The following is a 72,089-nucleotide window of genomic DNA, read 5'->3' on the forward strand; positions in this document are numbered from 1 at the left end:
TGGTGACAAGAGGATAAAATGTCTACGATATGATCATATAGATTAATATCTGAGTTGCGAGTTTGGTACACAATTAAGACAATGTGAAAATTGTTTCAAAAATCATGCCACGTGGAACACCATAGTGTGATGGTGTGTCCGAACATCGTAGCCGCCCCCTATTGGATATGGTGCATACTACGATGTCTCTTATCAAATTACCACTATCGTTTTTGGGTTAGAAATTAGAGACAACCGCGTTCACTTTAAATACGGCACCACGTAATTTCGTTGAGATGACACTGTCTGAACTATGGTTTGAACAAATCTAAGTTGTCGTTTCTTAAAAGTTTGGGGCTGCAATGCTTATGTGAAAAAGTTTCAGCCTGATAAGCTCGAACCAAAAGCGGATAAATGCATCTTCATAGGACACCCAAAATAGTTGGGTATACCTCCTATCTCAAATCCGGAAGCAAAGTATTTGTTTCCAGAAATGGGTCCTTTCTCGAGGAAAAGTTTCTCTTGAAATAATTGAGTGGGAGGATGGTGGAAACTTGTTGAGGTTATTGAATCATCACTTCAACCAGTGTGTAGCAGAGCGCAGGAAGTTGTTCTTATGGATACTACACCAATTGAAGTGGAAGCTAATCATAGTGATCATGAAGCTTCAGATCAAGTTACTACAAACCTAGTAGGTCGACAAGGTCACGTACTACTCAAGAGTGGTATGATAACCCTATCTTGGAGGTCATGTTTCTGGACAACAATGAACCTACGAGCTATGGAGAAGCGATGGTGGGCCTGGATTCTGATGAATGGACGAAGGTCATGAAATCCAAGAGAGGATCCATGTGTGAAAACAAAGTGTAGAGTTTGGAAGAACTACTTGATGGTCGTCAGGTTGTTGGGTATAGATGGATTTTTTAAAAGGAAGACGAACGATGATGGTAAGTGTAACCATTAAGAAAGCTCTACTTGTCGCAAAGATGTTTTCGACAAGTTCAAAGAGTTGACTATGATGAGACTTTATCACTCGTAGAGATGCTAAGAGTCTGTTGGAATTATGTTAGTAGTTGCTGCATTATTTATGAAATCTTGCAGATAGGATGTCAAAACATTGTTTCCTCGACGGTTTCCTTGAGGAAAGGTTGTATGTGATACAACCATAAGGTTTTGTCAATCCTAAGGATGCTAACAAGTATGCAAGCTCCAGTGATCCTTCTATGGACTGGAGCAAGCATCTCGGAGTTGGAATATACGCTTTGATGAGATGATCAAAGTTTTTGGGTTTATACAAGGTTTGTGAGAAACTTGTATTTCCAAAGAAGTGAGTGGGAGCACTATAGAATTTCTGATGAGTATATGTGGTTGACATATTGTTGATCGGAAATGATGTGGAATTTTTGGAAAGAATATAGGGTTGTTTGAAAAGTGTTTTTCAAAGGAAACCCTAGATTAAGCTACTTGAACATTGAGCATCAAGATCTATAGAGATAGATCAAGACGCTTGATAGAACATTCAATGAAATGCATGCCTTGGCAAGTTTTCGAAGGAGTTCAGAATAGATCGGCAAAGAAGGGGTTCTTGGCTGTGTTGTAAGGTGTGAATATTGAGTAAGACTCAAAACCTGACCACAACAGAAGAAAGAGAAAGGACGAAGTTCGTCCCCTATGCCTTACCCGTAGGCTCTAAAGTATGCCATGTTGTGTACCGCACGTGATGTGTGCCTTGCCAGAGTCTGTCAAGGGGTGCAAAAGTGATCCAGGATTGAATCATTGAACATCGGTGAAAGGATCGATATGGTTGACTACAGGGGGGTGAATAGGCAACGACCACTTTTTAATTAATCTTAACAAGTTAGGGTTAGCAACATAAAGGTTCTCTAAAATGACAACAAGGTGATGAACCTATATGATGCTACCAACTATAAACACTAAGGCAAGTAAGAGATAGTCTACAACACAAACATACACAATGTAAAGATTAGAGATAACCGCAAGTGGAACCAATGAAGACGAGGATGTGTTACCGAAGTTCCTTCCCTTTGGCAGGAAGTACGTCTCCGTTGGAGTAGTGTGGAGGCACAATGCTCCCCAATAATCCACTAGGGCCACCGTATTCTCCTCACGCCCTCACACAATGCAAGGTGCCGTGATTCCACTATAGGTGCTCTTGAAGGCAGCGACCGAACCTTTAGAAACAAGGTTGGGGCAAACTCGACACAAAGCTTGGAGGCTCCCAACAAGATCACACAGCTTCACCACAACGGAATGTGGCTCCGAGGTGACCTCAACCGTCTAGGGTGCTCAAACACCTAAGAGTAACAAGATCCGCAAGGGATTAGTGGGGGGAATCAATTTTTTCTTGGTGGAAATGTAGATCTAGGCTTCTCAACCAATCCCTAGGAGATCAACAAGTTTGATTGGCTAGGAAGAGAGATCGGACACTTTTGAGCTTAGGGAGCAACAATGGAGCTTGGGAGGGTCAAAGGTAGGGTTCTTGAGTAAGAAGAACCCTTTATATTGTGTGTGTGGGGGGGAATCCAACCGTTTTCCCACTCACAGCACGAGCCCAGCGGTACTACCGTTGGCTGCAGCGGTACTACCGCTGCCACTATAGCGGTACTACCGCTGAGCCCATGGTAGCGCAAAGACACTACCGGGCCAACCACCACCAAGAAAGTCCTCGCAAAAAGTCCGACGAAGTACAGCCACAAGGATGGCGGTACTATAGTCCTGGAGCAGTACTACCGCTGACCAGGGGTGGTACTACCGCTGGGCCAGCGGTACTACCGCCAGCTCTAGTGGTACTACCGCTAGGGCTAGCGGTACTACCGCCATCTCTAGCGGTACTACCGCTAGGGCCAGCGGTACTACCGCTAGGAGACCTTTTTGCAAGATGAGAGAAACCAGAGATGGGAACAGCTCTAAAGTTGCAGGGAAAGTGATAGAGATAAAGTGTGTGCGTGCAAGATTGATTCCACCCAAACCTTTCCAATACGGATCCCCTCTTAATGGTACGGCGTTCCTACGACTCAAAAACCTCCAAAGAGAATCATAGAGGACACCGTGCTTCTGTTCCACGGAGGGTGCCGAATCGTCTTGTGCCTTTGTCATGTATTATCTGAAAGCTCAAGGAACACGATTAGTCTATTAAGGTACTGACATCAATCACCAAAATTACTTAGGCATAAATATGCCCTAACTATCTCCCCCTTTTTGGTGGATTGATGACAATACCGGATTTGCACAGAAGAAAGCATGTGATCATAAAGATCAGTTAATAAAGATAATTGAAGAGCATATGACTCACAGCATATGATAAAAATAGGTCTCACAATAAAACCAAGTCTCACATCACACGTAGTAAAGATAGCAAATACGATCAAACCAAGTTCAAAGCAAACACGATAAAGATAAAAAGCAAAGCTAAAGCAAAGCAAATCCAGCTCCTAGACTCTCTCCCCCTTTGTCACGAGACACCAAAAAAGGGGGCACACCTAAGACACAGGTGGTCACTCCTCATCCTACTCATCCCTAGACGCATCCGTGGCATCCGGATCCTGCTCCTCCTGCTCCTCCTCAAAAGCCTCCTCCTCAGCATCAGACCCAGTCCACTGGTAACCTTGAGCCCTCGTCCAGTCAGTCTCTGGAGTGATGTCGTCCTATGAGCCGCTTGAGATAGCCACATCAAGGGTCCTTAAGACACGCTTGTGCCTCTGACGGTTTCCCTTCTGGGCCACATGAGACTGATACTGTCCCTTGGCCTACATACAAAAGAGAGTCTTCATCTGATCCTTCAGCTTCACAGCCCAAGATGGCATAGTAGAAGAGCGGGTATGTGAAGCAGGTCCTCCTCTAGCAGCAGTCTTTGTGTCCGTATCCATGGACTGAGAAGAAGTTGATGGGTTGGCCCATTTGTCCTTTATGCAGAGCTTGATAGGATCATGCACAAAATAGTCAGCCTGGATAGGGAAGGGATCTGTCAGATAGATATCGTTCCACCTCTTCCGAATATAGGCAAACACATAAGGCCCGTAGATGGGAACCTTACGGTTCATGATGGAATTCTAGAGCTCATGGAACATCACATGAGCTATGTCGAGAGGCGTAGTATCCTTAGTCCTTGCCTCTCACACAGCAGAAGCATCTCAGCCAGATGACCATGCACCTCGTCCTTGTTGCCAATACGAGGGAATAGAGAGTTGCGGAAGACCCGATGCATGATATCCAGATGCGTGGGGAGCACACCTTTCTTGATGTAATGTTGTTGTAGCCTGTCCTTGGGGGTGGAAGTAGACGAAGAAGGAGCATGAGGACGCATCCCAAGAGCATTTTCTTCCCCTTGGAAGTCAACGTGAAGGAACTCCATGAACTTTGTCCAGGAACCAGTCAGCTTCTGATTACCGTCATCCAGGTTATGGGCGGGCGTCATCAGGTTGAAACTGAACAGTGACATAAAACTGGGCCACAAGATCTGGATCAAAGTCCTTTCTGAAGGTGGTGATATCTGTAAGGCCAAGCTTTTCAATCAAGGAGAGAGCCTTGCCAAAGTATTTCCGGATTTTGCCGAAAGTGAGCGAGGTCGATCCACTGCACTGGGACAAATATCTTCTTGAAGGGCCTGATGATGTCACGATAGATCATTGCCTGTTCCCGTGAGCAAACATGATCGACGTTCTTGAGCTGAGCCTTGTCCTCAACATAGGGATCACGGGTGCGGAGTGCCAGAAAATCCTTAGTGGCCATAGTGCGAACATTGACACCTTTGGCCTTGGTAGCAGTCTTCTTGAAGGACCTCTTCTTAGAATTCAGACTGGAAGTGGCGGAACCTTCCGGAGCCTGTGGAGTGCGATACTGCTTAGGTTGGGTACTACGTGCAGGATTCGAGCGACGAGGACCACCTGTGACACACAAGATACACACACAAAAAAGAGCGACAAAAGGAGTCATGGCAATGTTCAAAAATCATAAGAAGAAACACATATTGGCAAGAGAAATCAAAAAGAAAAAAGATACCCTCCTAGAGGTAGTACCGCTCGCCCTGGCGGTAGTACCGCTGGGGCCCTAGCAGTAGTACCGCTCCCCTGGCGGTAGTACCGCCGGGCTGGCGCTAGTACCGCTCGGGGTTGACTTTCAGATCTGGATATATTTGAACCCAAAAAAACTACTAGATTCATTTCAAGAGATCCACGGCTAATAAATAAACTCATTACAAGAATCACCACAGCGCTAACACGTGTGGAACTCGAGATCATCTAGATGGAGGCAAGCCTAGTCAACGGGATCCAAGTTTTAGATCAAATCCATGAGATGTATGATAAGAACTACTAGATCGAAAACATGAAGAACTAGGGCATGTCAAAACTATTTGCAATGAAGATCATTAGTCCTAAAATCCCCTAAGATATCTCCCTAGTTCCATCCAAAAACTAAGCACAAATCATATCCATGGATCCAAACCACCAAGCTCCTAACCCTAGAACCAAACACACGAACCAAGAGAAGAAGGGGAGGAGATTTACCGGCGTCCATGGCACTTGATGGAGGAAGGAGGAGGGGAGCAAACCCTCCAACTGAAAGGAGAGGAGGGGCTCCGCAGAGAAAGATCTGAACAGGGGAAGTTCGGTGTAGTGGGAGAGAGAGCCACGAGGAAGAAGAAGCAGGGCAAGAAAAAACGGCTCCCCCTCCTTTATACGGTCCAAGGGGTACGGGCCCAGCGGTAGTACCGCTGGGTCATGGTGGTAGTACCGCTACCCTGGCGGTAGTACCGCTCCCCCTGGCGGTAGTACCGCTGGGGTCCTAGCGGTAGTACCACCGTCCTGGCGGTAGTACCGCTCCCCCTTGAGACAGCCCTAAAAAAAGCCCAAGTCAAGCCTCGATAGGCTGGGGTCCTCGCGGTAGTACCACTACCCGTGACGGTAGTACCGCTGGGGTCCTGGCGGTAGTACCGCTGGTGTCCTGGCGGTAGTAGCGCTACCCCTGGCGGTAGTACCGCTGGGATCCTGTTGGTAGTACCGCTACCCCTGGCGGTAGTACCGCTCAAAAAGGCACAACGATAAATAGAACTTCATGGAAATGATGTGGGCACCGACTAGTCAGTGTAACAGAAAAGGTAACACCAGCAAAATATACTGACTAATCATTTTGTATCCTTTCTTCAACACGAGAGAAAGGTGGGGGCGGTGGCCGAAGCCACCTATGTTTGAGACAAAGGTATGACACCGCGAAGAATTATCCTTGGGTTCATGACCAACGCTCGTCTTTGAAGCACAAGTGCCATTTAATAAATGGCCAAAGTGAAAGACTTGATCGATTTATGCATAATGGGGGAGGGAAAGTTTATTGAGAGAACAACACTCCCCCTATCTCCATGCCTACACCTAGAACAAGATGTAATGTAGAGTGAGGTGCAAAGTGCCTAGTTTCAATCCACATTACTTGAATCAATGATATTTAGCTCATGCCTTAACTCCCGGAACCTTGCTTCATCTAGGGGCTTAGTGAAAATATCTGCATGTTGCTCTTCAGTGTTGATGAAGTGAACCTCAATATCACCTTGCTTGATATCTTCACGAATGAAGTGATGGCGAATATCAATATGCTTGGTCTTGCTATGTTGCACCGCATTGAGGGAAATCTTGATAGCACTTTGATTGTCACATAGAAGAGGCACTTTGTCACAAGTGACACCGTAATCCTTTAAAGTTTGCCACATTCATAGCAACTGTGCACAACAACTTGCAGCTGCCACATACTCAGCTTCGGTGGAAGATAGTGAGACACAATTCTGCTTCTTTGAAGACCAGCTTACCAGTGAACGACCAAGGAATTGGCATCCTCGAGAAGTTGACTTCCTCTCCACATAGTCTCCTGCCCTATCTGAGTCAGAATAGCCCACTAGGTTGAAGTTTGCTCCTTTGGGATACCATAGACCAAAGTTTGGGGTATGAGCCAAATATCGAAAGATTCGCTTAACAGCCATAAAATGGCTTTCTTTTGGTGCAGATTGAAACCGTGCACAAATCCCTACACTCAACATGATATCCGGTCTAGATGCACAATGGTAAAGAAGGGATCCAATCATGGAGTGATATACCATTTGATCCACTGCTTTTCCATTGGGATCACTATCAAGCTTGCATCTTGTTGGCATGGGAAACTTGACCGGCTTGACATCCTCTAGCTCAAACCTCTTGAGCATGTCTTGAGTGTACTTGGCTTGTTTGATGAAGGTCCCTTCTAAGCCTTGTTGAATCTCGAACCCGAGGAAGAACTTCAACTCACCCATCGTAGACATCTCAAATTTCTCGGTCATTAGTGCAACAAATTCTTCATTGAAAGATTCGTTAGGGGAACCAAAAATGATATCATCAACATATAGTTGGCATATGAACAAATCCCCTTTGACCTTCTTAGTAAAAAGAGAGGGATCTATCTTCCTAATTTCAAACCCACGGTCTTGTAACAACTCAGTAAGGTACTCATACCACGCACGTGGGGCTTGTTTAAGGCCATAGAGTGCCTTATTAAGTTTGTACACATGATTGGGGAGCTTGGGATGTTTGAACCCCGGGGGTTGTTTGACATAGACCAACTCATTTGAAGAACCATTAAGACAAGCACTTTTCACATCCATTTGCTGCAATTTGAAATTATGATGAGAAGCAAAAGCAAGCAGCATGCGAATAGATTCTAGACGAGCAACAGGGGCAAAGGATTCACCGTAGTCGATACCCTCGACTTGGGAGTAGCCTTGAGCCACCAATCTTGCCATGTTTCAAATCACAATCCCATTGGCATCTTGCTTGTTTTTGAAGATCCATTTGGTCCCGATGACATTATGTTCCTCCTTTGGTCTTGGCAGTAAATTCCAGACTTGATTACGCTCGAAGTTGTTGAGTTCTTCATGCATGGCCATAAGCCAATCCTCATCATCGAGCACTTCCTGTACCTGTTTAGGTTCACAATACGAAACAAACGCGTGATGCTCACAATAATTCCAAATTTGTTGACGAGTGGATACTCCCCTTTTCAAATTGCCAAGCACATTCTTCATAAGATGTGACTTAACTCACAGCTTGTTCGTAATCTTTGTTGCGCGACGCTCCAAGAGTTCTGCATTGGATAACTAGGTAGCATCGACTTGATTACTTTGCTTGCCCTTGCGTTTTGATCCTCCCTTGGCACCAGCAGCCCTCTTAGGTGCCGCAAAGGGGAATTGAGAGACATCATCCTGATCAACTTGATTTTCGACTTGAGCAGGTCCACTGGTTTGTCCTTGTTCTTGTGGTTGCTCTTGATCTTGATCGTGTGCTTCTATTTGGTCTGGATCTTGTGGTTGCACTTGATCTTGATCTTGAGCAGATTCGGAACCTTGAGTAAGCACTTGGACATCAAGGGACACATCACCATCTTTGAGCAATTGATCTTGTCCTTGAACCTGTTCTACTAGTTGAGGCTCTTCTCTTTGTTCATCCGAAGCGTGTGGGGCTTGTGAGGATGATAGCTCCACTTGAGTAGAGCATTGTCCTTCTCCTTCGGCCACAAGGGGTTCCCCAATGGGGATTATTTGACCAATCCCCATTCTTCTTATGGCTTGGGGAGGAATTTCATCACCAACATCACATAGACCACTTTGCTCCACTTGGGAGCCATTATTTTCATCAAACTCCATGTTACACGTTTCCTCAATGAGCCCGGTGGACTTGTTGAGGACACGGTAAGCATGAGAGTTTGTAGCATAACCAACAAAGATGCCCTCTTGTGCTCTAGAATCAAATTTAGCTAAACGTGCACCTTTCTTGAGAATGAAACACTTACACCCGAATACCCGGAAGTACTTGAGATTGGGTTTGTTTCCGGTGAGAATCTCATATGGGGTCTTGTTCAAGCCTTTGCGAATATAGAGCCGATTGGACGCATGACATGCTGTGTTGATGGCTTCGGCCCAAAAGTTATATGGAGATTTGAATTCCGCCATCATTGTTCTTGCAGCGTCCATCAACGTCCGGTTCTTCCTTTCTGCCACACCATGTTGTTGAGGGGTGTATGGTGCTGAATATTGGTGTTTTATTCCCTCATCACCTAGAAACTCATCCAAGGTGTAGTTCTTGAACTCGGTGCTGTTGTCACTTCTAATCATCATAATCTTTGCTTCATGTTGACGTTGAGCTTCATTAGCAAAGTTGATGACAGTTTGTTGAGTCTCACTCTTCCTCTTGAAGAAATATACCCAGGTGTATCTTGAGTAGTCATTAACAATCACCAAGTAGTACTTTCTACCCCCAAGGCTATCAAATGATGGAGGAACAAAGAGATCCATATGAAGGAGCTCCAACGGCCTCTTAGTGTAAATGAGAGTCGTTGGACGATGAGCAATTTCATGAATCTTTCCTTCAATGCAGGCACTGCAAGCACGATCTCTGGCAAAACTCACATTCGTTAGTCCACGAATATGGTCCCCTTTGAGGAGACTTTGCAAAGATCTCATATAGACTTGAGCTAGTCGGCGATGCCAAAGCCAGCCCACATTAACTTTAGCCATTAGACAAGTCGCTGTCTTAGTGGGTCGCTTTGAAAAGTTCACCACATAGAGACCATTTTCGACATATCCAACATAGGCTACTTTAAGAGTCTTGCTCCACAAAAGGACCACAGTATCAAGATTAAAGAATGTGGAAAAGCCCATAATTGCAAGTTGACGAACCGAAAGTAAATTGTAAGCAAGGGACTCAACAAGCATGACCTTCTCAATAGATAAGTCTTGAGAGATGACCACCTTACCAAATCCCAATACCTTTTACGATGATGCATCGACGAATTGGACATGGGTGGGCATAGATGGGGAAGGGCGCACATCCACCACTAAGTCCTTGCTTCCGGTCATATGATTTGTTGCTCCACTATCGAGCAACCATGACACCCCACTGGAAGCAAACTCCTGCAATAGATCAAGGCTTGGTTTTAGGTACCCATTTTTGAATGGGTCCTTTAATGTTAGAGACAATGGTCTTAGGAACCCAAATATCCCATTCAATGGACTCATAGTAAGAACCAACAAATCTGGCATAAACATGCCCATCACCAGCACGACATAAAACATAGGAAGGATTGAGTTTGTCGGTTGTGTTGGTAGGAATGGTTTTGCCCTTCTTGACGCTACCATTCTCCACCTTGTTCCTGTTCACCTCCTGAGTCCCTTCGACCTCTTTGACAAAGATGTCCATGAGGGTAAGGGATCGTTTGTTCCTGTTCTTCCTTTTTCTTTTTGACTTGGATGTAAGTCCAAGTCCCTCCTTTCCTACAGCAGCCTTTTGATTGGTCAAGATGTCGTTCAGGTTCTTCTCGCCTTGGATGCATGACACAAGGCCCTTCTCAAGTTTATCCTTCAACTTGGAATTTTCCTCCACAAGATGTAGATGCTCACAACAAGGGTTAGTTGTACAAGCATTATCAATTATAACGAAAGGAGGACAAGTAGAGATCTCCTTGGTAAGCTTTGCTTGGAGTTTATCATGAGATTCTTTCAGGGAGAAATGAGCACCTTTCAAGACCTTGGGAGCCTTGTCAAGTGTGTCAAACTCCACTTTGAGTCTGTCATGGCCAGCCCCAAGAGTATCCCTTTCAGATTTAAGCACACGAGTAAGAACAATAGCATGATCTAGTTCCTTTTGCAATTTAGCGCAGTCATCATTGTATGACTCCTCAAGAGCCAAACAAAGAGTGGGCTCCTTTTCTAGTGCAATAGATAGTTCATCAATCTCATCAGCATAGTCACGACTATGTCCTTGCAGCTCGGAGATGGTCTCCTCATGAGACTCGATGAGGTCATTAGCCTCACCCAGTTGTTCCAAAAGAGCAACAAAGTGCTTCTTGGGTTCTCCTTTGATCGTACACACAAATTTGTCAAGATCATGCTCATTGAGTTCCACAACATCACTATCATCAACACAATTCAACAATGAAGGAGCAGTAGTGATGTTGGTCTTAATGTTGGGTGTTACCTGATCGATACCTTTGGCCATGAGGCACTTGGCGATGTGGTTATCGTTGGGGGCATTGAAGAGAGACACATTCTTGGAAGAAGGGGTGGCAATGGTGACAGTCATAGTTGCCACCATATCGTCATCGTCATCATCATCGGAGGGGTACTCTTCAAGTGCCACCATACCCTTTGGCTGGGACTTCTTGACAAAGTTGTTCTTGTTTGGGAATAACTTGGTTTTGTCTTTGCAAATGAGCTTGCCCCCGTTGTCTTCCCTCTTCTCATAGGGACATTCTGCCACGAAGTGACTCACATTACCGCAGTTATAGCATGTCCTCACCCGTTGCTTGGATTTGAACCCACTTGAGTTGTTCTTGGTGAAGTTGGGTCTTGAGTTCCTCTTGTTGCCCCAGAATTGCCTTGACGCAAGAGCCATGTGCTCGTGATAAGCATACTTAGTGTCTTCAGGGCAGTTCTCCCCTTCCTCATCCTCCTCTTCTTCTTCAGAAGCCGCCTTTGCCTTTAAAGCAAGGTTGGGTGGAGCTGCCTTTGACCGAACGCGAGCAAGTGCATTGTCAACGGTCTCGTTCATGATTAACATTGCAATGAATTCATCCAATACCTCACTAGAATACAAGGAGTGGAAATCTGGTCGTTGGAGAATGACTGATGACATGGCTCTGTTGAAAGGCATGATGGCCTTGAGAAACTTGCGCTTGATCCATGTGTCATCCACATCCTTGCTTCCATGATCCTTGAGAGCAACAACAATAGCAATAACCCTTCGATAGAGATCACGAGGGTCCTCATCTTCCCTCATCACAAACTCATCGGTCTTATCAAGTACCACTTCATAGTTGGATCGTTCAATGCTTGAGCTTCCCTTGTACAGCACCATAATGTGCTGCCAACAGTCCTTAGCCAGAGTGAAGGTGCGCAAATGAGTAAGATCTTCAGGAGGTATTGCGGACTGTAGAATAAACAATGCAGAGTGATTATATTGATTGTCCGCTTCTTCTCTTGAAGTGAGGTTGCTTGGGTCATGAGGATAGTAGCCTTGCTCAATGATTCTCCATAAATTTGTTGAGTTGTGATTCAAATGAGACTTAATAGAAAACACCCAGTTAGCAAAATCACCCTTAACAAGCTTAGGACGAGGACCAACCGGGTTAAGACGCGGTGTAGGAACAGGTCCTCCATAGACCATGGGAGGTGGAACTTAGGCATAGGTTCCAGTCCCATTATTTTCGAAAGGGGAAGAAGGTCGCATACCTTTAGCCGCTTCCTTAGAGGAATTGGCCTCCGAATCTGTGTTGGTGGGTTTAACCACCAACGCCGGTTCGGGTGAACCTTTAATTCCCTCAATTAACTCTTTAAGCATGGTTTTGACTTCGTTCGTCAAGGACGTCTGGAGGGCGGCCATAGCCATATTCAAGTCGTCCCTTGTGACCGAAGTCAAGGCCATGGCCTCGGGTTGCCCATAGGGAACTCCCTCATCATCTTCCATACTCTTCGGGTGGTGAAACCCTTAATAAAGAGACGTAGCTCTAATACAAATTGAAAGGGTCTATATAGTTGACTAAAGGGGGGTGAATAGGCAACGACCACTTTTTAATTAATCTTACCAGGTTAGGGTTAGCAACATAAAGGTTCTCTAAAATGACAACAAGGTGATGAACCTATATGATGCTACCAACTATAAACACTAAGGCAAGTAAGAGATAGTCTACAACACAAACATACACAATGTAAAGATTAGAGATAACCGCAAGTGGAACCAATGAAGACGAGGATGTGTTACCGAAGTTCCTTCCCTTTGACAACAAGTACGTCTCCGTTGGAGCAGTGTAGAGGCACAATGCTCCCCTATAAGGCACTAGGGCCACCGTGTTCTCCTCACGCCCTCACACAATGCAAAGTGTCGTGATTCCACTATAGGTGCTCTTGAAGGCGGCGACCGAACCTTTATAAACAAGGTTCGGACAAACTCGACACAAAGTTTGGAGGCTCCCAACAAGAGCACACAGCTTCACCACAATGGAATGTGGCTCCGAGGTGACCTCAACCATCTAGGGTGCTCAAACACCCAAGAGTAACAAGGTCCGCAAGGGATTATTGGGGGAACCAATTTTCTCTTGGTGGAAGTGTAGATATAGGCTTCTCAACCAATCCCTAGGAGATCAACAAGTTTGATTGGCTAGGGAGAGAGATCGGGCACTTTTGAGCTTAGGGAGCAACAATGGAGCTTGGGAGGGTCATAGGTAGGGTTCTTGAGTAAGAAGAACCCTTTATATAGTGGGGGGGACAATCCAACCGTTTTCCCACTCACAGCACGAGCCCAGCAGTACTACCGCTCGCTACAATGGTACTACCGCTGCCACTCCAACAGTACTACCGCTGGCTGCAGCGGTACTACCGCTGGCACTCCAGCGATACTACCGTTGGCACTCCAGCGGTACTATCGCTGGCTGCAGCGGTACTACCGCTGAGCCCATGGTAGAGCAAAGACACTACCGGGCCAACCACCGCCAAGAAAGTCTTCGCAAAAAGTGTGACGAAGTACAGCCGCAAGGATGGTGGTCCTAAAGTCCTGGAGCGGTACTACCGCTGACCAGGGGCGTACTACCGTTGGGCCAGCGGTACTACCGCTAGCTCTAGCGGTATTACCGCTAGGCCCAGTGGTACTACCGCTAGGAGGCCTTTTTGCAAGATGAGAGAAACCAGAGATGGGAACAACTCCAAAGTTGTAGGGAAAGGGGATGGAGATAAAGTGTGTGCGTGCAAGATTGATTCCACCCAAACCTTTGCAATACAGATCCTCTCTTAATAGTACAGCGTTCCTACGACTCTAAAACCACCAAATAGAATCGTAGAGGACACCGTGCTTCTGTTCCACGGAGGGTGCCGAATCGTCTTATGCATTTGTCATGTATTATCTGAAAGCTCAATGCACACGATTTTTCTATTAAGGTACTGTCATCAATCACCAAAATTACTTAGGCATAAATATGCCCTAACAAGCGGTCAAAGTTATCCTTAGTAACTAGTGGACTAAGGAATTTTTCTCGATTATGGAGGTGATTAAAGAGTTCGTCGTAAAGGGTTACGTCGATGCAAGATTTGACACTAATCCGTATAACTTTGAATAGTAAACCAGATTCGTATTGTGGAGCTGTCATTTGGAATAGTTCCAAATGGTGCGTAGTAGCAGCATCTATAGGGTGACATAGAGATTTGTAAAGCACACACGGATGTGAAAGGTTCAGATCCATTGACTAAAAACCTCTCTCACAAGCAAGACATGATCGAACCCCAGAACTGTATAGGTGTTAGATTCATTGCAATCACATAGTGATGTGAACTAGATTATTGACTCTAGTGCAAGTGGGAGACTGTTGGAAATAAGCGCTAGAGGCAATAATAAATTGGTTATTATTATATTTCCTTATTCATGATAATCGTTTATTATCCATGCTAGAATTGTATTGATTGGAAACTCAAATACATGTGTGGATACATAGAAAACACATTGTCCCTAGTGAGCCTCTAGTTGACTAGCTCGTTGATGAAAGATGGTCAAGGTTTCCTAGCCATAGACAAGTGTTGTCATTTGATAACGGGATCACATCATTAGGAGAATGATGTGATAGACAAGACCCAAACTGTAAACGTAGCATATGATCGTGTCAGTTTATTGCTACTGTTTTCTGCATGTCAATGAATCTGTTCCTATGACCATGAGATCATGCAACTCCCGAACACCAAAGGAATACCTTGTGTGTATCAAACATCGCACTGTTACTGGGTGACTATAAAGGTGCTCTACAAGTATCTGCAAAGGTGTCTTTTGGGTTGGCATGGTTCAAGACTGGGATTTTTCACTCCGTGTGATGGAGAGGTATCTCGGGGCCCACTCGATAATACAACATCACAACAAGCCTTGCAAGCAATGTGACTAAGGTGTTAGTCACGGGAGCTTCTATTACAGAACAAGTAAAGTGACTAGCTGGTAATGAGATTGAACTAGGTATCGATATACCGACGATCGAATCTCGGGCAAGTAACATACTAATGGATAAAGGGAACAACATACGGGATTAACGGAGTCCGTGACATAGAGGTTCAACCGATAGAGATCTTCATAGAATATGTAGGAGCCAATATATACATCCAGGTCCCATTATTGGTTATTTACCGGGGAGTGTTGATACGTCTCAAATGTATCTATAATTTTTGATGGTTTCACGTTGTTATCTTGCCAACTTTGGATGTTTTGTTTACCTTTTTTATCTTTTTTGGGACTAACTTATTAATTCAGTGCCAAGTGCCAATTCCTGTTTTTCTGTGTTTTTGACTCTTTTTAGATCTGATTTTGGAACGGAGTCCAAACGGAATAAAATCCCCGAAATAAATTTTTCCAGAACAAAAGAAGATCAGGGGACGTGAGGGCCAAGGCAGGGGGCCCACAGGGAGCCCACAAGCCCTGTTGCCGCGGCCAGGGGGGCCCGCGGCAACCAGGCTTGTGGCCTCCCTATCTCTCCCCTGCCCTAGCTCTTTGGCCTATAAATTCCCTAAAATCACAGAACAAATGAGGGCATCCATGAAAACACTTTTCCGCCGCCGCACGCTTCCGTTTCCGCGAGATCTCATCTGGAGACCCTTCCCATTGCCCTGCCGGAGGGGACTTTGGAGTTGAGGGGCTTCTACATCAACATCATCGCCTCTCCAATGACTCGTGAGTAGTCCACTTTAGACCTACGGGTCCGTAGTTACTAGCTAGATGGCTTCTTCTCTCTCTTGGATCTTCAATACAAATTTCTCCATGATATTCATGGAGGTCTATCCGATGTAATCCTCTTTGGCGGTGTGTTTGTCGAGATCGGATGAATTGTGGATTTGTGATCAGATTATCTATGAATTATATTTGAGTCTTTGCTGATTTCTTATATGCATGATTTGATATCCTTGTAAGTCTCTCCAAGTCTTGGATTTTGTTTTCCCAACTAGATCTATGATTCTTGCAATGGGAGAAGTTCTTGGTTTTGGGTTCATACCGTGTGGTGACCTTTCCCAGTGACAGAAGGGGCAGCAAGGCACGCATCATGTTGTTCCCATCAAGGGTAACAAGATGGGCTTTCATCATAGATTTGAGATTGTTCATCTACATCATGTCATCTTGCTTAAGGCGTTAGTCTGTTATTTTGAACTTAATACACTAGATGCATGTTGGATAGCGGTCGATGTGTGGAGTAATAGTAGTATATGCAGAAAGTATCGGACTACTTGTTTTGGACGTGATGCCTATAGATATAATCATTGCCATAGATAACGTCACGACTTTGCGTGGTTCTATCAATTGCTCGACAGTAATTCGTTCACCCACCATCTACTTGCTTTCATGAGAGAAGCCACTAGTGAACACTACGGCCCCCGGGTCTATTCACAACTATCGTTTTGTCACATCCCTGACACCTTAAGCAAGTTAGCTTGTGCTCATGTTTTCTTTGCATTGTATCTAGGAAACTATCAACAAGAACAAAGTAAGTGGTGAAGGCAAATTCAACTAACCCTAGCCACTTCTCAAATTAAAGGAAATTCCAAACTAGTTAAAATCATGAACCCAAAATGGCCTCAAGAAATGTTCAATCTTTCTGATAAATCATGAAAGTAAATGAGCAATGAAGAAACCCTTTTCCTTGACACTTTAAGCATTTTAAATAAATGTAAAAAACTACTGGTTTCAAGTTTTAAATTTGAAATCAGAAACTTTAAACTTTCAAAAATATTGAAAACTTTGGGAATGGTTGGAAATATTCCAACAAATATTATGGTGTGTTTAAAATAGTTTTTACAAACTATTTGGGAGCTCAAATAAATAGCAAGTTAATGAAATAGCAAAACAGAAACAAATCAGAAAAAAATGGGAAAACTCTTACCTGACGCTTACCTGGCCCAGCCCAGCTCCCCTGTCGTCTTCCTCCTCGCCAGTAGGAGTAGGAGGTGGCCGCCGCGTCGCCGCGCGCCTCCACGCACCTGTGCGCCTGCCTGGCCGCCGCTTCACGCTGGCAAGCACGGGGATAAACTCCCCAAGCCCGTAGCTATCCATTCCTGTGCTCATTCCTCCCCCTCTCCTCTCGGTTCTCTCGATCCCCTCTGCCGCCATTGACAGGAGCTCGAGCTCGAGCTGCCCGTGCCCCTAGCCATAGGATCCTCATTCTGAGTGTGTTGTTAGCTCCGCCTCGAGAAGCTGGTCCTCCCTGAAGAAGCCGAAGCCTCCTCGAGCCCTACAACACCCACGGCACCGTCGTCTTCAACCTTCGGCTGCCGGCGAGCTCTGTTCGATTCGTCGCCCTCAGTGCTTCCCCGAGCCGTCCAAGCCCTTCTCTGCACTCCTCGTGAGCTTGCGCATCTTTCCCCTAAGATCTTCCCGTTGATCCCCTCCTCTAGGCTTAGTTCCATCGGAGCCCGACGAGGACCGCCGCTGCAGCTCGTCGCCGGTAGCCCTCCCGTGAAGTGTTGGTCTGTCTGAGGCCACCAGCAGCCTCAGGACATCACATAGATGCTTTAGGTCCCCAGCCGCGCGCGTTTTGACCCCGTATTCGATGGCTTCGACGATGGCCGAACTTGGTCGCCGCCAAGCTCGTCGCCGCGTTGATTCCGGCCACCCCCGACACTGGGCTTGTCCCATCGTGCGCGCCGTCGAGTGGCCGTTCTTCCCGTGGTCTCTGCCATGAGTTTGGCCGTCGGAGGCGAGTTTCCGATGCCCTCCACCGTACTGGTGGTCGCCGGAGGCTCCCCGCCGGCGAGGACGACCTCGCCGCCGGTGGATCTCAGCTGGAATGAGCCACTGACGTGTGGGGCCAGCCTCTGGATAGTTTAGAAATAATAAAAATAAATCAATTAAATTGATAAGTCACTAACATGTGGGTCCAGTGAGTTTAATTAACTAAATAAGATTAATCCTAACCTAAAATTGACCAGAGACACTGACCAATGGGTCCCACTGGTCAGGTTTGACTTTTAACGGCCAGTTGGACCTGCTGATGTCATGCTGATGCAGTAAAAGGATTTTCCATTATAGAAATAATTCCAGAAATGTTTAAAACTTCAAAAATTCATAGAAATTAATCTGTAACTCCAATGAAAATAATTTATGTATGAAAAAGTATTAGAAAAATTGAAGGAATCTGAATATGCCATTTTCAAACATGTTTGAAAATGTTACAGAACCCAAACATGTAGTTTAATAGATAAGTCAATTCTTATAAATACTTTATAAATGGAATTTGGAAAATATTTAAATTTCACTATGAATGACATGATCAAACACTGTTCTAATTACAAACCAGCAACTTAAAATGTCATCCCATGCATGTTAACATCAAGTTGATCTGAGCATCAGGTCGAATCAATTAAAACGGTATCCGAGAATACCTCGTTTGAAGTGATATTTGAATTTGATTCAAATCAACTTCAAACCTAATACATGCTAGCTATATTAGTTTATCACCTTGCATTCGCATGCCATGCTCAAGCATCATCTTGTTTGCATATGATTGTTATTGATTGTTGTCATTCCTTTCGGTAGGCTCCGCTCCCCCGGACTCCACCGAATATCCGTCTGACGGATATTGTCCCTCCTCTGAGCAACAAGGCAAGCATCCATTTTGATCATCCCGATAAATCCCATGTTCTTGCTCCTGCACTTACTTATTGCATTAGGATCAAATGCTTCAACTGCTTTTGCCACGTTAGTTGAACCCACTTCCTTTGCATGACCTATCCTTGTCACAGTAAATAGTTGAACCTTGCAACCTAGCATACCTGGTAGTTGCTTGAGCCGCGATGTGCCTTATCCTGCTATGCATGCTATGCTTAGAGTTGTGTATGGTCTGTCATCTGGGAGATGAACAGAATTGTGAGAATGTGTTCGGTAAGCAAAGATTGTGTGTTGAACCTGATTTGGTAAAGGTACCGATGAAAGGCTGTGTAGGAGTACATGGCGGGTTGTTTCATTGGAACCGTCCTTAGGAACTCAGTTCCGTGTATGTAATCCAAGACGAGATACTACCACATGTTGGGCCCTGAAATATGACCCCGTTCGGCCTATTAATCGCGTAGTACTCGGTCCAGGAGTTGCAAGTAGTTTCTGATGTTTATAGTCATGCTGGAGGTCGTGCATAGTGCTGACCTGAGAGGTGGCTATGATGCGGTAGGCAGTGGCACGGTGTACCAAGTGGCACCCGGATGGTGGGCTTGGGAACCCTGCACACATCGTTTGAGGCCGTGGCGAAAACCCCGGCCGGACTTCCGTACGGGTTACTCTCAGATAGGCGATAAACCTGGACTAGGTACTAGTGTGGTTAACGGTCGTGGCCGACTCCCTCGCTAGGCTTCCACTTGAAGGTTGCCGAGGTGCATAACGTGCACATGGCGATAAGTGGTGAGAGCGTGTGTGACAAAGTACACCCCTGCAGGGTTATGATCTATTCGAAAAGCCGCGTCCGCAGATATGGACTACTTGGAGACATATGTTGTACATAGATAACTTCAATGGCTACTCATAAAATTGTCAAGATAAGCGTGAGTGTCGTGGATGGCAATTCCGTATGAATACGGAATGATTCCACGATGGTGTATTGTTGTGGTGTTAGTGGACTCGTGTGCGAGAAATCAAGTTGTCAAAAATTATTTAAAAATGCAAGTTGTCTAGCCTCGAGTCAAATGCTAGCTTTCCGCATGAAACCCCACAATACCTTATTGATACTTTGCATGAGTAGATAGTTATCCTAAAGTCTTGGTGAGTACCTCCGTACTCATGTTTTCTTAACAATTGTTGCAGAGGTTGCTAATGACCCTAATGGAGGGTTCTTCGTAGACATCGACGATGACGAGTAGCTGGTGTCCCAGCTACGATCTGGCCCTACGTTGGGTCTGTAGTATAGTCATGCCATGTGCCTACTAGTTGCACCTGTCTGTACTCAGACAGTTTTAAACTCTTCCACTGGCTTGTAACTGAATGACTTCTATTATGGGTCGTGAGACCCTTAATGTGTAATATTATGTGTGTGGCTCTTCCGAGCCTCTTAAATAAAGCTTGTATGTTTATGGTTATGTTGTGATGCCATCGATGTATCTATACATATCGGTATGCCATGCGTACGTGTGTCGTACTTGATATGTATGGGGTTCGATTACCTAGTCGTGAACTTTAGTAGCACTCCTTACAAGGAAATGCCCCTTTGTGATCCAACGAGCCTTGGTAGTTCGCTACTGCTCCAGACACATTGGTTGACCGGCATGTGTCCTTCTTAGCTGTTGTGTCTGTCCCCTTTGGGGAAATGTCACGCGATGTAATGGAGTCCTTGTAGCTTGCTACGACTCGTCTACACTCGCTGGTGACCGACACCTGCTTTGTTGGGTCATGTATGCATGTCCTTGTGCAATATTGCTACTTTGGTTTGTGATTATACTTGTCGATCCGGGTTCTTTGACATTGGAATGCTAGCGACACTATTGCATACGCGAGTCAAAATACGCAAACGGTCCCGGCTAAGGTAAGGCTGCAGTCGTGGAGTTAACCGTGCGTGAGACCGCAAAGAGATGCGATGTGTTACAGGCTGGATTCCTATGACTTACGATCGGGGTCCCGACATGTTTCCACTTTCACTTTTGCTTTGCTTTATTTACTCTTTGCTTTCAGTTCTCACTTCGCAAGCAATCTATAAGGGATTGACAGCCCCTTCATAGCATTGGGTGCAAGCTCTTTGTGTTTGTACAAGTACTTATGACTGGAACGCTCCTCCTACTGGATTGATACCTTGGTTCTCAAACTCAGGGAAATACTTACCGCCGCTTTGCTACATCACCCTTTGCTCTTCAAGGGAACACCAACGCAAGGCTCCAAGGCCGCGGGGAAATCCTTTGCATATTTGCCAAGGAAGTCCCTATAGGCGTAGCTATAGCAGCAGGATTCCTCGCGCCGTTTCTAGGGAAGGTCTGTTGTCACAGTAGCAAGTGTCTCAACTCATGTCTGCATAGTTTTCGAACCAGCAAGGTGTGCACACTTAAAGTTCGGTGACGTTTTCGGCATAGTTGACTTATAGGTGTTGGTAACTGAAGGTTCTTCGGAGTCTCGGATGAGATCCTGGACGTCACGAGGAGCTTCAGAATGGTCTGGAGGTAAAGATTGATATATAGTAAAGTGGGTTTCGAACTCTGGAAAAGTTTCGGGTATTTTTGGCAGTGTACGGGGGGTTACGAATGGGTTCCGGGGGTCCACCAGGTGGCCCACCCACCCCAAAGGGTCTCATGGGATGTGGGAAGATGTGGACCAGCCTCAAGTGGGCTGTACGAAGACCCCACTAAAGCCCAAGGCAGATTGGAGGTGGGAAGGAAAGAAACCCAAAGGTGGAAAAGGTGGAAAGGGTTTCCAAGTGGAGAGAAGGAATCCTACTCCTAGTAGGACTGGAGTAGGACTCCTCCACCTCCAATTTCGGCGAAACCTTCAGGGTTTGAGGCTGCCTCATCCCCTCCCTCCCTACTAGATACTAGAGGTTTTAGAGGTGAGGGCTAACCCTAATTGCCACGTGCTCCCTCTACTTCTCTCTAGATCTGTTTCTCCTCTAGTCTAGTTCGGTGGTGCTTAGGCGAAGCCCTGCTGGATTAATTCACCACCATGCCGCCGTGTCGGAGAACTCATCTACCTATCCGCCTCTCTTTCTAGATCGAGAAGGCGGGGGTCATCATCGAGTTGTATGTGTGCTGAACGCGGAGGTGTCGTCCGTTCGGCACTAGATCGGGATGGATTGTGACGGGATCGTGGGACGGATCGTGAGGAGATCGTGGGACGGGCTGCGATTCGGATCGTGAAGATGTTCCACTACATCAACCGTGTTATATATGCTTCCGCTTAGCGATCTACAAGGGTATGTGGATTCACTCTCTACTCTCGTAGATGATCATCACCGTGGATAGGTATTGCGTGTGCGTAGGAAATTTTTTGTTTCCCATGCAACGTTCCCCAACATTTATCCCTCTTAGAATCTCTTGATTTTCCCTTTCGGCTTGCCCATTGGATTCTGGATCCGCCACAACCGCCAGGTCGAGCCAGATATGCTCTTTCTGACAAAATTGCTCCATAGCTCTGTTTGACAAGTTGCTGCCATTATCCGTGATAATTCTACGAGGATAGCCAATATGGTAAATTAACTGCTCCAAACATTTCACCGTTGTTTCTACGTCGCAATAACTAACGGGTTCCACCTCAACCCACTAGGAGAACTTATCAGCCGCCACTAGTAGGTGGGACTTTTTATCTAGAGATATTTTGAATGGACCAACCATATCAAGCCCCCAAACCACAAACAGCCATGTGATTGGGATCATGAGCAATTCTTGAGTCGGCACATGGGCCTGCCGTGCAAATTTTTGCCAACCATCGCACTCGCGTACAAGTTCTTCTACATCTGCATGAGCCGTCAACCAATAAAGCCCATGTCGAAACATGTTTGCCACCAAAGATCTTGAGCCGACGTGATGCCCACAATCACCAACGTGGATTTCACTTAGAATTTCTTGCCCTTCTTTAGGACAAACACATCGTTGGAAAATGCCAGTGCTACTCCACCGATTTAACTCGCCTGTCATAATGGTCATTCACTTAGAACAACAAACTATTTGACGGGCCTCAACCTCCTCGATTGGGAGTTCTCCTTGAGTGAGATATATTAAGTATGGCACTGTCCAATCCGGGGTCGTGCGAAGAGCAGCCACAAGTTGTGACTCTTGATCCGGAATTGCTATGCCCTCTTCAGATGATAATTTCACCGAGGGATTGTGAAGAACTTCCAGAAAAAACATTGGGAAGGACCGGCTTCTGCTTAGAACTAAGCCGTGACACGGCGTCCGCAGCATCATTGAGTCGGTGATCTATATGATCGACTTGCTTTCCATGAAAGTAACCTGCAACCTCGGTGATCGCTTGTCGATACGCCACCATCAGGGGATCTTTAGAATCCTAGGTCCGTGAAACCTGTGGCGCCACCAAGTCTGAGTCGCCTAGACACCTGACCCGACTAAGGTTCATTTCCTTAGCCATTCTTAGCACGTGTAACAAGGCCTCGTATTCAGCCGACTTATTAGTGTACGGGGACATGATTTGTCACCTCGTGGAGAAGTTAACACGGCCCCGGCACGCAACCCTTCTAGATGTCTCGACTGTCCTCTAGAATTTGCAACTCTATCGAGTCATTGATGAAATCTACCAATGCCTGGGATTCGATAGCCATTGTAGTCCTTGGATCGATGGGTTGTAGGATAAAAGGGGAGAAAGTATTTACGCAGGTTCGAGCCCTCGTGAGGAGGTAAAACCCTATGTCCTGCTTGATTATATTGCTGTGGATGATGATTACAGAGTCGATCTACCTCGAGATCGTATGAGCTAAACCCTAGATGAGTCAACCTATCTGCATGGATGAGGGCCCCTGGTTTATATAGTCACAAGGGGATCTAGAGTTACATACAACTGACCTCGGACCAAGGGCGGATGGGCTGGCCTAGTCTACCTTAATTGGATGCCACACTAGTCTTCGATGATTTCCTCCTTGAATACGAGATGACCATGCAGTTCAAACTGTAATTAATACGACCCATTAACCCGACCTCTGCGAAGCGAGCCGACTACCTCAGGACCCCTTAATCTCGCACTCCCTTAGTAGCCCCCGAACTAGCCTTTAATGCTGATGTATAGGGTCTTTGGATGCTCGCTCCTAGAATGTTTGGCTTGTAAGGAGAGTTTCCATGTTTTCTCCGATTCATAGAATGAAGATTTAGTCCTCACCTCACTTATGGTTACCAAAGCGTCGTGGGGCCCATAACCTTTAGCTCTGCACAAAGATTAATAACAATTCCTTATTTTCACATGCGTTGATAAAGACAAGTACTTTTAGCTATTCCTGACGGAACCGCTCCTTATAATCAAAGGAGTAACGCCCTTTATAAGCAAACCAAAATCCATTCCGGGGCTCCATCGCCCTCCCCATGCCACCAAAAAATCCTAGCGTTCCAGCACTCCACAGCCATGGCAGGTTCCTCCTCATGCCCCATTGGCCCCCCTCCGGGGGACTCGGCCAATTGCTCCATTTCCCTTCTCCGCTTGCGCAAACTCGAAACTCAAGGATATCTTCCCCTGTCCGACCTTGCGTCCACTTGCCTTGGACTGCCTCTACCAATGGCGAAGCCTTCACAGAAAATTTCCCTTCCCCACAATGGGGGAAAGGGTCTGCTTCATTTCTTTCCTACTACGAGGGGTGAGCTTCCCCGTTCAACCCTTCCTGAGGGGCTTGTTGGAGTTCAATAGGTTGCAGCTCCACAATCTCACCCCTGACTCCATCCTTGACATCTCAGGCTTTGTGGCCTTATGCGAAAAGTACCTGGGTTGCGAGCTCCACTTCGATCTATGGAAAAAGTATTTCTGCCACGTGCCCCAAACTAGAGGAGCGTCAATTCGGGAAGTGGGTGGAGCCAAAGTATGGCGTATAGCCGCCACAGGATACCCGGTTTGGACACCGAAGAAGGAGACCGATGAGTGATCCTTGGAGTCATTTTACAATGAATATGTTCCCCTGTTCGAACTAGTTCGGAGAGGTCTTCCCGAGTACTCCACGACCCCTTTAAAGAAGTGATTCAGCTCGCGACCAAAGAGCTCTTCCCAAGAGGAGAGCTCCGAAGTGAAGCGCTTATCCTCCAAGCTTAGGATACTTGCTCACAGTGGGTTGACCAACATTGACGTGTGATAATCCACAAGTATAGGGGATCAATTGTATCCTTTCTTGATAAGTAAGAGTCTCAAACCCAACGAGGAGCTAAAGGTAGAACAAATATTTCCTCAAGTTCTATCGACCGCCGTTACAACTCTACGCACGCTTAACGTTCGCTTTACCAAGAACAAGAATGAACCAAGAAGTACTTTGTAGGTATTATAGGATAGGTTTGCAATAAAATAAAGAACACATAAATAAAAACTAGGCGCTCCTTAGAGAAAGAAACAACTAAGTTAGTCATAGTAGGGATCTTTTTGTCACAAGAAGGTTATTTGTCCCTAGGCAATCGATAACTAGACTGGTAATCATTATTGCAATTTTATATGAGGGAGAGGCATAAGCTAACATTCTTTCTCTACTTGGATCATATGAACTTATGATTGGAACTATAGCAAGCATCCGGAACTACTAAAGATTATTAAGGTAAAACCCAATCATAGCATTATAAGGTATCAAGTCCTCTTTACTCCCATATGCAACAACCCACCTACTCGGGTTTATGCTTCCGTCACTCAAGCAACCCCCCATTGGCAAACCATGAACACATTGCAACACCCTATAGAGGGGATCCCTCATGCTTGTGTGACACGGAGAGCACCATAGGACAACACCAATAATAAAACATGCAACTCAAACCAATCATGATCATCAATCAACCCATAGGACAAAATGGATCTACTCAAACATCATAGGACAGCCATACATCATTGGGAAATAATATATAGCATTGAGCACAATGTTTAAGTGGATATTCTAGCGGGGAGAAGGGGTGTTACAGCACTGCATAGAGGGGGAGAGATTTGGTGATGACGGCGGCGAAGTTGTTGGTGTAGATCGTCGTCATGATGATGGCTCCGATGGCATTCCGGTGCCACCGGGAGAGAGGGGGAGACACCACCCTCCTTATTCTTCTTCCTTCCATCCCCCAGATGGGAGGATGGTTTTGTAACAGCCCAGATGTTTCCCTTTCCATATTTGTACCCTTTTCCTTGTTTGTGGAGACTTTGATGATTCATGTATGGATATTATATAAAGGTTATCATTTCATGTGGCATCATTTTATGTCATCATCTTGCATCATGACATTCATTTACATTCATGGCATTCCCATTCTTGTGTTGCTAGTGTTTGATCCATCATGGGAGTGCTAGTGTGCTTATAAGTGTTTGGGTGGTATGTGGTATTTTCAAAACTTGCAAAACCCTCAACCTTTATTTAATCTAACTTGTGTGTTAAACATTGCTTGAACCTGTTATAAAATTGTTGTTTATTTAGAGGATTTATTTCTGGATGAGGAGGTAGCTCTCACTGTTAGTTTGGACTTTGATTAATGAGGGTTTTAAAATCAAAATAACATTTAAATTCCTGATGTAGGGGTATTTTATTTTGTCCAAAAAATCTGGTTTATATTTTTGTTAAATAAGGCATAATTCCCTCATGCCCTATCTATTCTTATTCTTCCCAAATCCCTGTGTTTGCCTCTGAGTGTATTTTGGTTTGAAGTCTTATTTGAAAAAAAGGAAAAACCTTTTTCTCCCCTGCCTTAGCCGCGCGCAAGAGAGAGTCAGTGGGCCGGCTCCCTCTTTTCCCTCCTTGCCTGCCTCCTTCTACCACAGAGAGGCCAGCAGCGCGTCCCTCTCTTCCTCCTCGAGACGTCATGTTGTACGACGATCCTGCAGCCACTGATTCCCTCTCCTCTTTGATCCAGTGGCCTGAAGCACGTGCCCCAAGGCCATTTAAGCAGCCGGCGTCCCCCTACAACCCTAGGGTTTCCGTTTTCCCCCTCCTCTCTCTCCCTGGCGCCGTCGGGGGCGATCCCGAGCAGCTTCGTCGCCATGGCCAGCAACTGGTAAGGTCAACACCGGCGGATCGATGCTACCTCTTCTTCCTCGACCGGACCAGGCGCAAGCAGAGCACGGCGGGGTTCCATTCCCGTCGATAGCTCGCGGAGAGACTGCTTCCGGCGCCCTCCTCGACGTCGACGCCCTTCTCTGCTTCCGGCATCCTCTGCATCGACAAGCGCTCTCCTCCGCTCCGGCTACGCCACCTCGTCTCTGCGTGCGTGAGCATGCCTTCTCCCCTTCTCTCGTGCCCTTGTTTTTCGTGGACAGCGACAGGACGCCCCTCGCGCCGTGGGGCTTCGCTGGTGCAGTTGCGGCAAGAGCTTGCATCGGGAGCGCAAGTAGCAGCAGTGGCAGCAGCTTAAAGTAGCATAGGTAGTTGGGTTCATAGCATCAGCCGCGGGCGTTTCCTTGTTGCATGCCCGTGTAGGAGATGTGTGTGCATGTGTTGTGCACCGACGAGCTTCGTCGCCGGCGTGTCTCTGGTACAGAGATGGCACCCCTTCAGGTCTTATGTCAGGCAAGTATCCCCTGTACGCCAGAGCAACCTCCTAGCCGGGTTGGCACAACGTTCGCGCGGCGACCCTGAGGTCGTCGGTTCGACCCCCACTCGTGCCCCTTTTATTTTTTCTGCGTTGGCTTATTCGGCACCAAGTCGGGCTATTCACCTTGTATGGTGCATGTTGTAGTTCAGACGCCCGCGCGTAGGCAAGTGGCCAGAGCGCCTCGCGTGTAGTTGTAGGTAGTGGGTTCGAATCCCACTACTCCCATATAAATTTGTCCTTGGCATTGTTGTAGTGAGCCACTCACAAGTGGGCCACACGGTCCACCTGTCAAGCTCTGGGCCTGGTGTCTATGACCAGTGGGTCCCCCCTGTAAGATAGATGCATATCTTTTTTGTGAAAGCTGAGGGTGTTTATGCCATTTTTGAAATATGTCCAAAAAGTGACATGCCCAATCTGGACTTGCCATTTTGGGCTGGTGTATGAACAGCCTGTGTTTAGAGTAGAACCTGTGGTTGATTTTCATGTGTGTTACTTTTAGTTTTTGTGGAGTTTTTATGTACTCAAAATGGCACTATGATATATGCTTTTGGTGTAGAATCATCCCAGGAATCCATTGGTGCAGTCAGATTCCACTTTGGAGCAACTTCATAAAACTGTTAATTTCTAATGTGATGCCATGTTTAGAACTTTACATTAGGTGGTGCTTTGGTCCTTTTTGGATGATTCCTTGATGGAATGGTAGTGGGTGAACCCCTCTACAGCATGGGGCATTCATTTTGTTCTTGGGTTTTTGTATGCACCTATTGTGCCCTGTCAAAGTGTACACTTGGCTGAATCTGTCAGATTTGTGAAACCCTGAGAATTTCACTAAGTCTGGGAATCTGGAGTTATTTTCTTCCCCTATTGTCTTGTGTGAATTAGCTCATGTGTTGGGAATTAGCCCATGCAACAAACTAATGTTTGTTAGCTGGTATGTTTGTATAGCTCCCTGTAAAATATCATGCTTATACACCTCCTGTAGATATCATTTTGGAGGCTGCCAAAATGCTTGAGAGCATAAGCAGCTGGTGAAAATATGTAATTTTCACTAAGTCCCAATATGTGATATTTTGTCCAAGTTAGTGGCTATAGATCTGCTCATGGGTGATTCCTTTGCATCGGATTTTTGTCAAGGGTTGTAATGCTTTTGGATGGCTTCAGTTTCATGCCTTGTTTGATTTATTTAAAGGGTTGTAGCTACTGTAGATCTTGTAGTCAAACTGCTATGTTGCTGTTAAAATAGATTGTATGCTTATATGGTTTTAGAGCTTGTGTGGGCATTGGTTGTTGGTGTGGTGTCTTCCCAAGCACAATTCAACTTGTATTTTGTTGCTTGATCATGTGGCAACCTGGTTACACCAGTGAGTGCCCATATGTTTGTGTTTGTGGTTGTTTTGGACGTGGGCCTTATAACTTGTTTTGTAGTTTCTGACTGATCCGTGACTCCGTTCATTACGTTCTTTATATGTTTTTACATCATTTTCTCGTGATGCACATGTTCATGCCATGTTCATGCATGTCAAGATAACTTAATATGAGGTTCTGCCCAGAATTCAATTAACTCAACTAATGCATATGAAAGTGACTAGACTAGTGATGCATGCTTACTTCTTCACACATTCATCGTATTGGTTGTTGCATTATGTTTTGTCGGTGTTCATTGGTTGTTATCTTATCTTGGGTAGCATCGGGAACAGAGAGCGAGTACGTGGATTCTGGAGAGTACGTGCTGGAAGAACAAGAGCAGTTCCAGGCTGAAGAAATCACAGGCAAGATGACCATGACCTTGACACCGTTTCTAGCTTTGTTATGCTTAGAATTACGTTTCATTCATTACATGCTCGCTGCCTACCACTTGATATAAATGCCACCTGTCTTTTCCATGAACCCAGAACACTTCCCTATCCTAGCAAATATTGTTTGTCTAAGTAGGCTTGCTCAACCTCTAATGAATAGCTTTGCTAGTTGCAGGTGACAGCTGGTCCATGTGATAACATGGCATTTTGATATCATTACGTTAACTGATATTTAATTAATGCACCTATATACTTGGTAAATAACAGAAGGCCTAGACTTTTGCCGGGTGATTTGTTCTGTTGTTGCCGCCTTAGTTTCGGCTACCGGTGTGTGATTCCATAACTGATCGCTCCTAACACGTTCGGGGTTGTTATGGGGACCCCCTTGATAAATCGTGTAGTGATAAGGCTTGTCTGGCAGGACCCAACTTTGGTTTTAATCTGCTAATCACGTAATAATTAAATGCATAGGGAATAGCTACCCCGAGGAATTAAGAAACAACCCCGGGCCAGTGCTCCTCATGAGTGTTGGTCCAAACTGAGCAGACTAGGGGGCCACCGCGGGGCAACTCGAGGTTTGGTTTAACCCGTAGTTTGACTCATCCGGCGTGTCCTGAGACTGAGATACGCGGCTCTTATCGGGGTCATCGACACGTCGGGCGGTCCTGCTAGATTTGTCTTACCTTAGCGATATATCTTGCACATTGGGATTCCGGTGAAACTTTGGGTCTCCTCAAAATTGAGGTTTCCTCTTAGGAATCCGACAAGATCACGAGTTTCGTGATAGAGGGTTACTATGCGGCATGTGGTAATTTGTAATAGACTAGTTGGAGCACCCCTGCATGGTCTAATCTTTCGGAAAGCCGTGCCCGCGGTTATGTGGCAAATATGGATATTTTGTTAACATCCGGTTCTAGACAACTTAAAGTAACTCTAATAAAACTGCGAGCGGTGTGCGTAACCGTGACTGTCTCTTTCGGAGATTGTTCTCTGATCGAGAACATGGTGGGGTTATGCCTGACGTAAGTAGGTGTTCAAGATCACTTAGTGATCAATCTAGTGTTCGACCGACTTGCGTAGACCACCATATGTTACTCTGATCATCGTAAGCTAGCCACCATATATGCTTAGGTTGCTGCAAAACTCAAACACTTAACCTTCCTCACCCATTAACTTTGCTAGATTTGATACCGAGGTCATTCGATTGTTGAGTCCCTGTGGCTCACACATTATTACAAACACCAACAGGTACAGGTACGACTGACGCAGGAGATCCTGATGACAGCCAGCTTAAGTGGGAGTTCGACGAGGACTCTGGCAGACTGTACGTGACTTACCCGGAGGCTGAGGCCGTGGTCGTGATCGTGGGGCCAGCATGCGGGATTTCATAATTTTACTTGTTGTCATGTTGTCCGTAGCTGGACTAAGCTATGCTTTGAATAATGTGTGTATGTAAGCTATATGCTATACTCTTATCAGATGGCAAGTGTATGCCCTACTTGTCACTCTTTCAGTTATGTAATGTTTTGATTATCTCGCTTGCAAAACTTTTAGATGCGCCCCTTTCCCTTTTGAGGCCCCGCCCCCAAAATAGGAAAGGGCCGCATCTTAGTCGTTACAGGTTTCCCCTTTGGTCCTTTGCCTCCTCGTCCCTCCGAGATTGGATCTCTCTCTTTGTTTTCTTCTATTTCTACCTTTTTGTGCCTCCCACATTATAGCGTTTCACCGTTTCTTATATTCCCAGAGATCTGTAACTCCGATTGGGCTGAAATTTTAACACGATTCTTATCCGGATATTAGCTTTCTTGCAGCGAAAGAAGGGCACCAATCGCCTTATGCGGTGTCCACAAGACAGCCTGGTGCGCCCTACTCCCCAGGGTGCGCCCCTGTGGCTTGTGGGCCCCTTGGGCACTGCCTTCTATTGATTCCACTTCCCAAAATTCACATATATTCCAAAAAAATCTCCATAAGTTTTTATCTCGTTTGGACTATGTTTGATATGGATTTTCTGCCGAACAAAAAACATCCAACAAACATGAATTGGCACGGGGCACTGGATCAATATGCTAGTCCCAAAAATAATATAAAAATCTGCCAAAAGTATATAAAAGTTGTAGAATATTGGCATGAAACAATCAAAAGTTAGAGATACGATGGAGACGTATCAGCATCCCCAAGCTTAATTCCTGCTCGTCCTCGAGTAGGTAAATGATAAAAAAGATAATTTTTGATATGGAATGCTACCTAGCATAATCTTGATCATATAATCTAATCATGGCATGAATATTAAGACATGAGTGATTCAAAGCAATAGTCTATCATCTGACATTAAGACAATAATACTTAAAGCATACTAATAAAGCAATCGTGTCTTCTCACAATATCATGGCTAAAAGAAAGTTATCCCTACAAAATCATATACTCAGGCTATGCTCCATATTCATCACACAAAGTATTAAATCATGCACAACCCCGGTTTTAGCCAAACTATTGTTTCATACTTTAGTATTCTCAAACTTTTTCAACTTTCATGCAATACACGAGCGTGAGCCATGGGTATAACACTATAGGTGGAATAGAATATGGTGGAGGTTGTGGAGAATACAAAAAGAAGGAGATAGTCTCACATCAGCTAGGCGTATCAATGGGCTATGGAGATGCCCATCAATATATATCAATGTGAGTGAGTAGGGATTGCCATGTAACGGATGCACTAGAGCTATAAGTGTATGAAAGCTCAAAAAGAAAGTAAGTGGGTGTGCATCCAACTTGCTTGCTCATGAAGACCTAGGGAAATTTGAGCAAGCCCATCATTGGAATATACAAGCCAAGTTCTATAATGAAAAATGCCCACTAGTATATGAAAGTGACAATATAGGAGACTCTCTATCATGAAGATCATGGTGCTACTTTGAAGCACAAGTGTGGAAAAGGAATAGTAGCATTGCCCCTTCTCTATTTTCTCTCATTTTCTGTTTTTTTATACTTTATTTTCTCCTTTTTTGGTGGGCTTCTTTGGCCTCTTTTTTATTATTATTTGGGCTTCTTTGGCCTCTTTTATTTTTCATAAAGTTTGGAGACTCATCCCAACTTGTGAGGGAAACATAGCTTCCATCATACTTTCCTCACATGGGACAATGCTCTAATAATGAAGATCATCACACTTTTATTTACTTACAAATCAAGAACTAGAACAAAAGATGACTCTATATGAATGCCTCCGGCAGTATACAGGGATGTGCAATGATCTAGCATAGGAGTGATATCAAAAAAGGACAAGTCATGAAAACATCATGCTAGCTATCTTATGATCATGCAAAGCAATATGACAATGATAGTGCGTGTCATAATAAACGGAACAGTGGAAGTTGCATGGTGATACGTCTCAAACGTATCTATACTTTTTTATGGTTTCATGATGTTATCTTGTCATATTTGGATTTTTATGTACCTTTTAAATCTTTTTTGGGACTAACTTATTAATTCAGTGCCAAGTGCCAGTTCCTGTATTTTCTGTGTTTTTGGCTCTTTTCAGATCTGATTTTGGAACGGAGTCCAAACGGAATAAAATCCCCGAAATAAATTTTTCCCGAACGGAAGAAGATCAGGGGGCTTGAGGGCCAAGCGAGGAGAGCTACATGGGCCCACAAGCCCTGTAGCCGCCACCATGGGGGCGGTGGCTAGCAGGCTTGTGGCCTCCCTGGCGCCCCCCTAACATAGCTCCTACGCCTATATATTCCCTAAAATACAGAAAAAAATCAGGGAATGCATGAAAACACTTTTCCGTCGCCGCAAGCTTCTGTTCCAGCAAGATCTCATCTGGAGACCCTTCCCGGCGCCCTGCCGAAGGGGACTTTGGAGTTGGAGGGCTTCTACATCAACATCATTGCCCCTCCAATGACTCGTGAGTAGTTCACTTCAGACCTACGGTCCGTAGTTAGTAGCTAGATGGCTTCTTCTCTCTCTTGGATCTTCAATACAAAGTTCTCCATGGTCTTCATGTAAATCTATCCGATGTAATCCTCTTTGGCGGTGTGTTTGTCGAGATCCGATGAATTGTGGATTTATGATCAGATTATTAATGATATATATTTGAGTCTTTGCTGATTTCTTATATGCATGATTTGATATCCTTGTAAGTCTCTCCGAGTCTTGGGTTTTGTTTTGCCAACTAGATCTATGATTCTTGCAATGGGAGAAGTGCTTGGTTTTGGGTTCTTACCGTGTGGTGACCTTTCCCAGGCAGCAAGGCACACATCGTGTAGTTGCCATCAAGGGTAACAAGTTGGGCTTTGTCGTAGATATGAGATTGTCCATCTACATCATGTCATCTTGCTTAAGGCGTTACTCTGTTCTTTTGGACTTAATACACTAGATGCATGCTGGATAGCGGTCGACGTGTGGAGTAATAGTAGTAGATGCAGAAAGTATCGGTCTACTTGTTTTGGACGTGATGCCTATAGATATAATCATTGCCATAGATGACGTCACGACTTTGCGCGGTTCTATCAATTGCTCGACAGTAATTTGTTCACCCACCGTCTACTTGCTTTCATGAGAGAACCCACTAGTGAACACTACGGCCCCCGGGTCTATTCACACCTATCGTTTCCACTTTCGCTTTTACTTTGCTTTGTTACTTTGTTGCTTTCTGTTCTCACTTGGCAAACAATCTATAAGGGATTGACAACCCCTTCATAGCGTTGGGAGCAAGATTTTTGTGTTTGTGCAGGTACTTGTGATACTTCTTCACTGGATCGATACCTTGGTTCTCAAAACTGAGGGAAATACTTACCATCGTTGCGCTACATCACCTTTTCCGCTTCGAGGGAACACCAATGCAAGTCTCCAAGGCCACGTGGGAAATCCTTTGCATATTTGCCTAGGAAGTCCCTTAAGGCGTAGCCGTAGCAGAAGGATTCCTGGTGCCGTTGCTGAGGAGTATCAAGACAAGAACAGTCTCCCGCCAGCACGTGTTTCTGGCGCCGTTGGAAGGTCTTTTGTTGCAGTAGCAGAACTATTTCTGGCGCCGTTGCCGGGGAAGGAGACATCTATCCAAGTAGGTGTCACAAACTCATCTCTTGCATTTACTTTTTTTTGCCAGTTGCCTCTCGTTTTCCTCTCCCCCACTTCACATTTGCCGTTTTCATTTGCCTTTCTCCTTTGCCGTTTTCATTTGCCTTTTTCGTTTGCCTTTTCCGTTTGTATTTTTCTCTCGCTTGCTTTCTGTTCACTTGCGTGCCATGTGCCTTCAATATGCTTGCATCTTCGCTTGCTCAAAATCTAGTGATATGGATCCTCATCCACTTGCTAATCTCTTTAAGAGATCCACTTATGTGGAACCAATTGCTAGTGAATTGAGTGCACTTGACTATCTTTATGGAGTTTTGCTTGAGATGCGTGAATCTGAAAAACATGATGAAGAAAGTTATGAAGTGATTCACGAGGGCTCCTTGAATGAAAAGCATGATTGCAATGGTTTCACTATAAATCCTATTAGTGACAATCATGCTAAAAATATGCAAAACCCTAAGCTTGGGGATGCTAGTTTTGCTATGTCCCCTACTTGTTGCAATAATCATGATTGGGGTGATGATCATTCTTATGATCTTGAAAATTTGTTCAAGCCTCATGATGAATATGATATTTGCAATAATATTGAAAGTGGGTTTGTTGAACTCATGACTTCAGTTGATGATAATCCCACTATTTTTGAAGAGCGTCAACTTTGCATGCATGTGGATCATGAAAAGAATATCCTATGTGATAGTTACATTGTTGAATTCGAATATGATCCAACATGTAATAGCTATGAGAGAGGAAAATATTTTGGTAGAAACTTTCATGTTACCAAATTACCTCTCGTTATGTGGAGATTGCTATTGTCTCTTTCTTCTTCCTTGCATATTGTGACTATTGGTTGTCTTGACAATCTGTTTCCCTATAAAATGCCTATGCATAGGAAGTATGTTAGACTTAGATGTGATTTTCACATGCTTTATGATGCTCTCGTTGTGCTTCGATTCTTGTCTTTTGTGTGAGCATCATTGATGCCTAGCTAAGGGCGTTAAACAATAGCGCTTGTTGGGAGGCAACCCAACGAATCTATCATTTTCTCTTTCTGTTTTGTGTTTTCCAAAATTTCATAATTCTGTTATGATTGTGTTTTTTGTGTTTCTTTTTGCGTTTGTGCCAAGTAAAACCGTTATGATTAGGCTTGGGGATGATCGTTTGGTCATGCTGGAAAAGACAGAAACTTTCTGCTCACGAAAATAATTTTTGTTTTTTTTCTGTAAGAGCTTTTGATTTGATTCTTTTTTCTCCTGATTGCTACGCAAATTCTTCAGACTGTCGTAATGTTTCAGAATTTTTGAAGTACCAGAAGTATACGAAGTATACAGATTGCTACAGACTGGTCTGCTGTTAACAGATTATGTTTTTGTTGAGTTGGTTGCTTATTTTGATGAAACTATGGATAGTATCAGGAGGCATTAGCCATGGAAGATTGAAAATATGGTAACCCAACATCAACATAAGTAGAATTTAAGTTTTCTACAGTATCTAAGGAAGTGGTGGTTTTCTTTCTTATACTAATGTTATCACGAGTTTCTGTTTAAGTTTCGTGTTGTGGAGTTTTCAAGTTTTGGGTGAAGTTCTTATGGACAAAGAGATAAAGAGTGGCAAGAGCTCAAGATTGGGGATGCCCAGGGCACCCCAAGAGATTCAAGGATGTTGTAAAAGCCTAAGCTTGGGGATGCCCCGGGAAGGCATCCCCTCTTTCGTCTTCAATCCATCAGTAACGTTACTTGGGACTATATTTTTATTCACCACATGTTATGTGTTTTGCTTGGAGTGTCTTGTATCGTAGGAGTATTTTATTTTTGTTGTGTCACAATCATCCTTGCTGCACACCTAGAGAGAGATACATGCACTCACCGTGATTTTGTCGAGCTGCACTTATATCCTTTGGTAGACAATTCAGCTCACATGTGCTTCACTTATATCTTTTGAGCTAGTTGATTTTGCTCTATGTGCTTCACTTATATCTTTTAGAGCACGGCGGTGCGTGGCTTGGTAGTTGATCTATGCTTTGAAAGTAGTCTCAAAAGGGGTAGTTATCCAAAGGGATATGAAAACTTCCACCTTCATGTGCATTGAATAGTTAGAGAAGTTTGATTCATCTCAATTAGTTTTGAGTTGTGGTTATGGTAATATTGAAGTTATGCTAGTAAGGTGTTGTGGATCTAGAAATACTTGTGTTGAAGTTAGTGGTTCCCGTAGCATGCATGTACGGTGAACCGCTATGTGATGAAGTCTGAGCATGATTAGTCTATTGATTGTCATCCTTTGCGTGGCGGTTGGGATCGCACGATGGTTTATACCTACCAACCCTTCCCCTAGGAGTATGTGTTGAATGCTTTGTTTCGATTACTAATAAAACTTTTGCAACAAGTATATGAGTTCTTCATGACTAATGTTGATTCCATGGTTTAGATGCACTTTCACCTTCCACCATCACTATCTTCTTAGTGCCGTGCAACTTTCGCCGGTGCACAAAACCCACCATTAGCCTCCCTAAAAACAGCCACCATACTTACCTACTATGGCTTTTTCAAAGTCATTCTGAGATATATTGCCATGCATCTACCACCATGACATGTGCCACCACTTCTACATTGCCATTGCATGATCGTAAGATAGCTAGCATGATGTTTCCATTAATGTCTATGCCATGCTAGATCATTGTCACGGTACACTACCAAAGGCATTCCATATAGAGTCATCGTTGCTCTAAGTTTTCAATTGAAAGTATGATGATCATCATTGATGGAACATTGTCCCATGTGAGGAAATAAAAGAGGCCAAATATACCCACCAAAATATAAAAAAATAAAAAAAGGCCAAAGAGCCCACCAAAAAAATGATGATGACAGAAAAAGAGAGAAGGGACAATGCTACTATCCTTCCACACTTGTGCTTATTAAGCACCATGATCTTCATGATTGACAGTCTCTCGTTTTGTCACCACCATATAGCTAGTGGGAAATTTTCATTACATAACTTGGCCTGTATATTCCAATGATAGGCTTCCTAAAAATTGCCTTAGGTCTTCGTGAGCAAGCAAGTTGGATGCACACCCACCAGTTTTCTTTAAGAGATTTCACATACTCTTAGCTCTAGTGCATCATTTGTATGGCAATCCCTACTCATTCACATTGATATATATTGATGAGCATCTCCACAGCTCATTGATATGCCTAGTTAATGTGATCATCTTCTCATTTTTGTCTTGCAACCTCCACCACACTCCACACCACTTATAGTGCGAAAACCATGGCTCACGCTCATGTATTTCTTGCGAGTTGAAAAGGTTTGAGAAAGTAAAGGTGTGAAAACAATTACTTGGCTAATATCGGGGTTGTGCATGATTTAAATTCGTTGTGCAATGATGATAGAGCATAGCCAGACTATATGCTTTTGTAGGGATAACTTTCTTTTGGCCTTGTTATCTTGAAAGTTCATATTTACCGTGCTAGTTTGCTTGAATTATTATTGTTTCCACGTCAATAGAAAACTATTGTTTTGAATATAATGGATCTGAACATTCACGTCACATAAGAGGAGTTACAAAGGACATCTATGCTAGGTAGCATGAAAGCATCAAAAATTCATTCTTTACCACTTCCCTACTCGAGGATGAGCAGGAGTTAAGCTGATACGTCTCAAACGTATCTATAATTTTTTATGGTTTCATGCTGTTATCTTGTCATCTTTGGATGTTTTATGTACCTTTTATATCTTTTTGGGACTAACTTATTAATTCAGTGCCAAGTGCCAGTTCCTGTTTTTTTGTGTTTTTGGCTCTTTTCCGATCTGATTTTGGAACGGAGTCCAAACGGAATAAAATCCCCGAAATAAAGTTTTCCTGAATGGAAGAAGATCAGGGGGCTTGAGGGCCAAGCCAAGAGAGCTACAAGGGGCCCACAAGCCCTGTAGACGCCACCAGGGGGCGGCGGCTAGCAAGCTTGTGGCCTCCCTGGCACCCCCCTGACCTAGCTCCTTCGCCTATATATTCCCTAAAATACAGAAAAAAAATCAGGGAATCCACGAAAACACTTTTCCGCCGCCGCAAGCTTCCGTTCCCGCAAGATCTCATCTGGAGACCCTTCCCGGCGCCCTGCCGGAGGGGACTTTGGACTTGGAAGGCTTCTACATCAACATCATCGCCCCTCCAATGACTCGTGAGTAGTTCACTTCAGACCTACGGGTCCGTAGTTAGTAGCTAGATTCCTTCTTCTCTCTCTTGGATCTTCAATACAAAGTTCTCCATGATCTTCATGGAGATCTATCCGATGTAATCCTCTTTGGCGGTGTGTTTGTCGAGATCCGATGAATTGTGGATTGGTGATCAGATTATCTATGATATATATTTGAGTCTTTGCTGATTTCTTATATGCATGATTTGATATCCTTGTAAGTCTCTCCGAGTCTTGGGTTTTGTTTCGACAACTAGATCTATGATTCTTGCAATGGGAGAAGTGCTTGGTTTTGGGTTCTTACCGTGTGGTGACCTTTCCGAGTGACAGTAGCGGCAGCAAGGTACACATCGTGTAGTTTCCATCAAGGGTAACAAGTTGGGCTTTGTCGTAGATATGAGATTGTCCATCTACATCATGTCATCTTGCTTAAGGCGTTACTCTGTTCTTTTGGACTTAATACACTAGAAACATGCTGGATAGCAGTCGGCGTGTGGAGTAATAGTAGTAGATGCAGAAAGTATCGGTCTACTTGTTTTGGACGTGATGCCTATAGATATAATCATTGCCATAGATGACGTCACGACTTTGCGCGGATCTATCAATTGCTCAACAGTAATTTGTTCACCTACCATCTACTTGCTTTCATGAGAGAAGCCACTAGTGAACACCACGGCCCCCGGGTCTATTCACACCTATCGTTCCCACTTTCACTTTTACTTTGCTTTGTTACTTTGTTGCTTTCAGTTCTCACTTGGCAAACAATCTATAAGGGATTGACAACCCCTTCATATTGTTGGGAGCAAGCTTTTTGTGTTTGTGCAGGTACTTGTGATACTCCTTCATTGGATCGATACCTTGGTTCTCAAAACTGAGGGAAATACTTACTATCGCTGCGCTACATCACCCTTTCCGCTTCGAGAGAACAACAACGCAAGGCTCCAAGGCCACGGGGGAAATCCTTTGCATATTTGCCTAGGAAGTCCCTTAAGGCGTAGCCGTAGCAGAAGGATTCCTGGTGCCGTTGCTGAGGAGTATCAAGACAAGAACAGTTTCCCGTCAGCACGTGTTTCTGGCGCCGTTGGAAGGTCTTTTGTTGCAGTAGCACATGGCAATATATCTCAGAATGGCTATGGAAATGCGATAATATGTAGGTAGAGTGGCTGTTTTAGATGAAGGTATATGGTGGTTGTTTTGAGGAAGGTTGGTTTAATGCACCGGCGAAAGTTGCGCTTTACTAGAGAGGCTAGCAAATGTGGAAGGGTGAGAGTGCGTATAATCCATGGACTCAACATTAGTCAGAAAGAACACACGTGCTTATTGCAAGAATTTATTATTCATAGAAACAAGGTACTACATGCATGCTCGTAGGGGAAGGGTTGGTAGGCGTTAACCATCGTGTGATCCCGACCTCCACACAAAGGATGACAATCAATAAATAAATCATGCTCCGACTTCTTCACATAATGGTTCACCATACGTGCATGCTACGGGAATCACAAACTTTAACACAAATATTTCTACCAATACACAATTACTCACAAGCATGACTCTAATATCACCATCTTTAAATCGCAATACTTTTGCAAGGAATCAAACATATCATATTCAGTGATCTGCAAGTTTTATGTAGAATTTTATGACTAACCATATGAATGACCAACTCCTGTTAACTCTCTAAATAGATATAAGTGAAGCATCAGAGTTTAATTATTTCTACAAAAGATATGCCCACGCTCTAACAAATATAATTGAAGCAAAAGAGCATTCTAAAAATGACGGTTTTCTATGTGTAGAGAAACAGGCTATCCAAATTTCAAATGATATAAGTGAAGCACATGAAGCATTCTATAAATCCATAGTCAAAAGATATAAGTGAGGTGCAAAGATCTTTCTATAAATCAATCAAGGAATTTCTCATACCAGCATGGTGCATTATTAAAATAAAAATAAAAATAGCACGACACTCCAAGATTTGCGCATATCATGTGATGAATAAAAATATAGCTCCAAGTGAAATTACTGATGGTTGTTAGAAGAAAGAGGGGGTGCCTTCCAGGGCATCCCCAAGCTTAGTTGCTTGGGAGTCCTTGAATATAACCTTGGGGTGCCACATGCATCCCAAATCTTAGTCTCTTTCCAATCCTTATTCCTTCATCCATCGTGATCTCACCCAAAACTTGAAAACTTCAATCACACAAAACTTAACAAAACCCTCGTGAGATCCGTTAGTGATAATAAAAAAATTACAACTTTAAGTACTGTTGCCAACCAATTCATATATTTTTTGCATTTTATCTACTGTAATATAACTTTTCCATGGCTTATACCACCGATACAATCGATAGTTTCATCAAAACGAGCAAAACAATGCTTCAAAAACAGAATCTGTCAAAAACAGGAAAGTCTGTAGTAGTATGTACATTCACCATACTTATGTAACTCTAAAAATTCTAAACAATTAGGACTAAATAAAATAATTTCATATAAGTATTGTGTAAAAATTTCTGAAACTTTTGACATTCCAGTAAAAATGTAAATTCGCGCACTACAGCCAAAGTTTCTGTTTTTGCACTTCACACACCAAACAAGCAATCTAATCATCCTAAAGGCAAATCTTGGCACATTATTTTTATAATACAATGGATTTATACAAGGGTATAATTGTTTTTGTTAAAAAGTTTCTGTAATTAAGATTCACAAGGTTTCCATGGGCATGAACAAAGTTCAAGGCATGGTCCCATTTTGACAATACTCGTCTCTCTCACTTTCAATTTTCTTTTTGAAAAAGTTTTAGGTTCACCTCTTTATTTATCTTTTGTTTTTCAACTATATAAAAGCACACAACGGAATAAAATGACTCTCTAAAACTTTCGGGTTGTCTCCCTGGCAGCGCTTTCTTTAATGCCATTAAGCTAGGCATAAAGTGCTCAAGTAATTTATCCACCCGGATCCCAAGGTGTATCAAAGCCAATTTTAATTAAAAATGATTTGCAATTTTGTAGTGAGCACAAAGTAACATATATCACACGCCAACGAAATCTAACTCTCTTCATATGCATCAGCATGTCATAAAAGAACAATTTATGCACAGAAAGTAAAGGCCAATGCATAGTATAAACAATTTCTTGCAATTTTATCATATTGGAAACATGGAGAGGCGGAGATGTAGTTTCTCTCTCATAATAATTGCAAGTAGGAGCAGCAAGCACATGCATATTATATCCATAAAAATCATCATGTGTAATAGTAAAAGGCAACCCATCTATGTAATCCTTAATAAGTGCAAACTTCTCCAATATAGTGTAGTTGGGATAATTCAAAAACATAATAGGACTATCATGTGTGGGTGCAATAGCAACAATTTCACTCTTAAAACGAGGAACTATAGCAAGTTCATCTCCATAATCATGATTCCTATTGGCATCATGGCACAAGCATAGCAAGCATCAAGTTCATCAAAAAGGGATATTTCAAATGAATCCAAGGGATTATAGCAATTATCATAGCATTCATCCTTCGGTAAGCACGAAGGGAAATTAAACAATGTATGAGTTGAAGAGTTAATCTCATTAGAAGGTGGGCACCGGTAGCTAATCCGCTCTTCCTCCTTTTGTTCTTCGCTCTCCTCCTCATCTTTTTCAACCAGTGAGCTCACAGTGTCATCAATTTCTTCTTCCATAGATTCCTGCAAAATATTATTCTCATCTTGGACAGTGGAGGAGTCCGCAATATATGGATAAACATAAGCAATAGAAGCATAGTTGTCATTGCAATATTTAAGTACGACAAAACTTTCAGATTTGTAAAGAGTAGCATCATACTTTTCAATCAAAGAAGCAATTTCATAGGCACCCTTAAAAGCAACAAATTCTTCAGTTTGCTCAATATCATAGTAATTATAAACACCCTTGGCATAAGAAGATACAATTCCATTATCCTTAAAGTCACATTGATAGGGAAGGTGGTTTTAGTGTCTTCGGAACGACAAGTAAAATCATAAATTTCGCATAAATTCCAAGCATAACATTGCAAAGTATTAATATGATGCCATAAAAGTTTCGCTTTTTGAGATAAGCAGTGTCACACATAATAAGAATGCTCATTTAATGATTTTCCCTCAACTAAGCTAGTTGGGGTTTCAGCATGACACAAATGGATCGAAGATGACCCAAGTAATATTCTTCGATGGTACGGAACACTAGTGGTTCCTAAACTTTTGGAACAGCAAGTACATCTAATTTTTTTGGTACTTTGTGTTTCGTACCCATATCTAAAGATATAAAACAAGCTAAACAGCAAATAAAATCTACTTAGTGATAAAGCAAACAAGCACACACGAGAGTATTCACCCCACCTATTGCTCCCCGGCAACGGCGCCAGATAAAGGTCTTGATAACCGACAAGTATAGGGGATTAATTGTAGCCTTTCTCGATAAGTAAGAGTGTCGAACCCAACATGGAGCTAAAGGTAGAACAAATATTCACTCAAGTTCTACCAACCACCGATACAACTCTACGCACGGTTAACATTCGCTATACCTAGAACAAGAATGAAACTAGAATTACTGTGTAGGTGTGATAGGATAGGTTTGCAAGAAAATAAAGAACCCGTAAATAAAAACTAGGGCTGCTTAGATAAATAAACAACTAAGTTAGTCTTATTAGAGATCTTTTTGTCACAAGAAAGTTATTTGTTCCTAGGCAATCGATAACTAGACCGGTAATCATTATTGCAATTTTATATTAGGGAGAGGCATAAACTAACATATTTTCTCTACTTGGATCATATGCACATATGATTGGAACTCTAGCAAGCATCCGCAACTACGAAAGATCATTAAGGTAAAACCAAACCATAGCATTATAAGGTAGCAAGTCCACTTTACTCCCATATGCAAAACCCCACCTACTCAGATTTATGCTTCCATCACTCAAGCAACCCACCATAGCAAAATCATGAACACATTACAACACCCTACAACGGGGATCCCTCACGCTTGCGCGACACGAAGAGCACCATAGGACAATAGCAATAATAAATCATGCAAATCAAACAAATCATGATCATCAATCAACCCATAGGACAAAACGGATCTACTCAAACATCATAGCAGAGCCATACATCATTAGGAAATAATATATAGCGTTGAGCACCATGTTTAAGTAGAGATTACAGGTGGGAGAAGGGGTGTTACACCGCTTCATAGAGGGAGGAGAGTTGGTGATGACGGCGGCGAAGTTGTTGGTGTAGATCGTCGTCACGATGATGGCCTAGACGGTGTTCCGGTGCCACCGGGAGAGAGGGGGAGAGAGCCCCCATCCTTCTTCTTCTTACTTGGACTCACCCCTAGATGGGAGGAGGGTTTCCCCTTTGTTCCTTGGCCTCCATGGAGGCGGAGGGGCGAGAGACCCTCCGAGATTGGATCTCTCTCTTTGTTTTCTTCTGTTTCTGCGTTTTTCCGCCTCCTAGATTCTGGCGTTTCACCGTTTGTTATATTCCCGGAGATCCGTAACTCTGATTGGGATGAAATGTTAACATGATTTTTATCCAGATATTAGCTTTCTTGCAGCGAAAAAAGGGCACCAACCGCCTTACGGTGTGGCCACAAGAGAGCCTGGCGCGCCCTACCCCCGAGGTCGCGCCCCTTTGGATTGTGGGGCCCTCGGGCACCGCCTTATGTTCATTCCACTTCCCAAAATTCACATATATTCCAAAAAATATCTCCGTAAGTTTTTATCCCGTTTGGACTTTGTTTGATATGGATTTTTTGCGAAACAAAAAACATGCAACAAACAGGAACCGGATCTGGGAACTGGATCAATATGTTATTCCCAAAAATAATGTAAAAATTTGCCAAAAGTATATGAAAGTTGTAGAATATTGGCATGAAATAATGAAAAATTATAGATACGATAGAGACGTATCAACGTGATGGACGCGGTGATTGTCCGGTGCATCCAACTGCTTCAATAGCATACACACCCTTTGTGGCGCTACAGCGGGACGAGCGGCCCTACCCGGTCCAGATGGATGGGACCGGACAATTAGGAGGCCTTGTCGGCCATTCTAGTTGATCTTTTCAAGGGGGGGAAAGAAGATTTTGCGTGCCTCACCCTCAAGGACGACTTTTTGTCATATAACCCTATCGGATGGGTAAGTGTGATTATATTCATAACCTGGATATTTATGTTCGTTATTGATGACCAATAACCCCTACTCACCCTCTGCAGACTTGGAGGCGCTGGATCGACACGGTAAACTATCCCGCACCCCGGCGTGAGGACTTTGCCCGTGACGATGACTCCCAATTTCACGACGACATGGAGATCTTGATTATCTTTGAGGACGGGGTGTTCTATCAAGAGAGCATTGATGAGCAGAAGGTGGCCCTTCTAGCTGACAACCCAAGGTCTCTTCCATCTTCTGAGAGCAAGAGGAAAACAACTACCCGGCTAGGGGACGTGCCCATGGGTCATCGGACCACGCGCCGAACTGCTTCTTGGGTTGTACGAGTCGGGGTCCCGCCAAACAAGAACAGAATCCCCGAACAACAAGCAGTGTCAGAAAATACGTCAGCTATCCCTTCAGCCAAGAGGTACAGAGATCAATCCTTATCCCCTACCTGTAGTGACTGTTTTCTTAAATGCCTAGCCGACAAATTCAAGAGATGCATTCAACTCTCCCCGTCAGAGGACGACGTCAAGGTGTTGGGTAGTCGACAAAACCCAAGGTCTTCGGCTGACGCAGGAGTCTCGAACACGGGTACGCTTTGTGAAGGTTCTGAAGGATTGTCGGCGACTAACTCCGAAATCGTAAGCATGATGAATCATCGGCAGCGGAAGGAGTCACTATGTCACCTTGTATTTTCCGAGCGATATTTTAACGCTCTCAACTCAGCTGATGCATACCTTGGAGCTGCACGAGCTAGTCTAGAAGAAGTGGAAAGGCAGATGTCTGTCAATCTGTAGGTGAGTCATCGGTGTCTTTATAACCGAACAAAAGTTCGGACCCAGTAGCCCTCGAGCCTTAATTTAGGTGGGATGGTTCAATTAAGGGTCGACATGACATTCTGCCAACGTTCAGGCTTTAAAGCAGGAAAATGAAAAATTATCCAAGGATTTTCAGCTCAGCCAAGCCGATCTACAAGCTAGTAGGGTCTAACTAGAGGATGTGAAAAAATCACGAGAGAAGCACATTGTAAGGGAAATTATTTGTGATATGCTCAATTTCAATTGGATTTCCTTAATAACCAAGAATTTTGTTATAGCATGCGAATCAATAGGCCAAATGCAAAAAATATTTACATGCATCTCGAGATTCTCAGAGGTACGCCGAATCTCAGCTTGAAGCTAGTCATTGCGTATTAAGGCGATGTCGCAAGGGAAATAACCATCTCAAAGAAGAGAATAAAAAATAAGCTGAGGAAATTGAGAGTTTAAAAGCTCAATTGGCGCAGAACCACGAAGAGAATCAGAAATTGAAAGGCGACATATTCTGTAAGTAAAATTCCGACCTGTAAAGGAACACTATTTCTCTGCGTTGATCGTGAAAATGTGCGCCTCTTTTTGATTAGGTCTCTTAACTGGGCATCGTGAAGAAGAAGCCGGTCTTTTCGGGAGGACCTACTGAAGGAACTATCTGTTGTGCACGAGCAGGCTTGAAAGGCTATGCGGAGTATGGTTTGAGCTCTATGGCTAAACCAAATGTCCCCACAAGGGATGGCCGAGCTTGCTTAGCTATTTAGAGGAGCCCGATGCCGCTTTGAATTGTGGAAGACTTAGGCCCGGCGAGAAGGAGCTCGAGAGGGGTGGACTATGGTGAAGACTCGCTTTGCCCGTCAAGATCCGGAGCACATGGCTCGGGTTGCGCTGGCAGGGCTATATGGGAAAGAAATTCCTCTTCATCTAGTGTCTGATAAAGTGATGCTCGTCGCACGCTTGTTGCAAGAGGACTCACTTTACATGCTATAATAGATCATCTCGACCAACCGCCAAGCGTGTGATCATATGTAATGTTATATTTGTGCGTTAAGGCACTTCCCTTTGTGTTTTAAAAACTCTATCTTTAACTGGCCATCGATTTCTACCTCCCTATTAACAACTGGGTAGTGTTTTGTACTTTGTATCCTATAATAATATGAATTAATTTCTGATAACCAGGCAATCCGGTGATGTGGTGCTAACAGACAAACAATACACAGGGGGGATTATGTTATATTACGATGCGATGTAAGAAACAACTTCCGGAAAAATAGTTCCTCGATGGGTTCCTTTTTCCGTGTTGCTACATAAGTTGTAGTTAGTGTAGCCATTTCTCCGTGTAGTACGGACAACTGTTATATACAGCAAAAAGTGTCGATTAGATGGACCTCGTTCGTAGCCGACCAAGTTGTCTCTTAAGAAATGCTAGATTTTGGCTTTACCCGTCTCAGGTACGTTTCCGGGCAAACCGGTCGTTACAATCGCAATGGTGTTCCCTTTACCCCCTAGCCGAACATATCGGGAATGTAGAGGGTAAGCACAGGAGCTAGGCAACCCAGCATTCCGAGAATCTTAAGTCCAATTGATGCATATAATGGCGGGAATTGATGTTGAGTCGAGGTGTATATATATAAACAAGTAGGTGTGACAAATACATTGAACGGCTTCTTGATGAAGCCCTTGCGTGCTATTTGATCATTCCATTTAGCACGGATGTTGTGATAAATGCTGGAAGTAGTTCGGTTAAGCCGAACACACCTTGGGACCGTCTAATAAGCCCTACAAAAAGTAAAAAACTTTTGGAAAAAGTAAAAAGGACAATGATGGAAAGAAGGTAACGACGTCGGTCTACCATAGAAACGCCAAAGACAAGCTACATTCCACGGGTTCGGCTCGAGGCGGTTGTCCTCTAAGTTGCACACGTGATAAGCTCCTCCTGTTAAGACTTCATCAATTATAAAAGGGGCCTCCCACTTTGGGTGAAGTTTATACTTCTACTTCTGTGGGAGGCGTAGGACGAGTTTGCCCATGTTGTATGTTGTTGCCCGAACTTCCTTGCTCTGATAGGACCAAGCTTGTTGTTGATACAAAGCAGATCGGGCTCGAGCTACATCACGCTCGCCTTCCAATGCGTCTAAGTCGTTTTGCCAGTCTAACTCAGCCTATTTTTCCTTGTACATACGCACCTGAGGTGTGTCATGGATAATGTCATGGGGGGGCGGGGGCTCTTCAGTCCCGTACACTAATTAAAATGGTGTGTAGCCTGTGGAATGATTCGGGGTGGTACGCAAGCCTCATAGTAAGGAGTCGAGCTCGTCCACCCATTGGCAATCAAACTCTTTAAGGGAGCGAACCAGCCGAGGATTAATACCTCTCATAATGAGCCCATTGGCTCTTTCGACTTGTCCATTGGTCTGCGGGTGGTATACGGAGGCATCGTCTAGCTTGATGCACCAATTTGTGCACCAATCTTTTACCTTCTGGGCGGTGAAATTGGATCCGTTATCCGTTATTATCCTATGTGGGACACCGTAATGGTGTACATCACCGGAATGAAGTCGATTATTGTCCCGGCTTTGCCGGAGCTAAAAGGCTTTGCTTCAATGCATTTGGTAAACTTGTCGATCATGACCAGGAGGTATTTCTTTTTCTTGGTCCCCTTTTAAGTGGGTCGACCATATCTAGACACCACACCGCAAAGGGACAGGTGATCGGGATTGTCCGAAGAGCTGCTGGGGGCATGTGGCTTTCATTCGCAAAGATTTGACACCCCACACAACACTGAACGAGCGCATGGGCGTCCTCTTGGGATGTCGGCCAAAAGAAACCAGCTCAGAAAGCCTTGCTGACCAGGGGACGTGCTGCTACGTGGTGACCGCCCATACCGGCGTATACTTCGGTCATAAGTTGTCTTCCCTCTTCCTCGGAGATGCACCATTGGAGGACTCCCATGGTGATCTTTTTATATAGCTCGCCCTCATGCACCTTGTAGGCCTTTGATCGGCGGATGATGCGTCGCGCCTTGGTGAGGTCATCACGGAGTTCCTTGCATAGGAGATAAGCAAGGAAGGGTTTAGTCCATGGCGCAATTACTTTCATGACCTCGTGGGCCGAGGTCGTTTCTTCAATTGAAGTTCTACCGATGATTTGATCATCCCGCTTGGCGGTAGGTGGTATAATCTGCTCAACACCATCGGCTCCTATGCTACCCACTTCATCCTACCATACTATGGATGGCTTGAAAAACCGTTCTAGGAATGTGTTTCTGGGGATGGGGTCGTGCTTTGCACCTAAGTGGGCGAGAACGTCTGCGGCTTGGTTGTTGTCTCTTGAGACGTGGTGGAACTCCAAACCCTCGAATCATGCTGATATCTTGAGGATGGTGTTTCTATATGCTGCCATCTTCGGATTTTTTGCATCAAATTCATAGTTGATTTGTGAGATGGCAAGGTTAGAGTCTCCTTGTACCTCGAGATTTTGTATGCCCATTGAGATCGCCATCCGAAGATCGTGTAGTAGTGCCTCGTACTCTGTTGCGTTATTCGAGTCGGCATACATGACCTATAGCACGTACCGAACATTATCCCGGTAGGGGATGTGAGGATCACTCTAGCCCCAAGACCGGTGATAATTTTGGACCCGTCAAAGTACATGGTCCAATGAGCATAAGTGTTATACTCTCTAGGGAGTTTGGCCTCAGTCCATTCAGCAACGAAGTTGGACAGTACTTGAGATTTGATAGCTCGTCATGGCTTGTAGGTAATCTCAAACGGCAGGAGCTTGATGTCCCATTTGGCAATTCGGCTAGTGGCGTCCTTGTTGTTAAAGATGTCGCTCAGTGGTACTTCCGAAGTCACAGTGACCACACATTCCGAGAAATAATGTCTGAGTTTGCGCGATGCCATGAACATTGTGTAAGCGATCTTTTGGTAGTGCGGGTACCTGGTTTTGCAGGGGTGAGCACCTCATATACGGAATAGACCGGCCTTTATATCCGTAGTTGTTGTCCCTCCGCTTCTCGTTCCACGACGAGGACCACGCTGACCACTTGATTGGGGGTTGAGATGTATAGCAACATCGGCTCCACTATGTAGGATGCTGCTAGGATGGCGTTGCTCGCCAGTATCATTTTAATTTCCTACAGGGGCATTGTGGCCTCATCAGTCCATTTGAAGTTCTTAATTTTCTTCAGCAACCTATAAAGTGGGAGGGCCTTCTCGCCGAGGCGGGAGATAAACCGGCTTAAGGCCGCCATGCAGTCCGCCAACTTTTGGACGTGTTCTAGCTTTGTTGGGACAACGAGTTGTGACAATGCTCGTATTTTGGCCGGATTGGCCTCAATTCCTCTTTCGGACACGATGAACCTGAGGATTTTGCCGGCTAGGACTTCGAAGACACACTTACCCAGATTGAGCCATATATCGTATGTGTGTAGGTTTCTCAAGGTTTCCTTGAGGTCGTCTACCAGTTGGCCGACGTGTCTGGTCTTAACGACCACATCGTCCATGTATGCCTCCATTGTTTTGACGACTTGTTTCCCCAAGCATGTCTAGATCATGCGCTGGTAGGTGGCGCTCGCATTTTTTAACCCGAACGACATTGTGTTGAAGCAGAATGACTCGTAGGGTGTTGTAAAGGAGGTTCCGGCCTGATCGGATTCCTTCATTTTGATTTGATGGTATCTAGAGTAAGCGTTAAGGAAACACACGGAGTCGTGTCCGACTGTTGCACCAGTAATTTCGTCTATTCGAGGTAACGGAAAAGGATCCTTAGGGCATGCCTTGTTTAGGTCCTTGAAATCGACACATAGCCGCCAAGATTTGTCCTTCTTTGCTACCATGACTAGGCTCACCAACCAGTCGGGATGTTTAATGTCTCTGATGAACCCGACATCCAGTCACTTGGCCAATTCTTCACCCATAACTTGATGCTTTGGTTCAGAAATTCGACGCATGGCCTGTTTGATAGGCTTGAAGCCTGCAATTATGTTCACGATGTGTTCCGCCAGCCCACGAGGGACTCCAGACATGTCTGAGCGGTGCCAGGAAAATATGTCCCAATTTTCGCGCAATAAGGTGCGTAATGAGTCAACAATTGCGGGCTACAGTTGGGATCCGATGGACGCAGTCTTATTAGGATCCGTTGGGTGTACCTAGAACTCAATGATCTCGTGTGCAGGTTTGAAGGATGTGGACTAGGGCCGCTTGCTAAGGATAACATCATCTTTGTCCACTATGGAATGGAGCGTCGTGAGTTCCTCTGCGGCGAGGGTCTCCGCTAGTACCTCTAGGGATAGGGATAGCATTTTTTTTTCACCTTAGAGGGTGATACGTCCATTTTGCTTCATGATTTCATGTTGATATTTATCGCTTTATGGACTGTTATTATACTTTGTGGTACCATACTTATGCCTTTTCTCTCTTATTTTGCAAGGTTTATTTGAAGAAGGAGAATACCGGCAGCTGGAATTCTGGACTGGAAAAGGAGCAAGTCTGAGTTCTCTATTCTGCGCAACTCCAAATGCCCTGAAAATCAATGTGGAATTTTTTGGGAATATATAAAAAATACTGGGCGAAAGAAGTGTGAGAGGGGAGCTGCCAGGGGCCCACAAGCCTGGTTGCCGCGGCCTACCCCCTGGCCGCGACAACAGGGCTTGTGGGCACCCTGGTGGCCCATTGCCCCCCCCCTCTTTTGCTATATGAAGGGTTTCGTCCGAGAAAAAATTAGGTGGAGCTTTTTCGTGGATTCTCCGCCACCACGAGGCGGAACTTGAGCAGAACCAATCTAGAGCTCCGGCAGGACGATCCTGCCGGGGAAACTTCCCTCTCGGAGGGGGAAATCATCGCCATCGTCATCACCAACACTCCTCTTGTCGGAGGGGAGTCATCTCCATCAACATCTTCATCAGCACCATCTCCTCTCCAAACCCTAGTTCATCTCTTGTAACCAATCTCCGTCTCGCGACTCTGATTGGTACTTGTAAGGTTGCTAGTAGTGTTGATTACTCTTTGTAGTTGATGCTAGTTGGATTACTTGGTGGAAGAGTTTATGTTCAGATCCTTGATGCTACTCATTACACCTCTGATCATGATTATGATTATGCTTTGTGAGTAGTTACTTTTGTTCCTGAGGACATGGGATAAGTCATGCTGATAATAGTCATGTGAATTTGGTATTCGTTTGGTATTTTGATATGTTGTATGTTGTCTTTTCCTCTAGTGGTGTTATGTGAACATCGACTACATAACACTTCACCATCTTTGGGCCTAGAGGAAGGCATTGGGGAGTAGTAAGTAAATGATGGGTTGCTAGAGTGACAGAAGCTTAAACCCCAGTTTATGCGTTGCTTCGTAAGGGGCTGATTTGGATCCACTAGTTTAATGCTATGGTGAGACATTGTCTTAATTCTTCTTTCGTAGTTGTGGATGCTTGTGAGAGGGGTTAATCATAAGTGGGATGCTTGTCCAAGTAAGGGCAGTACCCAAGCGCCGGTCGACCCACAAATCAAACTATCAAAGTAACAAACGTGAATCATATGAACATGATCAAACTAGCATGACAGAAATTCCCATGTGTCCTCGGGAGCGTTTTTCCTCTTATAAGACTTTGTTCAGGCTTCTCCCTTGCTACAAGAGGGATTGGGCCACTTTGCTGCACCGTTGCTACTACTTGTTACTTGTTACTTTTCACCTGCTACGTTTCACCTCACTACACCATCACTTGTTACCGCTACTTTCAGTGGTTGCAGTTATTTCCTTGCTGAAAACCGTTTATCAGAGCCTTCTTCTCCTCATTGGGTTCGACACTCTTACTTATCGTAAGGACTACGATTGATCCCCTATACTTGTGGGTCATCAGAGGGCTCTATTGGGGTCACTCGTCACCGTGATCACGCCGTTTGGCCCTTGCATTTTGAGCTTCATGTACCCGTGAGAGTGCGTTATTTCGACTAGAGGGGGTAAATAGGCGGAATTATATTTATAACTTTTGGCCTCGTGAGAGGGAAAGCATAGCTCCAGCTTGGGGGAGGCTTAAATCAATGGTATATTCATGCCCCAATCATGAGCTCTCGAGAGAAATTATCACTCAAAACTTTTATGCTCGGCTTTCTCATGAAGACCGTACCATGCTTGACACTTCTTGTACCGGTTCTTTTATTAAGAAGGATATTGACCACAAGTGGAATTTATTGGAAAGAATCAAACGTAACTCTGAAAATTGGGAGCTTGAAGAAGGTAAGGAGTCAGGTATGAATTTCCAGTTTGATTGCGTTAAATCTTTTATTGAAACAAGCACCTCTGGAGATTTTAGCGCGAAGTATGGACTTGACTCTGAGATAATAGCTTCTCTATGTGAATCTTTTGCTGCTCATGTTAATCTTCCCAAAGAGAAGTGGTTTAAGTATCATCCTCCTGTAGAAGTCAACATAGTTAAACCCAATCTAGTTGAAGAGAAAGTCATTGGCTTTACTAATCCTATTGTTCCTTGTGCCTACTCTGAGAAACCACCTTACCCTGCTAGGAAAAAGGATTATTCTAAAGCTCCAACTGTGATACGTAGGGGTTACATTAGACCACTTGCACCCCCTGAGGAAATTAGAGTTGAACCTAGTGTTGCTATTATCAAAGATCTCTTAGCCGAAGACATAGACGGGCATGTTATCAAATTCTGTGAGGACTCCGCTAGAATTGCTAAACCTCACGCGAAAGACAAATACAGACCTGTAGTTGGCATGCCCGTTGTTTCTGTCAAGATAGGAGATCACTGTTATCATGGTTTATGTGATATGGGTGCTAGTGTTAGTGCAATACCCCAGTCCCTATATGATGAAATCAAAGATGAGATTGCGCCTGCTGAGTTAGAACCCATTGATGGCACTATTACGCTAGCTAATAGAGACACTATCTGCCCTCTGGGAATTGTGAGAGACGTAGAAGTCATGTGTGGTAAGACGAAGTATCCTAATGATTTTCTCGTCCTTGCTACTATACAAGATAGCTTTTGTCCCATCATATTTGGTAAACCCTTCCTCAACACTGTCAATGCTCATATTGATTGCATTAAACAGACTGTCACTGTTAGTTTCGAGGGTGTGTCTCATGAATTTAACTTCTCCAAGTTTGGAAGACAACCCCATGAAAAAGAGTCGTCTGGTAGGGATGAAATCATTGCTCTTGCCTCTATTACTGTACCTCCCACGGATCCTTTAGAGCAATATTTGCTTGAGCATGAAAATGATATGCATATGGATGAAAGAGATGAGATAGATAAAATTGTTTAGAACAATATCCTATTCTCAAGAATAATCTGACTGTTGAACTGCTTGGGGATCCTCCCCCGCCAAAGGGTGATCCTGTGTTCGAGCTAAAACAGTTACCAGATACACTTAAGTATGCCTATCTTGACGAGAAGGAGATATATCATGTTATTATTAGTGCTCACCTCTCGAATCACGAAGAGAAGAAGTTATTAAAAACTTTGAGAAAGCACCGTGCTGCTATTGGATATACTCTTGATGATCTTAAGGGTATTAGTCCCACTCTATGTCAGCACAAGATTAAAACCGATCCTGATTCTAAGCCAGTTGTTGATCATCAACAGAGATTAAATCCGAGGATGAAAGAGGTCGTGAGAAAAGAACTATTAAATCTTCTCGAGGCAGGAATCATTTATCCTGTTGCTCATAGTGATTCGGTAAGCCCAGTACATTGCGTACCTAAGAAGGGAGGTATCACCGTCGTTCCTAATGATAAGAATGAACTAATCCCATAGAGGATTATTACTGGCTATAGGATGGTGATAGACTTCCGGAAACTGAACAAGGCAACCAGGAAAGACCATTATCCTTTGCCGTTTATCGACCAAATGCTAGAAAGGCTATCCAAACACACACACTTCTGCTTTCTAGACGGTTATTCAGGTTTCTCGCAAATACCTGTCGCACAATCTGATCAGGAGAAAACCACTTTCACCTGCCCCTTCGGTACCTTTGTTTATAGACGTATGCCTTTTGGCTTATGCAATGCACCTGCCACCTTTCAAAGATGTATGATGGCAATATTCTATGACTTTTATGAAAAGATTGTTGAGGTTTTCACGGATGATTTCTCGGTTTACGGTTCTTCCTTTGACGATTTCCTCAGCAACCTTGATCGAGTCTTACAGAGATGCAAAGATACCAACCTCGTCTTGAACTGGGAGAAGTGCCACTTCATGGTTAATGAAGGCATCGTTTTAGGACACAAAATCTTTGAGAAAGGCACTGAAGTTGATAAGGCTAAGGTTGATGCAATTGACAAAATGCCTTTCCCCCACAGATATCAGAGGTATACGAAGTTTTCTAGGTCATGCTGGTTTCTATAGAAAGTTCATTAAAGACTTCTCTAAGATTTCTAGGCCTCTTACCAACCTCTTGTAGAAGGATGTTCCTTTTGTTTTTTATGAGGATTGCGAGGAAGCTTTCGAAATACTTAAGAAGGCCTCGATAACCAAACATATTGTTCAACCTCCTGATTGGAACTTGCCCTTTGAAATCATGTGCGATGCTAGTGATTATGATGTTGGTGCTGTTCTAGGACAAAGAGTTGACAAGAAGTTGAATGTCATTCATTATGCTAGTAAAACTCTAGACAGTGCCCAAAGAAACTATACCACTACGGAGAAGGAGTTTTTAGCAGTCGTGTTTGCATATGAAAAGTTCAGATCTTATATAGTTGACTCCAAAGTCACTATTCACTTTGATCATGCTGCTATTAAGTACCTTATGGAGAAGAAGGACACTAAGCCTAGGCTAATCAGATGGGTTCTCCTGCTACAGGAATTTGATTTGCACGTTGTTGACCGAAAGGGTGCTGATAACCCTGTAGCAGATAACTTGTCTAGGCTAGAGAATGTCCTTGATGACCCACAACCTATTGATGACAGCTTTCCTGATGAGCAATTGAATGTCACCCACACTTCACATAGTGCACCGTGGTATGCTAATTACGCAAACTATATAGTAGCGAAATACATAGCACCCAGTTTCACCTACCAGCAAAAGAAGAAATTCTTCTTTGATTTGAGACACTACTTTTGGGATGATCCTCACCTTTATAAAGAAGGTGTAGATGGTGTTATTAGACGTTGTGTGCCTGAACATGAACAGGGACAGATCCTGCAGAAGTGTCATTCTTAGGCCTACGGAGGACACCATGATGGAGATAGAACTACTCATAAGGTATTGCAATCAGGTTTCTATTGGCCCACTCTCTTCAAGGATGCCTGCAAGTTTGTCTTGTCTTGTGACGAATGCCAAAGAATAGGGAACATCAGTAAGCGTCAGGAAATGCCTATGAACTATTCACTTATCATCAAACCATTTGATGTCTGGGGTTTTTATTATATGGGACCTTTCCCGAGTTCCAATGGGTATACTCACGTTTTAGTTGATGTGGATTACGTCACTAAGTGGGTAGAAGCTATCCCCACTAGAAATGTTGATCACCACACCTCTATTAAGATGCTTAAAGAAGTCATTTTCCCAAGATTTGGAGTCCCTAGATATCTGATGACTGATGGCGGTTCACACTTCATTCTTGGTGTTTTCCGCAAGATGCTCGCTAAGTATGAGGTCAACCATAGAGTTGCATCTCCTTATAATCCCCAGTCTAGTGGTCAAGTGGAGTTGAGTAATAGGGAGATCAAATTGATCTTACAAAAGACCGTCAATAGATCTCGAAAGAATTGGTCTAGCAAACTTCGCAATGCACTATGGGCTTATAGGACTGCTTATAAGAATCCCATGGGCATGTCGCCTTATAAAATGGTTTACGGTAAGGCCTATCATTTACCTCTCGAGCTGGAACACAAAGCTTATTGGGCAATCAAAGAGCTCAACTTCGATTTCAAACTTGCCGGTGAGAAGCGGTTGTTTGATATGAGCTCATTAGATGAATGGAGGGCCGAGGCATATGAGAATGCCAAGTTGTTCAAGGAAAAGGTTAAGAGATGGCACGACAAAAGAATACAGAAACGAGAGTTCAATGTAGGTGATTATGTCCTGCTATACAATTCTCGCTTAAGATTCTTCGCAGGCTAGCTTCTCTCTAAATGGGAAGGTCCCTACGTTGTCGAGGAAGTATATCGTTCCGGTGCCATCAAAATCAATAACACAGAAGGTAATTTTCCTAGAGTGGTAACTGGGGAAAGAATCAAGCATTATATCTCTGGTACTCCTATAAATGTTGAGACCAATATCATCAATATCATAACTCCAGAGGAGTACATAAGGATGTTTATCAACCTCTTTTAGACCCTGAAAACGAAGAGGTATGTGTTTTGGTAAGTAATTGGACTCCGAAACTTTTCCAATAGCAAATTTTCTCCATTTTGGAACTTATGGAAAATTAGAAAAATAAAAAGCAGTCCGAAGAGCGCACGAGGCGGCCACAAGCTTGGTTGCTGCGGCCTCCCCCCTGGCCGCGGCAACAGGGCTTGTGGGCACCTCGTGTGCCTCCCGGACTCCGTTTTCTTGCGGATCAATCCTTCTGGTCCAGAAAAAATCATTATATATACGCCCGAGGATTTTGATCTCTGTATCGCACATTTTTCCTCTTTTTTCATTTCGAGCCTGTTTCTGTTGCCGATCTAGATCGTCATGACTTCCCCAAAAGTTCCTAAGGACAAGATCTTCGAGAAGGTCATCAATCCCTACCTCACGGAAGTATTGCAGCACCCCCAATCTAGAAAGATGAGCGAGGGGATGTTGCACATCCGTGATGTTGAGGGGCCTAAGAAGATCGGAAGCGTGGAGACAAGACTCGAAGCAATGGAGCAGCAAGTCTTCAAGTGCCAAGGGATGGTGGAGCGTGGACTCAACGCCAACCACATGATGATCACGGAGTTCACCAACAATCACAAGATGGATGCCATTGACATTGGGAAACACCTCTCCAGGCTTTATGACAGGGTTGATCAACTCCAGGGCCAGATCTATGACCTGTAGAACCAAAACTATGAGTATGAGTATAGATTTAAATCAATACGGTTGGCTGCAGATTTGAGGATTCCGGCGACTCGTTCATCCTGCCATGATGGAGCACCTATGCCTTGGAAGACGGAGGATCAAACTCATGTTGCAACTTCACCGTCATCACCACCAAAGGAAGACAACTAAGCATTGGTATGGGCAACTCCCTTGGCTTATGCCAAGCTTGGGGGAGTTGCCCTGGTATCGTATCACCATTATATCTTTTGCTTTTAACTTTGTTTTAGTTCTTTCTTTTTCAGTTTTTATTTCTTCTCTTAGTGGAAAAAGTCTTTAGTGTTCAGTTTGAGTCTTTTGCCTTGTGTATCCCCCGATGTATTCGAGCTTGCGAGCTATATAATAAAGAGTATCTTAGTCAAGGGCTTTGTTTTGTGCCGTGATCAAAAGTATGAAAAGAACACTAGCATGAAAGATCATGAGATGATATTATGGAAAGTGATAACTTCACATATAACAAGTATGAGAACTTGTTGAGAATAGACCAACATAGACCTCAGTCATTGTTGCAATAAATAAGAAGTAATAAGGGAAGAGAGGTTCACATATAAGTATATCATCTTAGACACTTTCTATAATTGTGAGCACTCACCAAACTATTACATGCTCAGAAGTAGATGTTGGACAAGGAAGACAACATAATGAATTGTGTTTGCTTGGTTCCAAACAATGTTATATGATTAGAGATCCCTTAGCATGTGACGATTGCTTCCACCTCATATTAGCCAAAACTCCCGCACCAAGTAGAGATACTACTTGTGCATCCACAAACCTTCAACCCGGTTTTTCCGTGAGTGTCCACCATACCTACCTATGGATTGAATATGATCCCTCAAGTAAGTTGTCATCGGTGCAAGCAATAAAAATTGCTCTCTAATATGTATGATCTATTAGTGTGTGGAAAATAAGCTTGATACGAACCTGTGATGAGGAAGACATAAAAGCGACAGACTGCATAATAAAGTTCTTTATCACAGGGGGCAATATAAAGTGACATTTCTTCGCACTAAGAGGACACGCATCCAAATATCAAAAGCGCATGACAACCTTTGCTTCCCTCTGTGAAGGGCCTATCTTGTACCTTTACTTTTTTCCCTTGTAAGAGTCATGGTGATCTTCACCAATTCCTTATTTAGCCTTTTTCTTGGTGAACGTCATATGCTTGGGAAAGATCTATATTCATATATCAACCTGGAGATGAGTACTTATGCTTTATTATTGTTGACTTTACCCTTGAGGTAAATGGTTGGGAGGCAAAACTATAAGCCCCTATCTTTCTCTGTGTCCAACTGAAACTTCGATACCATGATTACCATGTGAGTTTCAACAAAAGAGGAAAACAAAAGAGATGATTGAGTATGTGGATTTGCTTTACAAGTTCTTATTTGACTCTTTCTGATGTTATGATAAATTGCAATTGCTTCAATGACTATGGACTGTTGTTGGCTACTTCTCGGTAAGTGAAAGTGCGTTATATCGACTAGAGGGGGGGTGAATAGGAGATTTTTAGAATTTCATCACTGAGGAAATTCCTCACTGATGACTAACTTACAGCGGAAACAGTTAAGGATCAGTTGTGCAATCATTCACAATAGCAGTATTACAGAGTGAAGATTATGAAAACAGATTGCACAGCAAGCAGGCACGCAGAATACAGATGATGATTTACTCAAGTGAAGAATTTGGGGTTGAGGAAATTCAGAGAAAGTCTTCAGCAAATTCTTCAAACAGTCACAGTGAAAGTCATCAACACATAATACAGAGAATGTAAAGAGTTGAGGAATTAGAACCCGATTCTTGGTGAAGACTGTTGTTGATGACCCAGTTCCAACTGCTGTGACAGTTGTACATCTGGTTTGGAGCGGCTTGGTATTTAAACCAAAGGACACCCAGTCCCGGGACACACAGTCCCTACCGTATTCTCCTTGAGCTAAGGACACACAGTCCTCGCCCAACACTCGTGGTAAGTCTTCAGGGCAGACTTCCAAACCCTCACAAACTCGGTCACCCGGCGATCCACAATTGACTGCTGGATTGCTCTAGACCATGACGCCTAACCGTCTGGAGGATGCACAGTCCTCAAAGGTAAAAGGCTTCAGTCCCACACAGGAACAACTTCTTCAGTGATGCTCAATCACTAGGTTTGGTTTGTAGTTTCGGTGGGTGGTGTATTTCCTCACTGATGAATTACTCTCGAAAGCTCTGAGGAATTGGGTAGCTCTTATGACAAGTGCCAGTTTCTAGCGGAGCAGCCAACCAGCTAGTGGTTGTGGGGGCGGCTATTTATAGCCTGGGAGCATCCCGACATGATTTGACATTAATGCCCTTAAATAATATGACCGTTGGAGTGGATAAGATCAGTGACTTGGCGTGGCTTATCGAAACGGTCGGGACTCTCAACTGTGAGAGTCCTCATGTCACTCATATTCCTCACTTGAGGCTTTTGGTAGGATTTGGCTTGGGTTGAGCATCATGAGGAAATCCATTCCATAGTGTTACTTTGACCCCCTTTAACAGTACGGTGTTCCTATTCATCAAATGCGAAGAAAGTAAAACAGAAAGCGTAAATCTTCACGCTTCAATTTCTTCAGAACGATTTTCTTCAGGAACCACCGATCTTCTCAATATCAATATCTTCATGAGGAATATCAATTTCATCGCAAATTCTTCGCGATTCATTTCTTCAGCTTCAGACCAATTTCTTCAACTGAAGACATATATTTTTAGGGGTCGATATTCTTCAAATATCTCAAACTCCTCAATGACTTATAGATCCTGTGTACACTTAAAAACACATTAGATACTTAACCTATAAGTCTTCAAACCACAAAAATCACTAAGGGGCACTAGATGCACTTACAATCTCCCCCTTTTTGGTGGTTGATGACAATTAGGTTAAGTCTTCAACAGGGATCAAAAATATGAAGTGTAAATGCTCATTTGAGGAATTTGAAAACAAGATTCACAGAGACTTCCCCTGAAGATGTGCATACCTTGAGGATTTTGCTTTTATAGCATATGCACATTGATGATTTATATCATGGAGATCTCCCCCTGAATCTTGTAAATCATGCATACATATAACATGTCATATGAAGAATATGAAGATGCATGATGGCAAATGGTATCTGACGAATTCCAGCATGCGTGCATTAAAACTTGAGGAATAAGCATGCGAAGAAAAACGTTCAAAAAGCGTCAGAGTACCATCGGGCTTAAGTTACAACTCATTACATAAAAACTTCAGAAGAGCCAAGAGTTTGTAACTTAAATATAGTTCATAAGCCCCAAAAATAATTCCCGTTTGAAGACTAACTCTCAAGTTTCTCCCCCTTTGTCATCAAGTGATAAAAAGGGACAAACTGAGGACTAACGCCCGTGAAGACTTCATTGCTTGGCAGTTGATGAAGATCCTTGGCGCTTCTTGGGTGTAGTCTTCTTCCTTGGGCCTGTGGCGGTGTCAAGTTGTTCCTCATCAGATTCGGCGGTGCGGAAGGACGAGAAGGAACTGTCTTCAAGATCTGGCACAGGAATGGGCCTGAACTTCTTCTTGGGAGGCCACGACCAGTCAAAGTCCTGCTCAAAGTTTAAATCTTCAAGCTCAGTCTGGGTCTTCAGATGTGCAAGGGTAGCCCAGGTGCGATCAAAAACCTCATGCAGATAGTGATGATTAAGCTTCACACTGTTCTGTGTCTCAGTGAGGGTTTTCACAATGGCACCAAACTGGCGTTTGACCCATTTGTGGTTGTGATACACCTTCTGATGAAGACTGAGAAGAAGTTCTCTGGTGGTTAGCACGCGAGGAGGAACAGGGCTTGGCGGACGTGACTCAGTGTCGTCCCATGAGGAATATGCATCTGGTTCTTTGAACTGGCCATCAAGGGGCCTGCTTCCTTCATCAATCACAGACTTGCCTTTTCCCTCAATGGGCTCGAAAGTCTTCTTGTTGACCCGGATAGGAGGCATATAACCAACATGGTTCTGGAAATCGGCGTGAAAGTTGATGCCTGTCCTTGTCCTGAGGAATCTCATGATCCATGGTGCATAGATTTTGTGATCATAGGGGCACATTGCATTGTCAGCCAAAGTCCTCAAGAAGAAATCATGGATATTCATGGGAATACCGTGAATGATGTTGAAGAGGATGTTCTTCATGAGGCCGACGACATCTTCGTCATCATCATGGCCTTTGATTGGCGCTAGCACACTGCAGAGAATGCGGTAGACAGACCGTGGTGTGTACTTTAGCTCATGGACGAGGAATGTGGTTCTCGAGGGTTTTCCTGCAGCCAAAGGCTTCATGAGGACTTCCATCATTCCATTTGGCAGCTCACGCTCACCATAAAGCTTCACTACCCCTTCTGAAGGAATTGGTACGGGCAGTTCTCTGAGGAGTTCAGACGCTGGAGCCTTGTAATGAGTATTTTGGGTCATCCAGTCGAACACCCAAGTGTTGATGTCATCAGCATTGCCCGAGATGTGCAGAGTTGAATAGAACTGAAGAATTAGCTCACTATTCCAATCTGATATGTCGGAGCACATAGTGAGAAAACCTGCATCATGTAGTACACTGAGGACTGGTTCCATGCAGGGAATTTCTTCAAGGTCAGCATGAGGAATGTGCCTGTGCTGGAATATCTTGTTGCGGCCACAGAGCACAGAAGCATAGTAGTTCATTTGCGTCCTTGTCCAAAACTTCAGATGCCTCATTTGAGGCTTGTCATAAGGATTCTCTCCGATGAAATACATACGTTCCTCAAAGAAATTCTCTTTCTCAAACTTGGGCCTCTTCGAGAATGGCAGGCACTGAACTGGATTGAGATTGTGCTGAGGAATGGGAGGGGAAACAACCATGGCAGATTCTGGGTTGAGGACAATGAATTCATTGTCAGGGGCGGGAACATTTTCTTCAGCAGTTTCCTCATGATGAGGAATTTCTTGTTCTAGCTGAGCATCAGGTTGAGGAATTTCTTCATCCTTCTTAGCTTGAGGAGTTTGATCATCCTGTTCAGTGGGAGGAGCCTGCTCAGACTGGACATTTTCTTCAGCTTGATTTTCATCAGCTGACTTTGTGGCAGAAGAAGATTCATCAGCTGCTGCAGGGGAGGCTTCAGTAGTCTCTTTCAGAGGAATATGAGGTTGAGGACTGTCATCAATCTGTATTTCCTCATCAGTATGCTCCTCAGAGGCAGCATCCTTCATTTCCTCATCTGCCCTCGTAGTGTGGTCACCAACGACGACCATTTCAAATGATGGTGCAACATTGAGAGGCACCGGGTCCAGTGGGGCAGATTCTTCAGTTTCCTTGAGGCGTTTTGCCTCAATCTTTTCTTCTGCTGAGGAAGCTTTTCTCTTCTTCGCTTCCTTCTCAGCAGCCCTTGTCTTTTTCGCGTCTGATGCAGACGGGATTAACCTCTTCACCTTTGAAGTTTTTGGTGAAGGTGATTTCTCAACAGATTCTTCAGCTGGCAGTGAGGAACCAGCTGGAACAGAGTCATCAGCCTGCTTTGGTGAAGCAGCTGGATAAGTAGCAGTTTCATCAGGAGCGGTCTCAGTGATGATCTCTTCAATGGCCGGCTCATCAGCACGACGCTCTTGGTGTTGTTCCTCAGCTTGAGGAATTTCCTCCTCAACAGGAGATGCATCTTCTGGCTGTTCAACCAGGGGCTGAGGAGTTGGTGCTGGTGGGGGGTGACGTCTGTTGTAGTCATCAACAGCACTAGTGGCTAGCTTGATGAAATTGCGTTTGATGCTTGTGCGATCTGACAGTTTCTCACACTTGTCAGTCAAGACTTGCAGCTCTGCCTGGGTGGACACCAATGCTTCAGGCGTCAGCTTGAGAACATTTTGCCTGAGGAATTTCTCCTTTCTGGCCTTTGCAATTTTTGCCTGCTTGGCCTTCTGTTCCTTCCACTTGGCTTCGTTTATGAAAGTAGCCACCATGTGGCTGACACCAGGAGGAAGTTTCAAATCATCAATGGGTGTGTTTGGGTCTTCATACCACACATTGATGAAATCGAGGAGGACCTTGGGGTCCATCGCCAGAGGAATAGCACTGCCTGATGCTTGTGCTACCCTTTCTTGTTTGTTCCTAATGATGGCTTCCAGAGTTTCATCATCATATTCTTCACTTCCCTCTGATGCAGACGGGACGGTGATGATTTTTCTTGGGCTGGGCAGAGGTGCAGGTTTAGTAGTAGCCAAAGTCTTCACATGGGGTGTTGAAGACTTTGTCTCCGAGCTAGTTGCAGCTGGGAGTGAGGAGCTAGAGCTGGCAGTCGTAGTCTTCACGACTTTCTTCTGTACTGGCTTTGGAGGTGGAGCTGAGGACTTTGGTGTAGATGAGATTGGTGCTGAGGGTTTTGGCGCTGATGGTTTTGGCGCCGAGGGTTTTGGAGCTGAGGGTTTGGTGACTGAAGCCTGTGCAAACTTTTCTTGGGGTTTTGAAGCTTTTGCCTTTGCTGGCACAGACTTTGGTTGAGGAATCTCGGAGCCTGAGGTTTCTGCTGCTGAGGAATGAGCAGCACCGGAGGCAGCAGCTGAAGATTCATGAAATTTCTTCACTGCTGTTTCTGCTTGCTTCTTGAGCTTGGCCAGATGTCTTTCTTTTTCCTCTCGGTAGTCATCAAGTGTCATAAGACTTGAGGGATGAGCAACTTGATGATCCTCAAGCGGGGCCCTTCTGCCAGGAGGCTTCAAGGCGAATTTCTTCGCATACTTTGGAGTCACAAACCTGTACTCCTTCCACTCCTTTGCCCATCTGCGTTCAATTTTCTGCAGCCTAATCTTCCTTTTAGGCATAGTCTCAGGTTCATCATCAGGCATGCAGTAGTCCATGTATATGTCATCAGGAATGTCCACAGCTGTGTTCTGCTCCAGTTTCTTTCCTCCCTTCTATTTCCTTTCTTCCTCCATTTTCTTCAGACGAGGAACTTTCTGAGGATTTTGAACTCTTGAGGATTCTGATGAGCCTTGAAGAGTTTCTTCCAGAAACGCTGCAAATGAGTTAATGTGATGAGAACCAAGAGATTCATCAGCTGACATGTGTGTACCTGTGAACAGAGTATAGTTGCGAGGAATTTGGAGAGGTCATATGTGTTCTCAAATTTGAAGAAAAAGGAAAGGTTTGACAGTTTGAGGAATATAACCAGTGGTTGAGGAATTTGCTTAAGCATTCTGTTCTTGGGTTCCAGAGTTGTACAGATCCGAAAATTCGCACAATTGAGGAATCTCGTGAAAATCTTAGATGCTTAGCTAGTTCATCAATGATTGTGGTGATGGATAGTGTGTGAGGAATCATGTACGCATCGTATCTTGAAGAAAAACAGATCTCACAAGGGAGAGGTAAAATTTTCGATCTAATCTGTTGTAAAAATGGGATATATTTACCCTGGAAGGTGCGAACAAAGAACACAAAAAGGTGGCGTTGAAGAGGCTCTTCGGTCAAGTGTCCAATGTACCCTAACTTGGCAGCAGAGGACGTCTACGGCGGTGGCGGACGTAGATGTTCCGTCTCCGGCGTGATCCTGGCGGCGAGAAGGTTGAGGCAGTGAAGCTCTTCCTTGCCGGCGTCAAGACTTCCAGCGGTGGCGCTAGGATTCGGTGTGTTATGGCAGGAGAGAGATGAGGCGAAGAAGATGATACCGAGGGGGTTAAGGACATATTTATAGCCCGAAAGTTACTGTTTTGCGCGAAAGTTTCGGACCGAATAGCCCTTGCCTCTACGTCTCCGCAGGACACGTGTAGCTCCCGTACGATGCGGTGGAGATAGTGGAGATCGTGGCTATCCAATCGTGGGAAGTGGGGGTTCAGTTACTGTTCCTTTGAAGAAAATATTTTTTCGAAGATTTGAGGATTTTCATTACAAAATCATCAGCTGACAAGGATGCAGTGAGGATTTTGAACAAAGTTTCAAGTAGAACGCGTATGAAGAATTGAATAGACTGGATAAGTATAGCATAGAGGGAAAATAGGGTCCGATCACATTCACTTAGCAGAAACATCAACTTGAAGAAATAGCAATAAGTGAATGCTGTTGAGGACTAGAAATCACAGTCTACCTAGGCAAATGAAAGTCATCAAGTGTTTTTGAAGATTTTGCAATAGATCATCACAATTAAGAACAGCTGTTTTGATGAAAAATGTATTGTGAGGAATTTGATCATTTGAAGAAAATCAACTTGAGGAATTTCACATTGGGCGGTGGCGTTGCCCACCATATAAGAATGTTGATTACAGACGCCGCGTACCATTGTCGTAGGGCCCTGAGAATCAATTTCTTCGTTAATTTCTTCACATTCAGAGTGACTTTCTTCATCGGTTGAAGAAAATCGTTTCATCATGTGTTGCACATCTAAGTCATCAACTTTCCATAAGTGTTAGGATGTGTGCATGTTTTTACAAAACATTTGACGACTCTAAGATATTTAGCTCACACCGCAACTTGCAAAACCTTTTCTCATCCAAGGGCTTAGTGAAGATATCAGCCAGTTGATCATCAGTCTTCACATGGTCGATGAGGATATTGCCCTTGAGGACATGGTCCCGAAGAAAATGATGACGAATCTGGATGTGCTTGGCCTTCGAGTGCTGTACTGGGTTGTAGGCAATCTTGATAGCACTCTCATTGTCACAGTAGAGAGGCACATTCTTCATGTTGATGCCGTAGTCCTTGAGGGTTTGCTTCATCCATAGTAATTGAGCACAGCAAGAACCAGCAGCAATGTACTCAGCTTCGGCAGTGGAGAGTGATACGCAGTTCTGCTTCTTTGAGGACCAGCAAACAAGTGATCTTCCGAGGAAATGGCATGTGCCAGATGTTGACTTGCGATCCACACGGTCACCAGCATAGTCTGAATCAGAATACCCTACTAGATGAAGATTGGAGCCCTTGGGATACCATAATCCTAGTGTTGGTGTGTGAGCTAAGTATCGAAGAATATGTTTCACAGCCTTATGGTGTGATTCCTTCGGTTTTGCTTGAAAACATGCACACATGCAAACACTAAGCATTATGTCTGGCCTAGATGCACATAGATACAATAAAGAGCCAATCATAGAACGGTATACCTGCTGATCGAAATCTTTACCATTTTCATCAGAGCCGAGGTGACCGTTGGTAGGCATTGGAGTCTTGGCACCTTTGCATTCATGCATGTCGAATTTCCTCAGAACATCCTTGAGGTATTTCTCCTGTGATATGAAGATTCCATTGTTTTGTTGACGAATTTGAAGACCTAAGAAGAATTTCAGCTCCCCCATCGTAGACATCTGATATTCTTCACTCATCATATAGGCAAATTCATCACTGTATCTTTTGTCAGTACAACCAAATATGATATCATCAACATAAATTTGACATACAAACAGTTCATTATCATAAGATTTTGTGAAAAGAGTTGGATCGAGTGAACCAGGTTTGAAGCCTTTCTTCATGAGGAATTCCTTCAATGTATCATACCATGCCCGAGGGGCTTGCTTGAGGCCATATAGAGCCTTCTTGAGTCTGAAGACTTTGTCTGGATTCTTTGGATCCTCAAAACCTGGGGGCTGAGCAACATATACTTCTTCCTCAAGCTTACCATTGAGGAATGCACTTTTCACATCCATTTGATATGAGATGATGTTATGATGATTAGCATAAGCAAGTAGAATTCGAATAGCTTCAAGTCTAGCAACAGGTGCAAAAGTTTCATCGAAATCTATTCCTTCAACCTGGGTGTAGCCTTGGGCTACAAGTCGTGCCTTGTTCCTCACCACTTGACCGTCCTCATCTTGCTTGTTTCGGAAAATCCACTTGGTGCCAATGATGTTATGCTTGCGAGGATCGGGTCGTTTGACGAGCTCCCATACGTCATTCAGCTTGAATTGAAGAAGTTCGTCTTGCATGGCTTGGATCCACTCCGGTTCCAGAAAAGCCTCAGCTACTTTTGAGGGTTCTGTGATAGATACAAAAGAGAAATGCCCACAAAAGTTAACTAAGTGTGAAGCTTTTGAGCGAGTGAGAGGACCTGGCGCGTTGATGTCGTTGAGGATTTTGTCAAGTTCTACTTCATTTGCAATCCTCGGATGAGCTGGTTGAGGATTTTGTCTGGGCTGAGGAAGTGGTGTTGTTGCAATTTCCTCAGGAACATCTTCTTGTCTTTCATCAGCGATGGGGATTGTTTCTTCACCAATTTCCTCACTGGGAACAATGTCTTCAGTAGGTTTAAGCTTTATTGCTTCCTCAGGAGACAGCTTATCTGGATCAGAAGGCAATTGCTCTCTTTGCGAGCCATTAGTTTCATCGAACCGCACATCTACAGTCTCAACAACTTTGTTGTGATAGTTGTTGAAGACTCTGTAGGTGTGCGAGTCCTTTCCGTAACCGAGCATAAAACCTTCATGTGCCTTCGGTGCAAATTTTGAGCTATGATGAGGATCTCTAATCCAGCATTTTGCACCGAAGACTTTGAAATAACTTACATTGGGTTTCTTCTCAGTGAGGAGTTCATATGAGGTTTTCTTGAGGAATTTGTGAAGATATACCCTGTTGATGATATGGCATGCAGTGTTGATTGCTTCAGGCCAGAAGCGACGAGGAGTCTGATATTCTTCAAGCATAGTTCTTGCCATTTCAACCAGAGTCCTGTTCTTTCTTTCGACAACACCATTCTGCTGAGGAGTATAAGGAGCAGACAATTCGTGAGTAATACCAAGTTCATCAAGATAATCATCAAGACCAGTGTTTTTGAACTCGGTTCCATTATCACTCCTAATATGTTTAATCTTGATGCCGAAGTTCGTCGAGGCCCTTGAAGAAAATCGTTTGAAGATTTCCTGCACTTCAGTTTTATACACTATGATATGCACCCAAGTGTATCTGGAATAATCATCAACTATGACAAAGCCATATAGAGATGCTGCATTGGTTAGTGTTGCATAGTGAGTAGGTCCAAACAAATCCATATGAAGCAATTCAAATGGACGGGTAGTGGTCATGATAGTTTTGGAGGGATGCTTGGATCTAGTCATTTTCCCAGATTCACAAGCACCGCAGAGATGATCCTTGAGGAATTTGACAGATTCGATGCCAATGACATGCTTCTTCTTCGCAAGTGTGTGCAAATTCCTCATGCCTGCATGACCTAGTCTTCGGTGCCACAGCCATCCTTCTGAGGGTTTTGCTAGTAAGCAAGTGGCCGGTTGAGGACCTGTAGAGAAGTCAACAATGTACAAATCCCCTCTTCTTACACCTTCGAAGACTTTGGATCTGTCAGATTCCATGATGACTACACATCTATATCTTCCAAAGATAACAATCATATCAAGATCACAAAGCATCGAGACTGACATGAGGTTAAAACCAAGGGATTCAACAAGCATCACTTTGTCCATATGCCTATCCTTGGAAATAGCTACTTTGCCAAGTCCCAATACCTTGCTTTTACCTTTATCAGCATATGTGATTTACTTCAGAGGTGATGGAGTTAGTGGCATATTCATCAGTAGGCTTTTATCACCAGTCATGTGATGTGTGCAGCCACTATCGAGAACCCACTCAGTATTTTTGGGTTTGTCATCCTGCAGATGAATTAGTACAGCTTACCATCTCATATGCTTCAAGTTTGAAGAATATGATACTAATTTCATCATAACAGAAATGTAAGGACGTGTGAAATATTTCTATTTCATCAATCATTAGCTTGCGTCCTATCAAGCATTTCCTCAGGTCTCCAGCAAATTCTTCAGATGATGATTTTCATCTGGAGACCTGACCTGCAGAAGTGATTAGTTTGATTTCTTCACCACCCACATATGAAGGGGTGGCAAAGCGTTCATCATCCTGCGAGCACCATATGAGAAAGGTGGCATTGAAGCTAATGCACTTCTCTTAACACTAGGGGGTTAAAGTACTCATATGAGTATGCAGAGAACTGGTTTGAGGATTTATGAACATAATGATTTGAAGAATAGCGCTCCTAATCATATTCCTTGTAGTTTCCCTGCATGTTAGACGCATAAGCACGGGTATGAGCATAGTTTTGACCAGTTGAGGATTTTGATCCTCTTGAAGACTTTGGTCCTCCTGAGGAATTTGATCTGGGGTTCAGATTCTTCAGAGGTGATGTCATGAGGACATTCACTTGAAGATTTTCAAGACAACTTTTGGGAACCCAGATTTTCCTCAGAGGAGGGCCATTCCTGCAGTTAGTTCCAACATATCGAGCAAATACTTCACCAGATTGATTTTTGAACAGTTTATAGTTGGAATCAATTGACTCATCAGAGGAATAGGATAATTCACATGAGAAGCCAGTTAGATTAGATGGATCAAAAGGAGGCCCAGTAGCAGCAACCCATGAGGTTTTGGGATACTTCTCAGGTTTCCAATAAGATCCATCAGCATTCAGCTTCCACTCAAAGGCAATTCCTTCTTTCCTCGGGTTCTTGTTCAAGATCTGCTTTTTGAGCACATCACAAAGGATTTGATGTCCTTTAAGGCTTTTGTACATGCCTGTCAAGTACAATTCCTTCAACCCTGCATTATCATCAGTGACATTTGTATTTTCCTCAAGTGAGGAAATAGACACAACAGGTGCAGTTGAAGAATTTGTAGCAGTGGTAGCATTTGAAGATTCTGGTGAAGAATTAGCAGTTTCACGATCAATGCATTTAAGACATGGAGGAATAAATTCAACTTGACTAGCGCTGATCTCTTGAGCTAGTAATGAATCATTTTCAGTACGAAGATCATCATAAGACATCCTCAGCTTCTCAAGATCAAGCTTCCTTTGAAGAAATTCGTAGGAAAGCTTCTCATGATCAGTGAGGAGTGTATCATAACGATCCTGAAGAATATCAAATCTAGACTGAAGATTTTTCATGTCATCAGCGAGGATTTGATTAAGATTCATTTCATCATTCAACAGATCATCACTTTTGTCTAGCAGTTTTTGAAGCTTTTCCAGAGCAGTTTGTTGTTTAGTGGCAATGATGGCAAGTTTACTGTAACTGGTTTTTTTGTAATCATCATGTTCACAGTCACTTGAATCAGATGAGGAGGCATTATGTGATACCTTTGAACCTTTTGCCATGAAGCAATAGGTTGGAGCGAAGTCATCAGCATAGTCATGAGTATGGATGGTGCACTCATTTTCTTCATGATTGAAGATTGACTTGGTGACGAAATTGGTTGCTAGTGCAAGACTAGCCTGTCCGGATTCTGAATCTTCTCCAGAGCCTTCTTCATCATCACATTCTTCTGATTCTGCCTCGGAATCCATTTCCTTGCCAATAAGTGCCCGAGCCTTTCTGAAGCTAGTCTTCTTGTGTGAGGAGGACTTTGAAGATGAGGATTTTGAAGATTTCTTTTTCTTCTTTGAGTCATCAGAACTGTCATCCTTGTATTTATTCTTCTTTGATTCCTTCCCCCAGCGAGGACAATCAGCAATGTAATGACCTGATTTCTTGCACTTGTGACAGGTCCGTCTCTTGTAGTCCTCAGATGCAGATTCTGATTTCCTCATGTCTCTTCTTGATGATTTACCGAACTGGCCTCGTCGTCTAAATCTCTGGAATTTCCTCACAACCATTGCAAGTTCCTGACCAAATTCTTCAGGGTCACAACTGTTGTCATCTGTGTCTTCTTCTTCAGATGAGGAAATTGCTTTTGCCTTCAGTGCACGTGGTCTGGAATAGCTTTGTCCATATAGATCTCTCTTTTCTTCTAGCTGGAATTCATGAGTATTTAGCCTTTCGAGGATATCAGCAGGATCTAGCATCTTGTAGTCTAGTCTTTCTTGAATCATCAGAACTAAAGTGTCAAATGAAGAATCCAAAGATCTCAGCAGTTTCTTCACAACTTCGTGATCAGTGATGTCTCGAGCTCCCAGTGCTTGCAGTTCATTTGATATGTCAGTGAGGCGATCAAAGGTGTCTTGACAGCTTTCATTGTCATGTCTCTTGAAGAGATTGAAGAGATTGCGAAGAATATCAACACGAGAGTCGCGTTAGGTTGATACTCCTTCATTTACCTTGCACAGTCTCTCCCAGATCAGTGTTGCAGAGCCTAAGGCACTTACTCTTCCAAACTGGCCAGGGCTCAGATGACCACAGATGATGTTCTTCGCTTGAGAATCGAGTTGCTTGAATTTCTTCACATCAGCTAGAGTGACACTAGCAGAAATGATGGGGACACCATTTTCCACAATATAATAGAGATCATTGTCTATAGCTTGTAGATGCATTTGCATTTTGTTCTTCCAGAAGGGAAAGTTCTTTCCCTCGTAGGTAGGACATGCTGCAGTCACCTTAAACATGCCTGCAGTCGACATAACTAAAACTCCAGGTGGTTAAACCAAAATCACACAGAACAAGGGAGTACCTTGCTCTGATACCAATTGAAAGTGCGTTATATCGACTAGAGGGGGGTGAATAGGAGATTTTTAGAATTGCATCACTGAGGAAATTCCTTTTGAGGAAATTCCTCACTGATGACTAACTTACAGCGGAAACAGTTAAGGATCAGTTGTGCAATCGTTCACAATAGCAGTATTACAGAGTGAAGATTATGAAAACAGATTGCACAGCAAGCAGGCACGCAGAATACAGATGATGACTTACTCAAGTGAAGAATTTGGGGTTGAGGAAATTCAGAGAAAGTCTTCAGCAAATTCTTCAAACAGTCACAGTGAAAGTCATCAACACATAATACAGAGAATGTAAAGAGTTGAGGAATTAGAACCCGATTCTTGGTGAAGACTGTTGTTGATGACCCAGTTCCAACTGCTGTGACAGTTGTACATCTGGTTTGGAGCGGCTTGGTATTTAAACCGAAGGACACCCAGTCCCGGGACACACTGTCCCTACCA

This window comes from Hordeum vulgare, chromosome 1H (genome assembly GCF_904849725.1).
Source record: "Hordeum vulgare subsp. vulgare chromosome 1H, MorexV3_pseudomolecules_assembly, whole genome shotgun sequence".
NCBI classification, from domain to species: Eukaryota; Viridiplantae; Streptophyta; class Magnoliopsida; order Poales; family Poaceae; genus Hordeum; species Hordeum vulgare.